This window comes from Salmo trutta, unplaced genomic scaffold (assembly GCF_901001165.1).
Source record: "Salmo trutta unplaced genomic scaffold, fSalTru1.1, whole genome shotgun sequence".
In the NCBI taxonomy this organism is placed as follows: domain Eukaryota; kingdom Metazoa; phylum Chordata; class Actinopteri; order Salmoniformes; family Salmonidae; genus Salmo; species Salmo trutta.
This window is the reverse complement of record NW_021822911.1, coordinates 6,896,845-6,968,933: the sequence shown is the minus strand read 5'-3', so window position 1 is coordinate 6,968,933 and position 72,089 is coordinate 6,896,845. Positions and strand designations below refer to the sequence as shown.

Here is a 72,089-nt window from a genome sequence, read left to right as displayed (position 1 = left end):
ATATATGTCCAATAAACAGACGTTGAAAAATCGTAATGTAAAGCACAAACGATTGGAAAGTTCTTCAAAAGCAACTATAGTGAATCAAGCATCTTTAGGTTACCTGAAATAGGTCAAAGCATATTGTATACGTTTATTTTATTTAATATTTATTTAACTAGGCAAGTTGAACTAAACAACATCGACACAGACACAAGTTAGCTGATATTTGGGAAACAGGATTAACACAGAGAGAACTTGGCAAAATACAATGTATGTTTCTGTAATACGAGTAGGCTGGTATATACAGTATCATCGGTAACAATTGTGTACAATCCACCTAGCTAATAAAATACTGGGGCTGGCAGTCATTAGTTGCATTTCAACCATAGCGATTCCCTAATTGAGGCGCAACAGAGTTCACCGGCGAATGCAGGAACACCGGAAATAATAACTAAACCAACGAACGAGGAATGGTGGAGGCTACCAGAACGAAGAGACATTTTTCGGGATAAACGTGGTGAGTGAAAAACGTTATTACATTGCTCACTCCCTACCCGGTATCTCATTCTACCGTTATACGACTTTGTATGCGTTGTTGGTTGGCAACCTTGACATTTACGGAGCTTTTGGAACGGATTCCTGTTGGAACGTTCCACAAATTATACCCACCCTAATAAAACAGGGACATTGATCTGATTAACACCAGTAAATACAGTGAGTACTATCTAATAAAACAGGGACATTGATCTGATTAACACCAGTAAATACAGTGAGTACTATCTAATAAAACAGGGACATTGATCTGATTAACACCAGTAAATACAGTGAGTACTATCTAATAAAACAGGGACATTGATCTGGTTAACACCAGTAAATACAGTGAGTACTATCTAATAAAACAGGGACATTGATCTGATTAACACCAGTAAATACAGTGAGTACTATCTAATAAAACAGGGACATTGATCTGATTAACCCCAGTAAATACAGTGAGTACTATCTAATAAAACAGGGACATTGATCTGATTAACACCAGTAAATACAGTGAGTACTATCTTATAAAACAGGGACATTGATCTGATTAACACCAGTAAATACAGTGAGTACTATCTTATAAAACAGGGACATTGATCTGGTTAACACCAGTAAACACAGTAAGTACTATCTAATAAAACAGGGGCACAAACTCTGCAGTTGTTGAACTAATGTGTGATTTTTTTAGTTGATTTTTTTTTTTTACTAAATCTTTTTACTGAATATTCTAGGCCCTCAGTTTCCTGCTCCAGTGAGTTCTGGACAGACACAGCTGTAGGCTATTTGTGCAAAGGATAAGAAGTAATCAGGTATTTTATGACATTTCCACTGGATCAGAGCATTACATTTTTCTCTTTTATGCTGAGTGGTTGTCGAAAGGGCGAGAGCTGGAAATATTTTACGAAAATACTTTGAGGAACTATTGTCATTCGCAATTGATTTTGATTAGACTTTGTTTGCTTGCTGTTTGAGGTGAAGAAAAATTAGCTTTGAGAAGCTCCTCAGCTCATTAGTGGTGGTGCATTAAGACAATCAGAAATACTATCAGACATATTATCAGACATCCCCAAATGGGCACATTTATAGACCTACATTTGCACACAGGCCAGGTAGACTAGTCCTACTTCTATATGTGTAATTAGGTGTGTGTCTTTACTCAACATTGACAGGAGTGTTTCAAACAAAAGACAATGAATAAATTGACAAAACTGACGCGTCTTGAAGAGGTCAGGTCTGGGTGGTCTGCCAGGGGCCGTTTCATTTAGTATCTGTTTGGGTCAGTTGGGGAATGATTGTATTGTCCCATAGTATGTTGTACCGAAGTTGACTGACTGAAAGGGAGTGTAACTTTATGACTATAATTACTGTTCCCTGAAGGAAAATAAATAAATCCTAAATCACTTCAGTTTGCTAAATATAGTGGTTCTAACCAAGAGTCACTTTAACTTTATTGACACCCAAATGGATACTGTCATTAACGCGATTCTTCAATAATTACACATAATACTTAATACTGTAGATGTTTAGTTACAGTCACATGTTTAACTATCATCAGCTGATCCAGGAAATCATTTTCTGAATGACAAACATCACGACATGCAACAAACCAAAGTGCTTCTTCATTCATTACTCTGGTAAAGACAGTTATGCCGTGCTCCACGTTGGATCCAACATTCCTATCAAATTGATGTTTATAATGTGTTATTGTCTACTTGATTTACTGTAGGGTCTCGTTAGTCTGTTTGGACACAGAGATACTTAGCTCATAATGTGTAGAGACCTGTTCCTTGATGGATAGGCTATTGTACAACACACAGAGCTATTTTCCTATATTCAGGACATTTAGAATGACAACTCATTACAGAGTAGCCTAGTGGGATTATTCACAAAATTATCTGGTGATCAGGTTATGAAATGTCATGACAAAGACATTTTAGTGTCCTTGTTTCACCTGAAATATTAAATTATATATAATCTTAGGTGAAGTAGGTCTATGTTGTTGTTAGGTGAAGTTATGGGTCCTACAGTAGGTCTATGTTATTGTTAGGTGAAGTTATGGGTACTACAGTAGGTCTATGTTATTGTTAGGTGAAGTTATGGGTCCTACAGTAGGTCGATGTTATTGTTAGGTGAAGTTATGGGCCAATTTGGGTACATTTATTTTACAAACGCTCATTGACAGACTGGTAGCAAAGCTAGTCAAAGTGCATTTTACTGGTTGAAGTGTTTTTTTAAAAAAGTATAATGCAGTTGATTTGCGACAACACATATTATATTAAGCAGGACATTCAAACGAGCCTAACAATTATAATCCAAAGTAGTGTGAAATGTACTCATAAGCAACCTGGAAATGGCGGCTATTTTTGCTGGCAGCCTGTAAGTTTCCCACTGTGGTGAATTAGTGAATAGACAACAGAGCTTAATGTTTCCTTGAGTAGCACTCCTGATCTTTCTTTGTAATATTCAGAATACATTGTGAAAAACCAAAATCTTTTCTCACCATTTTTGCTCCATGCAGATACACTACATCCATAACTAGTAGTTTCCTCATTAGCAGATATACTACATCCATAACTAGTGGTTTCCTCATTACCAGATATACTACATCCATAACTAGTGGTTTCCTCATTACCAGATATACTACATCCATAACTAGCGGTTTCCTCATTACCAGATATACTACATCCATAACTAGTGGTTTCCTCATGACCAGATATACTACATCCATAACTAGTGGTTTCCTCATTACCAGATATACTACATCCATAACTAGTGGTTTCCTCATTACCAGATATACTACATCCATAACTAGTGGTTTCCTCATTACCAGATATACTACATCCATAACTAGTGGTTTCCTCATTACCAGATATACTACATCCATAACTAGTGGTTTCCTCATTACCAGATATACTACATCCATAACTATCGGTTTCCTCATTACCAGATATACTACATCCATAACTAGTGGTTTCCTCATTACCAGATATACTACATCCATAACTAGTGGTTTCCTCATTACCAGATATACTACATCCATAACTAATGGTTTCTTCATTACCAGATATACTACATCCATAACTAGTGGTTTCCTCATTACCAGATATACTACATCCATAACTAGCGGTTTCCTCATTACCAAATATACTACATCCATAACTAGTGGTTTCCTCATCACCAGATATACTACATCCATAACTAGTGGTTTCCTCATTACCAGATATACTACATCCATAACTAGTGGTGTCCTCATTACCAGATATACTACATCCATAACTAGTGGTTTCCTCATTACCAGATATACTACATCCATAACTAGTGGTTTCCTCATTACCAGATATACTACATCCATAACTAGTGGTTTCCTCATTACTAGATATACTACATCCATAACTAGTGGTTTCCTCATTACCAGATATAGTACATCCATAAATATCGGTTTCCTCATTAGTGGGGAGGAGTTTCTACAATCAAATTGCATGTGCATCGCCCTGATGCCGCAATTTTAGCTTACACAGAAAGGGGCCTATATTGGAGACCAAAAGTCGTCTGGCACACTGCTTAGAGTTTCAACAACATGAATAACGTATTTCTAGCCTACAATCATCGATGTTACTACTAATGTGAAAACAAGACAAAATATGACTTTTCTTGCTCATTTTAAGACAAATGTCAAGTAATCGTTACATTCATTACAGATGTCAATTGTTGTACAACATCATGGCTACGCTGTTGGCATCACCTTGGACCTTACAGTGGATTTTCGCTGTTGTGGGCCTTTAACCATCTGTCTGACTTTGTTGTTCACACAGGAGAGAGACGGGACTATCGTGGATCCTCTGGGGAGCCTCAACAACCTCGTGATGCTGAAGAGGCAGAGAAGAGTCTCTCCAGATCAGAACACCTCAATAATCACCTGCAGAGATCCACAGGGAAGAGAACTCACTGCTCCTCTGAATGTGGGAAGAGATGCACCTAATCAGGCATTAAAATTAATCAGAGAATCCACACAGGAGAGAAATCTTATAGCTGTGATCAATGTGGGAAGAGTTTTACTCAGTCAAGCAGCCTGATATCACACCAGAGAACACACACTGGAGAGAAACCTTTTAGCTGTGATCAATGTGGGAAGAGTTTTACTGCATCTGATCATCTGACAGTACACCAGAGAACACACACAGGAGAGAAACCTTATAGCTGTGATCAATGTGGGAAGAGTTTCACTACATCAAGCATTCTGACTGTACACCAGAGAAAACACACAGGAGAGAAACCTTATAGCTGTGATCAATGTGGGAAGAGTTTTGGTCAATCTGGACATCTGACAGTGCACCAGAGAACACACACAGGAGAGAAACCGTATAGCTGTGGTAAATGTGGGAAGAGTTTTGGTCAATCTGGAGATCTGACAGTGCACCAGAGAACACACACAGGAGAGAAACCTTATAGCTGTGGTAAATGTGGGAAGAGTTTTGGTCGATCTGCACATCTGACTCAACACAAGAGAACACACACAGGAGAGAAATATTTTGGCTGTGTAATCAATGTGGGAAGAGATACTCTGATAAAAGGCCTCTGATCAAACATCAGAAAATACATGAAGGAGTTGTTTCATGATATCAATGAATTAATGTCACAATGTAGAATGTTTTAACATTGTAGTAGCAGTATATTAATGATGTCACAATGTAGAATGTTTAACATTGTAGTTGGAGTATTTTAATGATGTCACAATGTAGAATGTTTTAACATTGTAGTAGGAGTATTTTAATGATGTCACAATGTAGAATGTTTAAACATTGTAGAAGGAGTATTTTAATGATGTCACAATGTAGAATGTTTTAACATTGTAGTAGGAGTATTTTAATGATGTCACAATGTAGAATGTTTAAACATTGTAGAAGGAGTATTTTAATGATGTCACAATGTAGAATGTTTAAACATTGTAGAAGGAGTATTTTAATGATGTCACAATGTAGATTGTTTAAACATTGTAGTAGGAGTATTTTATTGATGTCACAATGTAGAACCCTAAACGTTTGTCCCCTGTTCTATTGATTTCAACATGATATGGATATTAGCCTCAGGGGGAAAATCCAGGCTCTGAAATGGAAGAGTTACTATTTATGAGATTTAACAAAAAGTTACTAACAAAAAAGGAGTTCTGTTACACTTACCATGTTGGTGTAGCACAGGAATCAAAATGCATCACTTCAAAATGTATCTAGCTGTTTTCTACAAATTGTCCTCTAACCAGGGATGTACACATTATTCCCAGATTCCGTGTGGTTTTTGAGCTGTTAGTTTTAACAGGACGTGCAACCTCATCTCCCTCCTCTCGGCACAATTGATTTCAACACGTTATCGATGAGTGATGACAAATAAGTGTTGTGTTCCTTTGTTTAGGGACCCCTACATTTAACTGCATCACTCCAAAATGTAGCTGACTGTCTTCTGCAGGTTGTCCTCTAACCAGTGAGGTAAAATATATGTCCCATTTCCATGTGTTTTTTAGTTGTTAGTTTCAACAGCACGTACAACCTAATTTCCCCCCTAATGGATATCAGTGATTTATTGCTGCTTGTGCAGTTTATAAGGTGCTTGTTTAAAAAAATACAAGTAATATGATTATTATGGCAGATGTTTGTGTATATAGCACATTTTATGTTTAGGTTTTTGATTATTCCAAACTGTTTCTGCATATTGGTTATTGATTTGGACATGTTAAAACTGTGTTTTGACATTGGGGATATCCCACCTAGCAAAATGTAATTGAAAAGACTTTGAAAATAAGACTATGCAACCAAATATTTCATATTTACATTTCATGTAACATTTAGTAATCATAATTATTTATGTAACCAACTGACAATTTTTGGTACAATTATATTGACATTGTTGCCCTTCTTTTAGAATATCAGGGTTCATTCTCAGATGTGCCAACCCAAATGTACTAGAGCATGACATTGGGGACTGGGCCCCGATCCAACAACATGCCTATCTAGTGAACCCTGAAAAGAGAGAGAAGCTCTGACATGTCCGTGGTAAGGACAACTTGGATTCTTGGTTTGTCTCAAGGGTGGGCAGTCAAAAAGATTTGTGTTTTGCGTTTAGCCAGTGCGTTGCCATGGATCACAATTTATTTTGACACGTTTTTCCGTGTTGGAGATGAGTTTTATCTCTTATTATCACGTGACTAATACAATTTGATTTGAGTTTATTTTTGGGTTCCTTCCAAGGGGACGAGAGTTCTAGAAGCTAGTGAGTTTTAGGAAGACGAGAGTTCTAGAAGCTTGTGAGTTTTAGGAAGATGAGAGTTCTAGAAGCTAGTGAGTTTTAGGATTCTATATAAAGAAAAAGGAGAAAAAAATAATACGATTGTATATTATTATTTAAATGCGTGTTTTTAATTGTTGACAGCCAGTAGACACCATGTTTATATTGGTGAAGGTGAATCATTGTAGTTGATTATAATGTGAAATGGAAGTTCTTTTCTGTTGTTGGTAAGCAAACTTGTCCATCAAAAATATAGGATATATTTGTTGTCTTAAGGGGGAAAGGTGTTACAGGCTTTGGTTTTTCCATTTATGTTTTGAGGTTGGACTTTAGCACATCTAGCTCGTTAGCACGTCTAGCTCGTTAGCACGTCTAGCTCGTTAGCACGTCTAGCTCGTTAGCACGTCTAGCTCGTTAGCCCGTCTAGCTCGTTAGCACGTCTAGCTCGTTAGCCCGTCTAGCTCGTTAGCACGTAGGACGCACTGATTGGTGTCACCTCGTTAGTCAGTATGTGTTACACCTGTGCTGGCTTGTCCATCTCGTTAGTGGGAAGGTGTTTCACCTGAGCTGGTCCAGGTTCTATTTAAGAGTGTCTGGCCCAGTGCTCCAGTTGTCTTGATACATGTGGAGAGTCAACACCTTTAGTTGCTCCACCTTTTTGGTTTGCTTCCTGTCTTTAAGTTTGGTGTGGGTTTTTCTTTTGTTTGCCTCTTCTTGGGCAGATTTAGTGGGTCTCATGGTGGGTGTCTTTTAGGTCCCAGTTGTTGTTACTAGTCAACTTTCAGTGGACACCCCCATAGTGTCTTTCAGAACCCCTCCTAAAACCCCACCTGTTTAGTTGTGGTTGTTGTCAGTGACTCTTTGTTAGTTCCTCTTCTGTTTAAGGGATATTTCAGATTTTCTTGCTGGGGAATGTAACAACAAACAATGTAGTAAAACAAGCTTATATTTTGGGTTGGATGTTGCATCCAATTGATAATATTTTAATCAATGGAATTTCCTTAGAATGCTCTCTCGTCTTTCAGTTGTTAATCTTGTTTGTTGTGGTAAATATTTGTTTTTTCCTGTGAAGCCATTGTGTTGCATCCATGTCTGAAATGTGCTGTATAAATAAAGCTTGATTTGATTTGAACATATTGTAAAACAAATGAACCCAATGACTGACCAATCAACAGACTCTTGCAAAACCAATGAACAAATATGTGCAAAAGCAACACATATCTAGGTCCATCTTAGTATGAAAAACAGTATAAATTCAGTATATCTTCCACTCTCAAAATAGTGCATGATATGTACAGTGAGGGGAAAAAGTATTTGATCCCCTGCTGACTTTGTACGTTTGCCCACTGACAAAGAAAGGATCAGTCTATAATTTTAATGGTAGGTTTATTTTAACAGTGAGAGACAGAATAACAACAAAAATATCCAGAAAAACGCATGTCAAAAACCTACTATTAAAATTATAGACTGATAAATTCTTTGTAAGTGGGCAAATGTACAAAATCAGCAGGGGATCAAATACTTTTTTCCCCCACTGTACGTTTAGTTTCACTTTTCAACCAACCCAGTTCATTTGTTGAAATCAATATGTCAAAGGATTCAACTACTGAAAACTGAAACAAACAAATGGATCAAACAGATCAATCCCACTTTTCCAGCCTGCTGAAGGCGTGGTGGAGTGGTAAACACCACCCCCGGCTCTACCAGGGGCTTGAGGTGGTCTCCCACAGCTCTGCTTATGTCATGTTCTGTGGCCTTGCTGTTCCATTTCTTGACTGTCCCTGCAACACAGAAATAAACACATTTAGTCATTATATAAAACATTCAAAGTAATGGATATGGAGCATCTATGCAACACAGAAACACATTTAGTCATATAAAACACTCAGGGCCGGTTTCACATAAAAGGCTTAAGCTTAGTCCCAGACTAAAAGATAATGGTCGATTTAGCCTGTTCTGGACTAAACAAAGCTGATTGAAAGAGGGTGGATAAGAGCTACTCTAGGACTAAATTGAAGCTTAAATTAATCTTTCAAAGAGGCAGGTTTAACTTCTGCTTCATACTGTTTGTGAGGAAGCATGGACTATTTATAATTTCTAAATGAAGACCAACATGCACTACAGAGGCCAGCCAGACCAGTAATTTTGGATAGGAGTTAAATCCTTGAGGTTTTTGGCATCTGGAATCTTTCATTGTGAAACTGGTGATTTGTGTGGTGCCAGTGAAGCAACTGTGTTTAATTGTTCACAAAGTCTGCAGGAGGAGTCTTTACATCTAGTTTCCTGATGCTGCTGGTCAAGCCAACTATAAAGTCTGCAGGAGGAGTCTTTACATCTAGTTTCCTGATGCTGCTGGCCAAGCCAACTATAAAGTCTGCAGGAGGAGTCTTTACATCTAGTTTCCTGATGCTGCTGGTCAAGCCAACTATAAAGTCTGCAGGAGGAGTCTTTACATCTAGTTTCCTGATGCTGCTGGCCAAGCCAACTATAAAGTCTGCAGGAGGAGTCTTTACATCTAGTTTCCTGATGCTGCTGGCCAAGCCAACTATAAAGGGCAATATGAATATCTGAATATGGGCAATTCCCAGGAGTGATTGGCTGCTCACCTCTAGTTGTTGTTTCTTCCTGTAATCCTGATAATAATGCAGATATCTCACCTCTAGTTGTTGTTTCTTCTTGTAATCCTGATAATAATGCAGATATCTCACCTCTAGTTGTTGTTTCTTCTTGTAATCCTGATAATAATGCAGATATCTCACCTCTAGTTGTTGTTTTTTTTGTAATCCTGATAATAATGCAGATATCTCACCTCTAGTTGTTGTTTCTTCTTGTAATCCTGATAATAATGCAGATATCTCACCTCTAGTTGTTGTTTCTTCTTGTAATCCTGATAATAATGCAGATATCTCACCTCTAGTTGTTGTTTCTTCCTTGTAATCCTGATAATAATGCAGATATCTCACCTCTAGTTGTTGTTTCTTCCTGTAATCCTGATAATAATGCAGATATCTCACCTCTAGTTGTTGTTTCTTCTTGTAATCCTGATAATAATGCAGATATCTCACCTCTAGTTGTTGTTTCTTCTTGTAATCCTGATAATAATGCAGATATCTCACCTCTAGTTGTTGTTTCTTCTTGTAATCCTGATAATAATGCAGATATCTCACCTCTAGTTGTTGTTTCTTCTTGTAATCCTGATAATAATGCAGATATCTCACCTCTAGTTGTTGTTTCTTCTTGTAATCCTGATAATAATGCAGATATCTCACACTCTAGTTGTTGTTTCATCTTGTAATCCTGATAATAATGCAGATATCTCACATCTAGTTGTTGTTTCTCTTGTACATCCTGATAATAATGCAGATATCTCACCTCTAGTTTGTTGTTTCTTCTTGTAATCCTGATAATAATGCAGATATCTCACCTCTAGTGTTGTTTCTTCTTGTAATCCTGATAATAATGCCGATATCTCACCTCTAGTTGTTGTTTCTTCTCTTGAATCCTGATAATGAATGCAGATATCTCACCTCTAGTTGTTGTTTCTTCTTCGTGTAATCCTGATAATAATGCAGGTACTCACCTCTAGTTGTTTGTTTCTTCTTGTAATCCTGATAATAATGCAGATATCTCACCTCTAGTTGTTGTTTCTTCTTGTAATCCTGATAATAATGCAGATATCTCACCTCTAGTTGTTGTTCTTCTTGTAATCCTGATAATAATGCAGATATCTCAACCTCTAGTTGTTGTTTCTTCTTGTAATCCTGATAATAATGCAGATATCTCACCTCTAGTTGTTGTTTCTTCCTGTAATCCTGATAATAATGCAGATATCTCACCTCTAGTTGTTGTTTCTTCCTGTAATCCTGATAATAATGCAGATATCTCACCTCTAGTTGTTGTTTCTTCTTGTAATCCTGATAATAAAGCAGATATCTCACCTCTAGTTGTTGTTTCTTCCTGTAATCCTGATAATAATGCAGATATCTCACCTCTTGTTGTTGTTTCTTCTTGTAATCCTGATAATAATGCAGTTATCTCACCTCTAGTTGTTGTTTCTTCTTGTAATCCTGATAATAATGCAGATATCTCACCTCTAGTTGTTGTTTCTTCTTGTAATCCTGATAATAATGCAGGTATCTCACCTCTAGTTGTTGTTTCTTCTTGTAATCCTGATAATAATGCAGATATCTCACATCTAGTTGTTGTTTCTTCTTGTAATCCTGATAATAATGCAGATATCTCACCTCTAGTTGTTGTTTCTTCTTGTAATCCTGATAATAATGCAGATATCTCACCTCTAGTTGTTGTTTCTTCTTGTAATCCTGATAATAATGCAGATATCTCACCTCTAGTTGTTGTTTCTTCTTGTAATCCTGATAATAATGCAGATATCTCAACTCTAGTTGTTGTTTCTTCTGGTAATCCTGATAATAATGTAGATATCTCACCTCTAGTTGTTGTTTCTTCCTGTAATCCTGATAATAATGCAGATATCTCACCTCTAGTTGTTGTTTCTTCTTGTAATCCTGATAATAATGCAGATATCTCACCTCTAGTTGTTGTTTCTTCTTGTAATCCTGATAATAATGCAGATATCTCACCTCTAGTTGTTGTTTCTTCTTGTAATCCTGATAATAATGCAGATATCTCACCTAGTTATTGTTTCTTCCTGTAATCCTGATAATAATGCAGATATCTCACCTCTAGTTGTTGTTTCTTCTTGTAATCCTGATAATAATGCAGATATCTCACCTCTAGTTGTTGTTTCTTCCTGTAATCCTGATAATAATGCAGATATCTCACCTCTAGTTGTTGTTTCTTCTTGTAATCCTGATAATAATGCAGATATCTCACCTCTAGTTGTTGTTTCTTCTTGTAATCCTGATAATAATGCAGATATCTCACCTCTAGTTGTTGTTTCTTCTTGTAATCCTGATAATAATGCAGATATCTCACCTCTAGTGTTGTTTCTTCTTGTAATCCTGATAATAATGCAGATATCTCACCTCTAGTTGTTGTTTCTTCTTGTAATCCTGATAATAATGCAGATATCTCACCTCTAGTTGTTGTTTCTTCTTGTAATCCTGATAATAATGCAGATATCGCACCTGAAGTTGTTGTACTCTTCTTGTGGTTACATTTCCATTGAATTCACTGCAAATTGCAGCCCAACCCTCTTGTTCTACTGCTCAGTAGCAGCAGTGTGGTTTTTACCTTCAATAACTGGATGGTTTGACAACATTTGTTTTGGAGCTTTTTTTCATTCACACTAAAGTTTTTTTGAACTAATTATTTTTGCCTCTGCCATTGTTTCGTCTCCAGATTCACACCAGTATTGGTGTTTTCTATTCCGGGTTTTAATGAGCACCACTAGACCAACAGCATGTGTTCATACTGAACCTAATCAGGATTAACCCAGGTGTTCATACTGAACCTAATCAGGATTAACCCAGGTGTTCATACTGAACCTAATCAGCATTAACCCAGGTGTTCATACTGAAGCTAATCAGGATTAACTCAGGTTTTCATACTGAACCTAGTCAGGATTAACCCAGTTGTTCATACTGAACCTAATCAGGATTAACCCAGGTGTTCATACTGAAACCAATCAGGATTAACCCAGGTGTTCATACTGAACTAATCAGGATTACCCAGGTGTTTCATACTGAAACTAATCAGGCTTAACCCAGGTGTTCATACTGAACCTAATCAGGATTAACCCAGGTGTTCATACTGAACCTAATCAGGATTAACCCAGGTGTTCATACTGAACCTAATCAGGATTAACCCGGGTGTTCATACTGAACCTAATCAGGATTAACCCAGGTGTTCATACTGAACCTAATCAGGATTAACCCAGGTGTTCATACTGAACCTAATCAGGATTAACCCAGGTGTTCATACTGAACCTAATCAGGATTAACCCAGGTGTTCATACTGAACCTAATCAGCATTAACCCAGGTGTTCATACTGAACCTAATCAGGATTAACCCAGTTGTTCATACTGAACCTAATCAGGATTAACCCAGATGTTCATACTGAAACTAATCAGGATTAACCCAGGTGTTCATACTGAAACTAATCAGGCTTAACCCAGGTGTTCATACTGAACCTAATCAGGATTAACCCAGGTGTTCATACTGAACCTAATCAGGATTAACCCAGGTGTTCATACTGAACCTAATCAGGCTTAACCCAGGTGTTCATGCTGAACCTAATCAGGATTAACCCAGGTGTTCATACTGAACCTAAATCAGGCTTAACCCAGGTGTTCATACTGAACCTACACAGGATTAACCCAGGTGTTCATACTGAACCTAGTCAGGATTAACCCAGGTGTTCATATTGAACCTAATCAGGATTAACCCAGGTGTTCATACTGAACCTAATCAGGCTTAACCCAGGTGTTCATACTGAACCTAATCAGGCTTAACCCAGGTGTTCATACTGAACCTAATCAGGATTAACCCAGGTGTTCATACTGAACCTAATCAGGATTAACCCAGGTGTTCATACTGAACCTAATCAGGCTTAACCCAGGTGTTCATACTGAACCTAATCAGGATTAACCCAGGTGTTCATACTGAACCTAGTCAGGATTAACCCAGGTGTTCATGCTGAACCTAATCAGGCTTAACCCAGGTGTTCATACTGAACCTAATCAGGATTAACCCAGGTGTTCATACTGAACCTAATCAGGATTAACCCAGGTGTTCATACTGAACCTAATCAGGATTAACCCAGGTGTTCATACTGAACCTAGTCAGGATTAACCCAGGTGTTCATGCTGAACCTAATCAGGATTAACCCAGGTGGTCATACTGAACCTAATCAGGATTAACCCAGGTGTTCATACTGAACCTAATCAGGATTAACCCAGGTGTTCATACTGAACCTAATTAGGATTAACCCAGGTGTTCATACTGAACCTAGTCAGGATTAACCCAGGTGTTCATACTGAACCTAATCAGGATTAACCCAGGTGTTCATACTGAACCTAATCAGGATTAACCCAGGTGTTCATACTGAACCTAATCAGGATTAACCCAGGTGTTCATACTGAACCTAGTCAGGATTAACCCAGGTGTTCATACTGAACCTAATCAGGATTAACCCAGGTGTTCATACTGAACCTAATCAGGATTAACCCAGGTGTTCATACTGAACCTAATCAGGATTAACCCAGGTGTTCATACTGAACCTAATCAGGATTAACCCAGGTGTTCTCATTTAGGCTTACTTACCTGACTCCAGTCTCCGACTAACTAAGCCAAGTTCAGGAAAGCTACTTAATTGTCCTAGTTTATCAAGTCCTGGCTTAATCTAAGCCCTGCAGGGTCTGAATGAAACGTCTGATTTTGACGTATTGTTGATTTCAAAACCTTTCAGTTTCAACAAATGCACTGGGTTGGTTGAAAAGTGATACTGTTTTGACATAGTGGAAGATACACTGAATTGATACTGTTTTTCATTCTAAAATACGTGTTCATTGGTTATGCAAGAGGGCAGCAGGTAGCCTAGTGGTTAGAGCTGACAAGGTAAAAATATGTTGTCCTGCCCCTGAACAAGGCAGTTAACCCACTGTTCCCTGGTAGGCAATCATTGTAAATAAGAATTGTTCTTAACTGACTTGCCTAGTTAAATAAAGGTTAAATAAAATAAAAAATGAAGTCTGTTGATTATCAGTCATTGGGTTAATTTATTTTGCAATATGTTCAAATTAAATCAAGCTTTATTTACACAGCACATATCAGACATGGATGCTTCACAGGAAAAAACAAATAAAAGACAATGAAAATTAACAAAATAAACAGAAATATTTAACAACACTGTTGTTTTGACAAGTAGCAATAAATCACTGATATCGATTAGGGGGGAAATCAGGTTGTTTGTGCTGTTGAAACTAACACAACTAAACAAAACACATGGAAATGGGAGATATATTTTACCTCACTGATTAGAGGACAACCTGCAGAAGACAGTCAGCTACATTTTGGAGTGATGCATTTAAATGTAGGGGTCGCTAAACAAAGGAACACTTATTTGTCATAACTCATCAATATCATGCTAAAATCATTTGTGCGAGAGGAGGGAGATGAGGTTGAACATCCTGTTAAAACTAACAGCTCACAAACCACACGGAATCTGGGAATAATGTGTACATCCCTGGTTAGAAGACAATTTGTAGAAAACAGCTAGCTACATTTTGAAGTGTTGCATTTTGATTCAAGAGGGTCACCAACGTGGTAAGTGTAACACAGCTCTTTTTTTGTTAGTCACTTTTTGTTAAATCACATAAATAGTAACTGTTTCAATTCAGAGCCTGGATTTTTCCCCCTGAGGCTAATATCATATCATGTTGAAATCAATAGAACAGGGGACAAACGTTTATTGTACATTGTGACATCCTTAAAATACTCCTACAATGTTAAAACATTCTACATTGTGACATTAATTAATTGATATCATGAAACAACTCCATCTATTTTCTGATATTTGATCAGAGATCTTTTATCAGATTATCTCTGGTCACAGCTAAGAGATTTCTCTCCTCTGTGTGTTCTCTGGTGTACTGTCAGACCGCTCGATGAAACATAACTCTCCCCACATTGATCACAGCTATAAGGGTTCTCTCCTGTGTGTGTTCTCCGGTGTACTGTCAGATCTCTAGATTTTAAAAAACTCTTCCCACATTGACCACAGCTATAAGGTTTATCTCCTGTGTGTATTCTCTGGTGTTTAGTCAGACTGCTAAAGTCAGTAAAACTCTTTCCACATTGATCACAGCTAAAAGGTTTCTCTCCTGTGTGTGTTCTCTGGTGTACTGTCAGATGGCCAGATTTAATAAAGCTCTTCCAACATTGACCACAGCTATAAGGTTTATCTCCTGTGTGTGTTTTCTGGTGCATCTTCAAGTTCTGTGAAGTTGAGAATCTTTTTCCACAATCTGAACAGTGGAACGGTTTCTCTCCTGTGTGTACTCGCTGGTGTCTAGTCAGATTGCCAGATGCAGCAAAACTCTTTCCACATTGATCACAGCTATAAGCTTTCTCTCCTGTATGTGTTCTCTGGTGTCGAGTCAGATTGCCAGATGCAGGAAAACTCTTTCCACATTGATCACAGCTATAAGATTTCTCTCCTGTGTGTATTCTCTGGTGCACTGTCAGATCTGTAGACTTAACATAACTCTTCCCACATTGACCACAGCTATAAGATTTTTCTCCTGTGTGTATTCTCTGGTGTTTAGTAAGACTGCTAGAGTTAGTAAAACTCTTCCCACATTTATCACAGCTATACAATTTCTCTCCTGTGTGTATTCTCTGGTGTCGAGTCAGCTGGCCAAATTGAACAAAACTCTTCCCACATTGACCACAGCTATAAGGTTTTTCTCCTGTGTGTATTCTCTGGTGTAGAGTCAGACTGCTAGAGTTAGTAAAACTTTTCCCACATTGATCACAGCTATAAGGTTTCTCTCCTGTGTGTGTTCTCTTGTGTAATGAGAGCTGGCTAGATTGAACAAAACTTTTCTCACATTGACCACAGCTATAAGGTTTCTCTCCTGTGTGTATTCTCTGGTGCACTGTCAGATCTCTAGATTTTACAAAACTCTTCCCACATTGACCACAGCTATAAGGTTTATCTACTGTGTGTATTCTCTGGTGTTTAGTCAGACTGCTAGAGTCAGTAAAACTCATCCCACATTGAGTACAGCTAAAAGATTTCTCTCCTGTGTGGATTCTCTGATGAATTTTAATGCCTGATGAGGTGAATCTCTTCCCACAGTCAGAGCAGCAGTGAGATATCTTCCTTGTGGGTCTCTGCTGGTGTTTCCTGAGGTGTTCTGATCTGGAGAGACTCTTCTCTGCTTCGTCAGCATCATGATGTTGTTGAGGCTCCCCAGAGGATCCACGACTGTCCCGCCTCTCTCCTGTGTGAATGACAAAATCAGACAGACGGTTAACCTGTTCGCTATAGGGGGTAGTATTTTCACGGCCGGATGAAAAACGTACCCAAATGAAACAGCCTACTATTCGGGTCCAGAGTCAAATATTTACATATTATTAGTAGATTTGGATAGAAAACACTCTAAAGTTTATAAAACTGTTTGAATGATGTCTATGAGTATAACAGAACTCATATGGCAGGCAAAAACCTGAGAGGTATCCAGCCAGGAAGTGGGCACTCAGGGTTGTAGTCATTTCAAATTATGTTCTATCCAAACTACAACTTGCACTTCCTAAGGCTTCCACTAGATGTCAACAGTCATTAGAACCTTGTTTGAGGCTTCTACAATGCAATTTGATTGAATAATACCCGGAACAGTAAGTGGTCTCGCTGGGGTCACTGACTTACCTCGCGTGTTTTCACGAAGGGTTAGCCATTTTTCTTTTTCTTCTGAAATGAAACTGCTATTGTCCGGCTGAAATATTATCGAAATTCTACGTTAAAAACACCCTAAAGATTGATTGTGAACATGGTTTGACATGTTTCTACAAACGCTGAGTGAACATTATAACTTTTCGTCGACGGTGGATAGACGCGCTTCATGCATTTTGGAATGGTGATCTGGACGCGCCATCAAAACAGATTTATTTCGACATAAATGATGGACTTTATCGAACAAATTAACATTTCTGTGTAAGTGGGAGTCCTTCCGAGTGCATTCAGCCAAAGATCAGCAAAGGTAAGAAAATATTTTAAACATATTTCAGAGTTTTGTGGATGCCGTGGATGGACGGCTAACTGAATAGCTTGGATTGATGATGTGGCTCAGTACTCAGAATATTGAACAATGTGCTTTCTCCGTAAAGTTATTTTGAAATCTGACAAAGCGGCTGCGTAAAGGAGTAGTTTATCTATAATTCTTTAACCTCTCTAGGGTATGTGGGACGAAATCGTCCCACCTAGTCAACAGCCAGTGGAATCGAGTGGCGCGATATTCAAAGGGGTACCCCTACACAGAACTGATCTGGATCTAAGATGGAGGACAGAAATACTAGGAGAGAGGGGTACCCCTACACAGAACTGAACTGGATCAAAGATGGCGGACAGAAATACTAGGAGAGAGGGGTACCCCTACACAGAACTGAACTGGATCAAAGATGGAGGACAGAAATACTAGGAGAGAGGGGTACCTCTACACAGAACTGAACTGGGTCAAAGATGGAGGACAGAAATACTAGGAGAGAGGGGTACCCCTACACAGAACTGAACTGGATCAAAGATGGCGGACAGAAATACTAGGAGAGAGGGGTACCCCTACACAGAACTGATCTGGATCTAAGATGGAGGACAGAAACACTAGGAGAGAGGGGTACCCCTACACAGAACTGATCTGGATCTAAGATGGAGGACAGAAATACTAGGAGAGAGGGGTACCCCTACACAGAACTGAACTGGATCTAAGATGGAGGACAGAAATACTAGGAGAGAGGGGTACCCCTACACAGAACTGATCTGGATCTAAGATGGAGGACAGAAATACTAGGAGAGAGGGGTACCCCTACACAGAACTGAACTGGATCAAAGATGGAGGACAGAAACACTAGGAGAGAGGGGTACCCCTACACAGAACTGAACTGGATCAAAGATGGCAGACAGAAATACTAGGAGAGAGGGGTAACCCTACACAGAACTGAACTGGATCAAAGATGGCGGACAGAAATACTAGGAGAGAGGGGTACCCCTACACAGAACTGATCTGGATCAAAGATGGTGGACAGAAATACTAGGAGAGAGGGGTACCTCTACACAGAACTGAACTGGGTCAAAGATGGAGGACAGAAATACTAGGAGAGAGGGGTACCCCTACACAGAACTGAACTGGATCAAAGATGGCGGACAGAAATACTAGGAGAGAGGGGTACCCCTACACAGAACTGATCTGGATCTAAGATGGAGGACAGAAACACTAGGAGAGAGGGGTACCCCTACACAGAACTGATCTGGATCTAAGATGGAGGACAGAAATACTAGGAGAGAGGGGTACCCCTACACAGAACTGAACTGGATCTAAGATGGAGGACAGAAATACTAGGAGAGAGGGGTACCCCTACACAGAACTGATCTGGATCTAAGATGGAGGACAGAAATACTAGGAGAGAGGGGTACCCCTACACAGAACTGAACTGGATCAAAGATGGAGGACAGAAACACTAGGAGAGAGGGGTACCCCTACACAGAACTGAACTGGATCAAAGATGGCAGACAGAAATACTAGGAGAGAGGGGTACCCCTACACAGAACTGAACTGGATCAAAGATGGCGGACAGAAATACTAGGAGAGAGGGGTACCCCTACACAGAACTGATCTGGATCTAAGATGGAGGACATAAATACTAGGAGAGAGGGGTACCCCTACACAGAACTGATCTGGATCTAAGATGGAGGACAGAAATACTAGGAGAGAGGGGTACCCCTACACAGAACTGAACTGGATCAAAGATGGTGGACAGAAATACTAGGAGAGAGGGGTACCCCTACACAGAACTGATCTGGATCTAAGATGGAGGACAGAAATACTAGGAGAGAGGGGTACCTCTACACAGAACTGAACTGGGTCAAAGATGGAGGACAGAAATACTAGGAGAGAGGGGTACCCCTACACAGAACTGAACTGGATCAAAGATGGCGGACAGAAATACTAGGAGAGAGGGGTACCCCTACACAGAACTGATCTGGATCTAAGATGGAGGACAGAAACACTAGGAGAGAGGGGTACCCCTACACAGAACTGATCTGGATCTAAGATGGAGGACAGAAATACTAGGAGAGAGGGGTACCCCTACACAGAACTGAACTGGATCTAAGATGGAGGACAGAAATACTAGGAGAGAGGGGTACCCCTACACAGAACTGATCTGGATCTAAGATGGAGGACAGAAATACTAGGAGAGAGGGGTACCCCTACACAGAACTGAACTGGATCAAAGATGGAGGACAGAAACACTAGGAGAGAGGGGTACCCCTACACAGAACTGAACTGGATCAAAGATGGCAGACAGAAATACTAGGAGAGAGGGGTACCCCTACACAGAACTGAACTGGATCAAAGATGGCGGACAGAAATACTAGGAGAGAGGGGTACCCCTACACAGAACTGATCTGGATCAAAGATGGTGGACAGAAATACTAGGAGAGAGGGGTACCTCTACACAGAACTGAACTGGGTCAAAGATGGAGGACAGAAATACTAGGAGAGAGGGGTACCCCTACACAGAACTGAACTGGATCAAAGATGGCGGACAGAAATACTAGGAGAGAGGGGTACCCCTACACAGAACTGATCTGGATCTAAGATGGAGGACAGAAACACTAGGAGAGAGGGATACCCCTACACAGAACTGATCTGGATCTAAGATGGAGGACAGAAATACTAGGAGAGAGGGGTACCCCTACACAGAACTGAACTGGATCTAAGATGGAGGACAGAAATACTAGGAGAGAGGGGTACCCCTACACAGAACTGATCTGGATCTAAGATGGAGGACAGAAATACTAGGAGAGAGGGGTACCCCTACACAGAACTGAACTGGATCAAAGATGGAGGACAGAAACACTAGGAGAGAGGGGTACCCCTACACAGAACTGAACTGGATCAAAGATGGCAGACAGAAATACTAGGAGAGAGGGGTACCCCTACACAGAACTGAACTGGATCAAAGATGGCGGACAGAAATACTAGGAGAGAGTGGTACCCCTACACAGAACTGAACTGGATCAAAGATGGCAGACAGAAATACTAGGAGAGAGGGGTACCCCTACACAGAACTGAACTGGATCAAAGATGGAGGACAGAAATACTAGGAGAGAGGGGTACCCCTACACAGAACTGATCTGGATCTAAGATGGAGGACAGAAATACTAGGAGAGAGGGGTACCCCTACACAGAACTGAACTGGATCAAAGATGGAGGACAGAAATACTAGGAGAGAGGGGTACCCCTACACAGAACTGAATTGGATCAAAGATGGCGGACAGAAATACTAGGAGAGAGGGGTACCCCTACACAGAACTGAACTGGATCAAAGATGGCAGACAGAAATACTAGGAGAGAGGGGTACCCCTACACAGAACTGAACTGGATCTAAGATGGAGGACAGAAATACTAGGAGAGAGGGGTACCCCTACACAGAACTGAACTGGATCAAAGATGGAGGACAGAAATACTAGGAGAGAAGGGTACCCCTACACAGAACTGATCTGGATCAAAGATGGAGGACAGAAATACTAGGAGAGAGGGGTACCCCTACACAGAACTGATCTGGATCTAAGATGGAGGACAGAAATACTAGGAGAGAGGGGTACCCCTACACAGAACTGATCTGGATCTAAGATGGAGGACAGAAATACTAGGAGAGAGGGGTACCCCTACACAGAACTGAACTGGATCAAAGATGGAGGACAGAAATACTAGGAGAGAAGGGTACCCCTACACAGAACTGATCTGGATCAAGATGGAGGACAGAAATACTAGGAGAGAGGGGTACCCCTACACAGAACTGATCTGGATCTAAGATGGAGGACAGAAATACTAGGAGAGAGGGGTACCCCTACACAGAACTGAACTGGATCTAAGATGGAGGACAGAAATACTAGGAGAGAAGGGTACCCCTACACAGAACTGAAATGGATCAAAGATGGCGGACAGAAATACTAGGAGAGAGGGGTACCCCTACACAGAACTGAACTGGATCAAAGATGGCGGACAGAAATACTAGGAGAGAGGGGTACCCCTACACAGAACTGAACTGGATCAAAGATGGCGGACAGAAATACTAGGAGAGAGGGGTACCCCTACACAGAACTGAACTGGATCAAAGATGGCGGACAGAAATACTAGGAGAGAGTGGTACCCCTACACAGAACTGAACTGGATCAAAGATGGAGGACAGAAATACTAGGAGAGAGGGGTACCCCTACACAGAACTGAACTGGATCAAAGATGGCGGACAGAAATACTAGGAGAGAGGGGTACCCCTACACAGAACTGAACTGGATCAAAGATGGCGGACAGAAATACTAGGAGAGAGTGGTACCCCTACACAGAACTGAACTGGATCAAAGATGGAGGACAGAAATACTAGGAGAGAGGGGTACCCCTACACAGAACTGAACTGGATCAAAGATGGCGGACAGAAATACTAGGAGAGAGTGGTACCCCTACACAGAACTGAACTGGATCAAAGATGGAGGACAGAAATACTAGGAGAGAGGGGTACCCCTACACAGAACTGAACTGGATCAAAGATGGCGGACAGAAATACTAGGAGAGAGGGGTACCCCTACACAGAACTGAACTGGATCAAAGATGGCGGACAGAAATACTAGGAGAGAGTGGTACCCCTACACAGAACTGAACTGGATCAAAGATGGAGGACAGAAATACTAGGAGAGAGGGGTACCCCTACACAGAACTGAACTGGATCAAAGATGGCGGACAGAAATACTAGGAGAGAGGGGTACCCCTACACAGAACTGATCTGGATCAAAGATGGCGGACAGAAATACTAGGATGGAAGCAAATGTAAGGGATTATAACTTCATAACGAATCATGCAAAAACATGTACAGTTGACAGGAATGTTAGTTAATGTAGAGACAAACGATTATGCTTTTTTTTAATCGTAAAGTTCATTTACGAAAATCGCGATTTAGCAAGCTAGCTGACTAGCTAACATTAACCAGCTAGCTGACTAGCTAACATTAGCCAACTAGCTGACTAGCTAAAATTAGCCAGCTTGCTGACTAGCTAACATTAACCAACTAGCTGACTAGCTAACATTATCCAGCTAGCTGACTAGCTAACAATAGCCAGCTAGCTAACATTAACCAACTAGCTGACTAGCTAACATTATCCAGCTAGCTGACTAGCTAACAATAGCCAGCTAGCTAACATTAGCCAGCTAGCTGACTAGCTAACTTTAGCCAGCTAGCTGACTAGCTAACAATAGCCAGCTAGCTAACATTAGCCAGCTAGCTGACTAGCTAACATTATCCAGCTAGCTGACTAGCTAACAATAGCCAGCTAGCTAACATTAGCCAGCTAGCTGACTAGCTAACATTAACCAACTAGCTGACTAGCTAACATTAGCCAGCTAGCTGACTAGCTAACATTAGCCAGCTAGCTGGCTAGCTTTATGGGTGTTGTGACATGAGTATGAAATTGTCATTCTGGTTGTTTTAGGGACTCCTGAAACAACCAGCAAACCAGGCTGTCGTTTTGTGTAACAGTGGATGTACCCTTTAACTTTTTGTCTGACAAAATTAACATTTTACTCAACTGCGTTACCCACTCCAGTCAGCAGATGGCGGTGTGGGAATTTAAGGCGATGCTGTTGGTGTGACGTATAATCTAGTGGACGGAACTCTTCTTTCAACAGTAGCAACAGTTATTCAGCCTCCTCGGTAGCTTGCTAGACACAATAGCCGAACCGATAAAGCTCATTAGACGCGTTAGTGTATATTAGCCACTGTGTTTTAAACCCACTACTGTCGTCTAGTTAGTTATCAGATTTAATTTCATATTTACGGTGTTGTTGTTATTATTCAGCTAGCGGGCTGGTTAAGTTAGCATTAGCCTAGCTAGCTAACATCTCCGACCATGCGGTCACTGAGCTACTCTCCTCCTGCTAAAGATGAGAACATCACAGTAAAACAAGAAGTAGAGGGTGAGGCCGTTACTGTGAAAGAAGAAAAAGACGCGTTCAGAGTGAAAGAGGAGGAGGATGTTACAGTAAAAGAAGAGGAGGATGCAGTTTATGGAGTGAAAGAGGAAGAGGGGGAGATGACTGTTACATCCATAGAGGAGGAAACTGGACATCTGGGCCCGGTTTCCCAAACGCATCTTAAGGCGTCCAATGGTTCTAACGGTGAACTTAGCAATAAGATTGTTTTGAGAAACCGTTCCCTGATTAACACTAGTAAGTACTGTCTTAAATACAGAGGCACCAACTCTGCAGTTGTTGAACTGATGTTTGGTGTTAACGCGGAAATCTGCAATAGCTACATCCATATTTGGACTTTTAAATTATTAATTTATAGCCATTGGTTCTTGAAGAATATAACACATGCTTCGTGAGCTTAGTTCAACTGTTGTACCCCATCAGAACCCCAAATAAGCTTTTTTTACTCCAATGTTTAGAAACAATGTAAATCAACACTGTATAGCCTCAACATGGTTAAAACTATAATGTTGATATCATGGATGGTCAGTCCTTGCATCCATAGGTCCGTCTATGAATTTGAAATTAGTTACATTTCTCCAACCCCATAATCATCTTATTACCAAAACAGTGATGGAATTACAACTTTGTTATTGTTTGATCTGCAGATTGATTGGTTGATTGTGTGGCTTGTTTAAAGGGGCAACCTAGGTTTTAAACAGAAACAAAATGGCTGTCCAGAGACTTGGTTTGGTAAACATCTGAGGGATGGGGGCTGGAGAAATGTAACCACTCTCACATTCATAGAGGAAGCTATTGTATCAACCATAACCCAAAACCTAGGGACCTTGTCAAGAAGTTCAGACATCTTGGTGTAACAGTTATAAGATGTTGGCTTGACAGTTGCTGGACCCAGGTTTGAGTCCAGCTCAGGGCTACCGCCTGAATTGACTACACTATAAATACAAGGACTGGCCACCCATGAGGTCAAAATTATAGTTTTAACCTGATTTCAAGGCTTTATAGTATATTCTATAATTGGCAGTTAAGATTTGCTGTGGGGGTCAAATTGTTGTCAAATTGGAAGTTCATCACTTATGTTGGCGTCATTAAAACTCGTTTTTCAACCACTCCACACATTTCTTGTTAACTAACTGTAATTTTGGCAAGTTGGTTAGGACATCTACTTTGTGCATGACACAAGTAATTTTTTCAACAGTTGTTTACAGACAGATTATTTCACTTATAATTCACTGAATCACAATTCCAGTGGGTTTGAAGTTTACATACACTAAGTTGACTGTGCCTTTAAACAGCTTGGAAAACTCCAGAAAATTATGCCATGGCTTTAGAAGCTTCTGATAGGCTAATTGACATCATTTGAGTCAATTGGAGGTGTACCTGTGGATGTGTTTCAAGGCATACCTTCAAACTCGGTGCCTCTTTGCTTGACATCATGGGAATATCAAAATAAATCAGCCAAGACCTCAGTCTGGGTCATCCTTGGGAGCAATTTCCAAACGCCTGAAGGTACCATGTTCATCTGTACAAACAATAGTACGCAAGTATAAACACCATGGGACCACGCAGCTGTCATACCGCTCAGGATAGAGACGCGTTCTGTCTCCTAGAGATTAACGTACTTTGGTGCGAAAAGAGCAAATCAATCCCAGAACAACAGCAAAGGACCTTGTGAAGATGCTGGAGGAAACAGGTACAAAAGTATCTATATCCAAAGTAAAACGAGTCCTATATCCTATATCTGAAAGGCCGCTCACCAAGGAAGAAGCCACTGCTCCAAAACTGCCATAAAAAAAGCCAGACAACGGTTTGCAACTGCACATGGGGACAAAGATCGTACATTTTGAAAAAATTTCATCTGGTCTGATTATACAAAAATAGAACTGTTTGGCCATAATGACCATCGTTATGTTTGGAGGGAAAAGGGGGAGGCTTGCAAGCCGAAGAACACCATCCCAACTGAAGCACAGGGGTGGCAGCATCATATTGTGGGGGTGCTTTGCTGCAATAGGGACTAGTGCAGTTCACAAAATAGATGGCATCATGAGGAAGGAAAAGTATGTCGATATATTGAAGCAATATCTCAAGACATTCGTCAGGATGTTAAAGCTTGGTTGCAAGTGAGTCTTCCATATGGACAATGACCCCAAGCATACTTCCAAAGTTGTGGCAAAATGGCTGAAGGACAACAATGTATTGGAATGGCCATCACAAAGTCCTGACCTCAATCCTATAGAACATTTGTGGGCAGATCTGAAAAAGCGTGTACGAGCAAGGAGACCTACAAACCTGACTCAGTTACACCAACTCTGTCAGGAGGAATGGGCCAAAATTCACCCAACTTATTGTGGGATGCTTGTGGGAGGCTACCCAAAACGTTTGGGTAGCACCAGTTAGCCTCGAGCCAGGTGCATCTCCCGGCTAGCAAACAAAATTACTCCAGCTACAATACCTCTTTTGCCAATTGGCCTGGACCCTTTGTCGACACCGAGCCCCGTCGATCCATCACGACTGGTCTGCCGACGTAATTCCGTCCGATGTGCCCTCAACCGGCCTTTGCCGGACGTCGGTGACGCACTTGTCTCGAAGTTAGCACCAGTTAGCCTCGAGCCAGGCGCATCTCCCGGCTAGCGTAGTAACGACTACCTAACGGCTTCCCTGTTTCATATATTCCTGTTCACTGGACCCTATGATCACTTGGCTACATAGCTGATGCCTGCTGGACTGTTCATTAATCACTACTCCATTTTGTTTGTTTTGTTTATCTGTCGGCCCCAGCCTAGAATTCAGGCCCTGTATGTATTTAACTGACCCTCTCTGCCCATGCATCGCCATTTTACCTGTTGTTGTTGTCTTAGCTGATGAATTGTTGTTGTCTTACCCGTTGTTGTCTTTGCTAGCTCTCCCAATCAACACCTGTGATTGCTTTATGCCTTGCTTTATGTCTCTCTAATGTCAATATGCCTTGTATACTGTTGTTTAGGGTAGTTATCATTGTTTTATTTTACTGCGGAGCCCCTAGTCCCACTCAACATGCCTCAGAGAGCTCTTTTGTCCCACCTCCCACACATGCGGTGACCTCACGATATTCAAAAACCTTAAAAATGCTATAACTTCAATTTCTCAAACATATGACTATTTTACACCATTTTAAAGATAAGACTCTCGTTAATCCAACCACATTGTCCGATTTCAAAAAGGCTTTACAACGAAAGCAGAACATTAGATTATGTCAGCAGAGTACCCAGCCAGAAATAATCAGACACCCATTTTTCAAGCTAGCATATAATGTCACAAAAACCAAAACCACAGCTAAATGCAGCACTAACCTTTGATGATCTTCATCAGATGACACTCCTAGGACATATTGTTATACAATACATGCATGTTTTGTTCAATCAAGTTCATATTTATATCAAAAACTAGTTTTTTTCATTAGCATGAGACGTTCAGAACTAGCAAACATACCGAAAACTTCCGGTGAATTTACTAAATTACTCACGATAAACGTTCACAAAATACATAACAATTATTTTAAGAATTATAGATACAGAACTCCTTAATGCAATCGTGGTGTCAGATTTTAAAATAGCTTTTCGGCAAAAGCACATTTTGCAATATTCTGAGTAGATAGCGCGGCCATTACAGGCTAGCTATTTTGACACCCACCAAGTTTGGTACTCACCAAACTCAGATTTACTATTAGAAAAATTGGATTACCTTTGCTGTTCTTCGTCAGAATGCACTCCCAGGACTTCTACTACAACACCAAATGTTGTTTTGGTTCAAAATAATCCATAGTTATGTTTAAATATCCTCTGTTTTGTCAGTGCGTTCAGGTCCCTATCCGAACGGTGACGCGAGGACGCATGTCGTGACAAAAAAAATTCAAAATATTCCATTACCGTACTTCAAAGCATGTCAAACGCTGTTTAAAATCAATTATTATGCTATTTTTCTCGTAAAATAGCGATAATATTCCAACCGGGCAAAGTTGTTTTCATTCAAAGGCTGAAAGAAAAACATGGCTCGATATTGTATTCGTTCAAACTGGTGAAGAAAAACATGGAGTACTCTCGTGGCTGCGCATCTCCTGTCTCTGAGCCACCAGCCTGACCCCTCACACAAACAGCGCTCCTGTACCTAGCCCAGAGACAGCAGAGATCTCATTCCATTTTCTGGCGCCTTCAGAGAGCCTATGGGAGCCTAAGAAATTATCACGTTACAGCAGAGATCCTCTATTTTCCATAAAGAGGCTATAGAAGGCCAAGAAATAGTCAGAGAGGGCACTTCCTGTATGGAATCTTCTCAGGTTTTTGCCTGCCATATGAGTTCTGTTATACTCACAGACACCATTCAAACAGTTTTAGAAACTTTAGGGTGTTTTCCATCCAAATCAAATAATTATATGCATATTTTAGTTTCTGGAAAAGAGTAGTAACCAGTTTAAATCGGGTACGTTTTTTATCCGGCCGTGAAAATACTGCCCCCTACCCTAGAGAGGTTAATGCTGTAGCAAACATTATAATAAACAGGACATTCAAATGAGCCTTACAATTATAATCCAAAGTAGTGTGAAATGAACTCATCATCAACCTGGAAATGGAGGTTACTCCCCTGAGTTTTCCCCCATTCACTTTCAGAATACATTGTGAAAATCTAAAATCTTTGCTCACCATTTTTGCTCCAGGCAGATATACTACATCCATAACTATCGGTTTCCTCATTACCAGATATACTACATCCATAACTAGTGGTTTCCTCATTAGCAGGTATACTACATCCATAACTAGTGGTTTCCTCATTACCAGATATACTACATCCATAACTAGTGGTTTCCTCATTACCAGATATACTACATCCATAACTAGTGGTTTCCTCATTACCAGATATACTACATCCATAACTAGTGGTTTCCTCATTACCAGATATACTACATCCATAACTAGTGGTTTCCTCATTACCAGATATACTACATCCATAACTAGTGGTTTCCTCATTACCAGATATACTACATCCATAACTAGTGGTTTCCTCATTACCAGATATACTACATCCATAACTATGGGGTTTCCTCATTACCAGATATACTACATCCATAACTAGTGGTTTCCTCATTACCAGATATATTACATCCATAACTAGTGGTTTCCTCATTACCAGATATACTACATCCATAACTAGTGGTTTCCTCATTACCAGATATGCTACATCCATAACTAGTGGTTTCCTCATTACCAGATATACTACATCCATAACTAGTGGTTTCCTCATTACCAGATATACTACATCCATAACTAGTGGTTTCCTCATTACCAGATATACTACATCCATAACTAGTGGTTTCCTCATTAGCAGGGAGGAGTTTCTGCCACAATTTTAGCAAACACAGAAAGGGGCCTATATTGGAGACCAAAAGTCGTCTGGCACACTGCTTAGAGTTTCAACAACATGAATAACTTATTTCTAGCCTACAATCATCGATGTTACTACTAATGTGAAAACAAGACAACATATGACTATTCTTGCTCATTTTAAGGCAAATGTCAAATAATTTTAACATTTATTACAGACGTCAATTGTTGTACAACATCATGGCTACGCTGTTGGCATCACCCTTTACAGTGGATTACCGCTGTTGTGGGATTTTAATCATCTGTCTGACTTTGTTGTTCACACAGGAGAGATACGGGACTATCGTGGATCCTCTGAGGAGCCTCAACAACCTCATGATGCTGAAGAGGCAGAGAAGAGTCCCTCCACATTAGAACACCTCAAGAAACACCTGCAGAGACCCACAGGGAAGAGAACTCACTGCTGCTCTGACTGTGGGAAGAGATTCACCTCATCAGGCATTAAAATTCATCAGAGAATCAAGACAGGAGAGAAATCTTATAGCTGTGATCAATGTGGGAAGCGTTTTTGTCGATCTGGACAGCTGACACTACACCAGAGAACACACACTGGAGAGAAATCTTATAGCTGTGATCAATGTGGGAAGAGTTTTACTACATCTGGCTCTCTGACTCTACACCAGAGAATACACACAGGAGAGAAACCTTATAGCTGTGGTCAATGTGGGAAGAGTTTTGCTGCATCTGGCTCTCTGACTCTACACCAGAGAATACACACAGGAGAGAAACCTTATAGCTGTGGTCAATGTGGGAAGAGTTTTACTCAGTCAGGCGGCCTGATATCACACCAAAGAACACACACAGGAGAGAAATCTTATAGCTGTGATAAATGTGGGAAGAGTTTTACTCAGTCAGGCAGCCTGATATTACACCAAAGAACACACACAGAAGAGAAATCTTATAGCTGTGATCAATGTGGGAAGAGTTTTACTACATCTGACTCTCTGGCTCTACACCAGAGAACACACACAGGAGAGAAACCTTATAGCTGTGGTCAATGTGGGAAGAGTTTTGCTGCATCTGGCTCTCTGACTCTACACCAGAGAATACACACAGGTGAGAAATCTTATAGCTGTGATGAATGTGGGAAGAGTTTTACTGCATCTAGCAATCTGACTGTACACCAAAGAACACACACAGGAGAGAAATCTTATAGCTGTGATCAATGTGGGAAGAGTTTTGCTGCATCTGGCTCTCTGGCTCTACACCAGAGAACACACACAGGAGAGAAACCTTATAACTGTGATCAATGTGGGAAGAGTTTTACTACATCTAGCCAGCTGACTATACACCAGAGAACACACACAGGAGAGAAATCTTATAACTGTGCTCAATGTGGGAAGAGTTTTACTCGGCCAGACAGCCTAAAATTACACCAGAGAACACACACAGGAGAGAAACCTTATAGCTGTAACCAATGTGGGAATAGTTTTTCTACATCTAGAGTTCTCACTAAACACCAGAGAACTCATACAGGAGAGAAACCATATAGCTGTACTCAATGTGGGAAGAGTTTTTCTACGTCTAGCTATCTCGCTATACACCAGAGAACACACACAGGAGAGAAACCTCCTAGCTGTAATCAATGTGGGAAGAGATACTCTGATAAAAGATCTCTGATTAAACATCAGAAAATACATGAAGGAGTTGTTTCATGATATCAATGAAATAATATCACAATGTACAATGTTTTAACATTGTAGTTGGAGTATTTTAATGATGTCACAATGTACAACCATAAACATTTGTCCCCTGTTCTATTGATTTCAACATGATATGAATATTAGCCTCAGCGGGAAAATCCAGGCTCTGAAATGGAAGAGTTACTATTTATGAGATTTAACAAAAAGTGACTAACAAAAAAAGATCTGTGTTACACTTACCATGTTGGTGACCCTCTTGAATCAACATGCAACACTTCAAAATGTATCTAGCTGCTTTCTACAAATTGTCCTCTAACCAGGGATGTACACATTATTCCCAGATTCCATGTGTTTTTTGAGCTGTTCGTTTTAACAGGACGTGCAACTTCATCTCCCTCCTGTCACACAAATGATTTTAGCATGATATCGATGAATAAGTGTTGTGTTCCTTTGTTTAGCGACCCCTACATTTAAATGCATCACTCCAAAATGTAGCTGACTGTCTTCTGCAGGTTGTCCTCTAACCTGTGAGGTAAAATATATCTCCCATTTCCATGTGTTTTTTAGTTGTGTTAGTTTCAACAGCATGTACAACCTGACTGGCTGATGTTTGTGTACATAGCACATGTTATGTTTAGGTTTTCAATTTATCACAAACTGTTTCTGCATATTGGTTATTGATTTGTACATGTTAAAACTGTGCTTTGACATTGGGGATATCCCACCAAGCAAAATGTCATTGAAAAGACGTCGAAAATAAGACTATGCAATCAAATATTTAATATTTACAATTCATGTAACATTTGGTAATGATAATTATTTATGCAACCAACTGACAATTTTTTTGGTACAATTGTATTCACATTGTTGCCTTGTTTTTATGAATATCAGGATTCATTCTCAGATGTGCCAACCCAAATGTACTAGAGCATGACATTGGGGACTGGGCCCCGATCCAACAACATGCCTATCTAGTGAACCCTGAAAAGAGAGAGAAGCTCTGCAGTGAGGTGGAAAGTTACTACGGATATTGCAGGAGTTTCCTCTTGAAATCAGACATGTTTGTGGTAAGGACAACATGGTTGCTGATTGTCTCAAGGGTGGGCAGTCAAAAAGATTTCTGTTTTGCGTTTAGCCAGTGCGTTGCCATGGATCACAATTTATTTTGACTACATGTTTTTACCTATTGGAGATGAGTTTTGTTTGGGCTCGTTCCAAGGGGATGAGAGTTCTATAAGCTAGTGGGATTTAGGATTCTATAGAAAGAAAAATGAGAGAAAATAAAACGATTGTATATTATTGTTTAGAAATGTGTTTTTCTTGTTTTTAATTGTTGATAGCCAGTAGATCGCCAGTAGACACCATGTTTATATTCGTTATACTCGTTAGCACGTCTAGCTCGTTAGCACGTCTAGCTCGTTAGCACGTCTAGCTCGTTAGTCAGTATGTGTTACACCTGTGCTGGCTTGTCCATCTCGTTAGTAGGAAGGTGTTTCACCTCAGCTGGTCCAGGTTCTATTTAAGAGTGTCTGGCCCAGTGCTCCAGTTGTCTTGATACATGTGGAGAGTCAACACCTTTAGTTGCTCCACCTTTTTGGTTTGCTTCCTGTCTTTAAGTTTGGTGTGGGTTTTTCTTTTGTTTGTCTCTTCTTGGGCAGATTTAGTGGGTCTCATGGTGGGTGTCTTTTAGGTCCCAGTTGTTGTTACTAGTCAACTTTCAGTGGACACCCCCATAGTGTCTTTCAGAGACCCTCCTAAAACCCCACCTGTTTAGTTGTGGTTGTTGTCAGTGACTCTTTGTTTGAGAAACATTTTAGATTTTTCTTGATGGGGAACGTAACAACAAACAATGTAGTAAAACAAGCTGATATTTTGGGTTGGATGTTGCATCCAATTGTTAATATTTTAATCAATGGCATTTCCTTAGAATGATCACTAGTCTTTGAATTGTTAGTCTTCTGTTTTTTATCATATATTTGTTTATTTTCATTTATTTGGTTTTTCCTGTAAACCCATTGTGTTGCATCCATGTCTGAAATGTGCTGTATAAATAAAGCTTGATTTGATTTCAACATATTGTAAAACAAATGAACCCAATGACTGACAATCAACAGACTCTTGTCAAACCAATGAACAAATCTGTGCAAAAGCAACAAGTATCTTGGTCCATCTTAGTATAAATTCAGTATTTCTTCCACTATCTCAAAATAGTGCATGATATGTACATTTAGTATCACTTTTCAACCAACCCAGTTAATTTGTTGAAAATGAAATGTTTACATCAAAGGATTCAACTACTGGAAACGGAAACAAACAAATGGATCAACCAGATCAATCCCACTTTTCCAGCCTGCTGAAGGCGTGGTGGAGTGGTAAACACCACCCCCGGCTCTACCAGGGGCTTGAGGTGGTCTCCCACAGCTCTGCTTATGTCATGTTCTGTGGATGTTTAGTCTGGTACACAACACACTCTGATGGATGAGACAATGTAAACCATGTTTAGTCTGGTACACAACACACTCTGATGGATGAGACAATGTAAACCATGTTTAGTCTGGTACACAACACACTCTGATGGATGAGACAATGTAAAACAACCTGCTGACCAGGCCCCTGTGTCTGTCCACCATAGCAGGAGTCCATCAGAAACCTCTGTCCACCATAGCAGGAGTCCATCAGAAACCTCTGTCCACCATAGCAGGAGTCCATCAGAAACCTCTGTCCACCATAGCAGGAGTCCATCAGAAACCTCTGTCCACCATAGCAGGAGTCCATCAGAAACCTCTGTCCACCATAGCAGGAGTCCATCAGAAACCTCTGTCCACCATAGCAGGAGTCCATCAGAAACCTCTGTCCACCATAGCAGGAGTCCATCAGAAACCTCTGTCCTCTATAGCAGGAGTCCATCAGAAACCTCTGTCCACCATAGCAGGAGTCCATCAGATACCTCTGTCCACCGTAGCAGGAGCCCCATCAGAAACCTCTGTCTACCATAGCAGGAGTCCATCAGAAACCTCTGTCCACCGTAGCAGGAGTCCATTAGAAACCTCTGTCCACCATAGCAGGAGTTCATCAGAAACCTCTGTCCACCGTAGCAGGAGTCCATTAGAAACCTCTATCCACCATAGCAGGAGTCCCATCAGAAACCTCTGTCCACCATAGCAGGAGTCCCATCAGAAACCTCTGTCCACCATAGAAGGAGTCCATCAGAAACCTCTGTCCACCATAGAAGGAGTCCATCAGAAACCTCTGTCCACCATAGCAGGAGTCCATCAGAAACCTCTGTCCACCATAGCAGGAGTCCATCAGAAACCTCTGTCCACCATAGCAGGAGTCCATCAGAAACCTCTGTCCACCGTAGCAGGAGTCCATCAGAAACCTCTGTCCACCATAGCAGGAGTCCATCAGAAACCTCTGTCCACTGTAGCAGGAGTCCATCAGAAACCTCTGTCCACCATAGCAGGAGTCCATCAGAAACCTCTGCCCACCATAGCAGGAGCCCCGTCGGAGACCACAGAGTTGACTTCTTCGAATGACAAGCAATGCTGAGTAAACAATTCTTGCAGCTTTGTGAATGGGACGTCCCCGGTGGTGTGTCATTTTCAGGGGAACGTCCCCGGCGGTGTGTCCTTCAAGGGGAACGTCCCCGGCGGTGTGTCCATCCAGGGGAACGTCCCCGGCGGTGTGTCCTTCCAGGGGAACGTCCCCGGTGATGTGTCCTTCCAGGGGAACGTCCCCGGCGGTGTGTCCTTCCAGGGGAACGTCCCCGGCGGTGTGTCCTTCCAGGGGAACGTCCCCGGTGGTGTGTCCTTCCAGGGGAACGTCCCCGGTGGTGTGTCCTTCCAGGGGAACGTCCCCGGAGGTGTGTCCTTCCAGGGGAATCAGTGCCAGTAGCTCTTCTTTAAAGTCATTTCCATGAAAATAACGGACATATACACACAACTGTGCTACATCAGTGTTGTCAGTACTCTCATCAATAGCCAGGGGAAAATGCTCAGCCTGACTGAGTCCCTCCAGAACAATCCTATGCACATCATCCGCCAGAGCACAGACACGGCGTCCGGCTGATGTCACAGACAGGGGCACCTGTTTGACAGACGCAATTATGCTATCCATAGACTGGTCTGTAGCCAATTCCTCCAAAACTGTCACCATGCACTTTTTAAATAGCTCTGCGTCTGTGAAGGGCATGTTGTGTTTGGTTAGAACCCAGGATGCTTTTAGGAAAGCACTTGTGACCTTCTGTTGTTGGGTCAGGCCACGAAGGAGGATTCTACTGCCGTGTTTGTAGGTTGTAGTTAATGCTTCAGTGTTCCTGCTTCAGGGCTCTGTCTGGGGCGGGAAGGCCACTTTGAAAGTACCATGTTTAGATTCATAATGCCGTCTGAGATTGAATTCTTTGCAAACAATGACATTTTCATTGCAAACAAGACACACTGGCTTGGCATTGGAGAAAGATGGTCAGATGAATGGATATCTCTCTGTCTGTTCTTCCCTGAAACTTTGATTTTCATTATCCACCTTTCTTTTGCTACTTTTTGAGAGCGACATGTTCTCTTGCTATCAAGCTCATTGTTCTGAATGAATGTTGATGTTAATAAAGTCGTGTAGACTACAGTAGGCTACGTAGACCTGTTTTTCCCCACCAATCAACGCACAGAGAAAGAAACTAAAAGTTATAATTGAATAGAGATATTGGTGATTTTATGAACTTAATCAGATCTAAATTATTTTATTGTCACTCAATGTACTATGTACTAATCAAATGTGTTAAACATGTTGTTAAATTTGTAGTGTAGGCCTATTAATTATGCTAATATTATATGCTAATTATGTTCTGGCCCGCCGACTTAAACTCAGAAAAAAATTCTCCCGATGTCACGTCCTGACCATAGAAAGCTGTTATTTTCTATGGTAGAGTAGGTCAGGGCGTGACAGGGGGGTTTCTAGTTTAGTTTTTCTATGTTGTTTTCTAGTTTTGTATTTCTATGTTGGGTTTTGTTTGGGATGATCTCCAATTAGAGGCAGCTGGTCATCGTTGCCTCTAATTGGAGATCATACTTAAGTAGGTGTTTTTCCCACCTGGGTTTGTGGGAGATTGTTTTTGAGTAGTGTATGTTTCACCTCTGCATCACGGTTTGTTGTTTTTTTGTTCTTTAGATTATGTGTATGTATTGCATAGTTTCACAGTTCATTAAAATATGTGGAACGATAATCACGCTGCACTTTGGTCCGCTCCTCTCTATGACAACCGTGACAGAATTTCCCACCACCAAAGGACCAAGCAACGTGATATGGACCTGTGGACTATTGCGGAGATTAGGAGGAGTATATCCAGGGCTTTGGAGGAGAGCGCGGCAACAAGGGAAGCACGAGAGGCAGACCCCTCCCCAAAAAATTGGGGGGCACACGGGGAGATTGGCACAGTCAGGTTGGAGACCTGAGCCAGCTCCTCATGCTTACCGTGGGGAGCGAGTGACTGAGCAAGCACCGTGTTATGCGGTGATGCGCACTGTGTCGCCAGTGCGCATTCACAGCCCGGTGAGCTCTGTGCCTGCCCCACGTACCAGGCCTCCAGTGAGTCTATCCAGCCTGGTACGCCCTGTTCCTGCTCCTCGCACTTGCCCTGAGGTGCGTGTCACCAGTCGGGCGCCACCTGTTCCAGCCCCACGCATCAGGTCTCTAGTGCGCCTGCCCAGTCCGGTGTGTCTTGTTCCTGCTCCTCGCCCTGAGGTGTGTGTTACCAGTCTGGCGCCACCTGTGCCAGCCCCACGCATCAGGCCTCCAGTACGCCTTCCCAGTCCAGAGCTTCCGGCAACGTCCCCCAGTCCGGAGCCTCCAGCGACGTTCCCCAGTCCGGTGAGACCTGTTCCGGCTCCACGTAAAAAGCCTCCAGTGATGATCCATGGTCCGAAGCCTCCAATGATGATCCATGGCACGAAGCCTCCAGTGATGATCCATGGCACGAAGCCTCCAGTGATGATCCATGGCCCGGAGCCTCCAGTGATGATCCATGGCCCGGAGCCTCCAGTGATGATCCATGGCAAGGAACCACCAGTGGTGATCCACGGCGCGGAGCCTGCAATGATGATCCACGGCGCGGAGCCTGCAGCGACGGCCCACAGTCCAGAACCTCCTGAGACGGCCCGCTGTCCAGAGTCTTCAGCGACGGCCCGCAGTCCGGAACGTCCTGAGACGGCCCGCTGTCCAGAGTCTTCAGCGACGGTCCGCAGTCCAGAACCTCCGGTGATGATCCAAGGTCCGGTGACACAAAAGCAGAGGGATCAGCGGGCGGAGAGGGGGTTACGCCCCGAACCGGAGCTGCCACCTCTGCTGGAGGATCCGCGGGATGAGAAGGTTCTGCGTACTGCATCAGAGCCGCCATAGACTATAGTCACCCTCCCTAACCCTCCCTTTTTTTTTTTTTTAGGTGCATCCGGAGTCCGCACCTTTGGGGGGGGGACTGTCACGTCCTGACCATAGAAAGCTGTTATTTTCTATGGTAGAGTAGGTCAGGGCGTGACAGGGGGGGTTTTCTAGTTTAGTTTTTCTATGTTGTTTTCTAGTTTTGTATTTCTATGTTGGGTTTTGTTTGGGATGATCTCCAATTAGAGGCAGCTGGTCATCGTTGTCTCTAATTGGAGATCATACTTAAGTAGGTGTTTTTCCCACCTGGGTTTGTGGGAGATTGTTTTTGAGTAGTGTATGTTTCACCTCTGCATCACGGTTTGTTTTTTGTTCTTTAGTTTATGTGTATGTATTGCATAGTTTCACAGTTCAATAAAATATGTGGAACGATAATCACGCTGCACTTTGGTCCGCTCCTCTCTATGACAACCGTGACACCCGAAGCCAAATCTCGTTGACAAACCCTGTTTTATAGTATGTCATGGCCTTTTCTGGCCAACTGCTGTTATGTTTATGATATACTATGGTGTTGCGTCACTAGACTTTGACCAGATATTATTGCATCCAAAGATCAACTGTACCTATAACATAGATACAGAGCCACTTGATATCAGGAAGCTGCTCTCTCAGAACAACGGAAAATATCTCAATGACTTGACATGTTCTGCTTGTGAATTCAGGCTACAAGGTAAGAATCTTCCCAGGGATTATTGTAAAGTGTGTAGAGAAATTAAATGTATGGTGTTATTTTAGTATAGTGACTGACAGTAAAACACTCAGATCTAACAGTCCATTTCACCTGGGACAGTTATGTGACAGTTCAATCATACATAATGGCGCTAACTGGGCGTAGGCAAGTCACATTCAAAAACATATTGTTCATATATCGTATTATATGATTCATATATCGTAATTATTTTACAATAAGTAAAAATGTTAATGTATCATAGTTCTAAATCATCTTTCAGAATATCAGAACATGTGTTGTTTTCTAAACTACAATGAGCTCCTGCTTCCTGTGTAATTTGGTTTGAAACCACTGAACATACTTTTCTTAACATTGTTATTATGAACTGAATTCAGTAACAGCATAATAATATCATACCTGTTGAACAAAGCAACACACTAGAATGAGAGAAATTATTAAAAGAGAAAGTTAGACATTATTATTATTATTATTAGTTCCACTACATGGAGAAAAGGTGAAAAATATCAGTCACGACTACATGTTCATGTGATGCATTAAATCACCTGACTGTTGGGATGTATCTGTTAGTAAATGTTTTATTTCTAAGAGATAATGAATAAAATACAACAATTGACATTCAATAATTAGTTGTTACTGTGTTAACCACAACCAACATGCTGGATCTCTGTTTAGATGTCACTGTGTTAACCACAACCAACATGTTGGATCTCTGTTTAGTTGTCACTGTGTTAACCACAACCAACATGTTGGATCTCTGTTTAGTTGTCACTGTGTTAACCACAACCAACATGCTGGATCTCTGTTTAGTTGTCCTGTGTTAACCACAACCAACATGCTGGATCTCTGTTTAGTTGTCACTGTGTTAACTACAACCAACATGTTGGATCTCTGTTTAGTTGTCACTGTGTTGACCACAACCAACATGCTGGATCTCTGTTTAGTTGTCACTGTGTTAACCACAACCAACATGCTGGATCTCTGTTTAGTTGTCACTGTGTTAACCACAACCAACATGCTGGATCTCTGTTTACAGGGGTCAGTGCTCTAAAATGAGTCTCTCTGGGGAGAGAGAGGAGGGGGGCCCTGCCTCTAAAATGAGTCTCTCTGGGGAGAGAGAGGGGGCCCTGCCTCTAAAATGCATCTCTCTGGGGAACATGACAACAAAGCTAAGAGGTGAGATGACAATGTTGTTTAAGGACTTTGTTTCTAAAACATTATTTCCACCATTTTTTCACATTTGTTATTTTTCATCGGAAATTATTGCTTACGGGTACCTTGTGTCTAAAATATTGATTTTAATTCATAGATTTTTGTGTATTAATTTTTGTTTTGCAAAACACTATATAGCTGGAATGAAATGTTTGTATCCTGTATATTTCACTGTGATATGTGGTTGTCTCACAAGCACACACACACACACACACACACACACACACACACACACACACACACACACACACACCACACACACACACACCTTTACCAGTATACACACACATATCTATAGAATTTTAGCATGACACAATCATTTAGCCTACTCTTAATTATTGCCTAATATGTTGGCAGGCATAACTTTATTGTTCTTACTAATTCTGATCGTTGTTACAAGCTGAATTTGGACAATATATCCGTTATATCAACCCACTCTTCACTCCTGTTTAAACCAAAAAGGGTTCTGTCTTGCTTAATATACGGAACCACTAAAGTTCTACATAGAATCCTTTATAGGAGGTTAGCCTGTCTGAGTATACAGTATATATAATATATATATAGAATCCTTTATAGGAGGTTAGGAAGTGTCTGAGTATACAGTATATATAATATATATAGAACCCTTTATAGGAGGTTAGGAAGTGTCTGAGTATACAGTATATATAATATATACATAGAACCCTTTATAGGAGGTTAACCTGTCTGGGTATACAGTATATATAGAATATATATAGAACCCTTTATAGGAGGTTAGCCTGTCTGAGTATACAGTATATATAGAATATATATAGAACCCTTTATAGGAGGTTAGCCTGTCTGAGTATACAGTATATATATAATATATATAGAATCCTTTATAGGAGGTTAGGAAGTGTCTGAGTATACAGTATATATAGAATATATATAGAATCCTTTATAGGAGGTTAGGAAGTGTCTGGGTATACAGTATATATAATATATATATAGAACCCTTTATAGGAGGTTAGGAAGTGTCTGAGTATACAGTATATATAATATATATATAGAACCCTTTATAGGAGGTTAGGAAGTGTCTGAGTATACAGTATATATAATATATATATAGAATCCTTTATAGGAGGTTAGGAAGTGTCTGAGTATACAGTATATATAGAACCCTTTATAGGAGGTTAGGAAGTGTCTGAGTATACAGTATATATAGAATATATATAGAACCCTTTATAGGAGGTTAGGAAGTGTCTGAGTATACAGTATATATAGAATATATATAGAACCCTTTATAGGAGGTTAGGAAGTGTCTGAGTATACAGTATATATAGAATATATATAGAACCCTTTATAGGAGGTTAGGAAGTGTCTGAGTATACAGTATATATAGAATATATAAATAGAACCCTTTATAGGAGGTTAGGAAGTGTCTGAGTATACAGTATATATAATATATATATAGAACCCTTTATAGGAGGTTAGGAAGTGTCTGGGTATACAGTACATATAGAATATATATAGAAGCCTTTATAGGAGGTTAGCCTGTCTGAGTATACAGTATATATAATATATATAGAACCCTTCATAGGAGGTTAGGAAGTGTCTGGGTATACAGTACATATAGAATATATATAGAAGCCTTTATAGGAGGTTAGGAAGTGTCTGGGTATACAGTACATATAGAATATATATAGAAGCCTTTATAGGAGGTTAGGAAGTGTCTGAGTATACAGTATATATAATATATATATAGAATCCTTTATAGGAGGTTAGGAAGTGTCTGAGTAAACAGTATATATAGAATATATATAGAACCCTTTATAGGAGGTTAGGAAGTGTCTGGGTATACAGTATATATAGAATATATATAGAACCCTTTATAGGAGGTTAGGAAGTGTCTGAGTATACAGTATATATAATATATATATAGAATCCTTTATAGCAGGTTAGGAAGTGTCTGAGTATACAGTATATATATAATATATATAGAACCCTTTATAGGAGGTTAGGAAGTGTCTGAGTATACAGTATATATAATATATATATAGAATCCTTTATAGCAGGTTAGGAAGTGTCTGAGTATACAGTATATATAGAATATATACAGAACCCTTTATAGGAGGTTAGGAAGTGTCTGAGTATACAGTATATATAGAATATATATAGAACCCTTTATAGGAGGTTAGGAAGTGTCTGAGTATACAGTATATATAGAATATATAGAACCCTTTATAGGAGGTTAGGAAGTGTCTGGGTATACAGTATATATAGTATATATATAGAACCCTTTATAGGAGGTTAGGAAGTGTCTGAGTATACAGTATATATATAATATATATAGAATCCTTTATAGGAGGTTAGGAAGTGTCTGAGTATACAGTATATATAATATATATAGAACCCTTTATAGGAGGTTAGGAAGTGTCTGAGTATACAGTATATATAGAATCCTTTATAGGAGGTTAGGAAGTGTCTGAGTATACAGTATATATAGAATATATATAGAACCCTTTATAGGAAGTTAGGAAGTGTCTGAGTATACAGTATATATAGAATATATATAGAATCCTTTATAGGAGGTTAGGAAGTGTCTGAGTATACAGTATATATAATATATATAGAACCCTTTATAGGAGGTTAGCCTGTCTGAGTATACAGTATATATAATATATATATAGAACCCTTTATAGGAGGTTAGGAAGTGTCTGAGTATACAGTATATATAGAATATATATAGAACCCTTTATAGGAGGTTAGGAAGTGTCTGAGTATACAGTATATATAGAATATATATAGAACCCTTTATAGGAGGTTAGGAAGTGTCTGAGTATACAGTATATATAGAATATATATAGAATCCTTTATAGGAGGTTAGGAAGTGTCTGAGTATACAGTATATATAGAATATATATAGAATCCTTTATAGGAGGTTAGCCTGTCTGAGTATACAGTATATATAATATATATATATAACCCTTTATAGGAGGTTAGCCTGTCTGAGTATACAGTACATATAGAATATATATAGAACCCTTTATAGGAGGTTAGGAAGTGTCTGAGTATACAGTATATACAGAATATATATAGAATCCTTTATAGGAGGTTAGGAAGTGTCTGAGTATACAGTATATATAGAATATATATAGAACCCTTTATAGGAGGTTAGGAAGTGTCTGGGTATACAGTATATATAGAATATATATAGAACCCTTTATATGAGGTTAGGAAGTGTCTGGGTATACAGTATATATAATATATATATAGAATCCTTTATAGGAGGTTAGCCTGTCTGAGTATACAGTATATATAGAATATATATAGAACCCTTTATAGGAGGTTAGGAAGTGTCTGAGTATACAGTATATATAGAATATATATAGAACCCTTTATATGAGGTTAGGAAGTGTCTGGGTATACAGTATATATAATATATATATAGAATCCTTTATAGGAGGTTAGCCTGTCTGAGTATACAGTATATATAGAATATATATAGAACCCTTTATAGGAGGTTAGGAAGTGTCTGAGTATACAGTATATATAGAATATATATAGAACCCTTTATAGGAGGTTAGGAAGTGTCTGAGTATACAGTATATATAGAATATATAAATAGAACCCTTTATAGGAGGTTAGCCTGTCTGGGTATACAGTATATATAGAATTTATATAGAATAGTTTATAGGAGGTTAGGAAGTGTCTGAGTATACAGTATATATAGAATATATATAGAACCCTTTATAGGAGGTTAGCCTGTCTGAGTATACAGTATATATATAATATATATAGAACCCTTTATAGGAGGTTAGGAAGTGTCTGAGTATACAGTATATATAATATATATAGAATCCTTTATAGGAGGTTAGCCTGTCTGGGTATACAGTATATATAGAATTTATATAGAATAGTTTATAGGAGGTTAGCCTGTCTGAGTATACAGTACATATAGAATATATATAGAACCCTTTATAGGAGGTTAGGAAGTGTCTGAGTATACAGTATATATAATATATATATAGAACCCTTTATAGGAGGTTAGGAAGTGTCTGGGTATACAGTACATATAGAATATATATAGAATCCTTTATAGGAGGTTAGGAAGTGTCTGAGTATACAGTACATATAGAATATATATAGAAGCCATTATAGGAGGTTAGGAAGTGTCTGAGTATACAGTACATATATAATATATATATAATCCTTTATAGGAGGTTAGGAAGTGTCTGAGTATACAGTATATATAATATATATATAGAATCCTTTATAGGAGGTTAGCCTGTCTGAGTATACAGTACATATAGAATATATATAGAACCCTTTATAGGAGGTTAGCCTGTCTGAGTATACAGTACATATAGAATATATATAGAATCCTTTATAGGGGGTTAGCCTGTCTGAGTATACAGTATATATAATATATATATAGAACCCTTTATAGGAGGTTAGGAAGTGTCTGAGTATACAGTACATATATAATATATATAGAACCCTTTATAGGAGGTTAGCCTGTCTGAGTATACAGTATATATAATATATATATAGAACCCTTTATAGGAGGTTAGCCTGTCTGAGTATACAGTATATATATAATATATATAGAACCCTTTATAGGAGGTTAGCCTGTCTGAGTATACAGTATATATAATATATATATAGAACCCTTTATAGGAGGTTAGGAAGTGTCTGAGTATACAGTATATATAATATATATATAGAACCCTTTATAGGAGGTTAGGAAGTGTCTGAGTATACAGTATATATATAATATATATAGAACCCTTTATAGGAGGTTAACCTGTCTGAGTATACAGTATATATATAATATATATAGAACCCTTTATAGGAGGTTAGCCTGTCTGAGTATACAGTATATATAGAATATATATAGAATCCTTTATAGGAGGTTAGGAAGTGTCTGAGTATACAGTATATATAGAATATATATAGAGTCCTTTATAGGAGGTTAGGAAGTGTCTGAGTAAACAGTATATATAGAATATATATAGAACCCTTTATAGGAGGTTAGGAAGTGTCTGAGTAAACAGTATATATAGAATATATATAGAATCCTTTATAGGAGGTTAGGAAGTGTCTGAGTATACAGTACATATAGAATATATATAGAATCCTTTATAGGAGGTTAGGAAGTGTCTGAGTATACAGTATATATAGAATATATATAGAACCCTTTATAGGAGATTAGCCTGTCTGAGTATACAGTATATATATAATATATATATAGAACCCTTTATAGGTTAGGAAGTGTCTGAGTATACAGTATATATAGAATATATATACAGAACCCTTTATAGGAGGTTAGGAAGTGTCTGGGTATACAGTATATATAGAATATATATAGAATCCTTTATAGGAGGTTAGGAAGTGTCTGAGTATACAGTATATATAGAATATATATAGAACCCTTTATAGGAGGTTAGGAAGTGTCTGAGTATACAGTATATATAGAATATATATATAGAACCCTTTATAGGAGGTTAGGAAGTGTCTGAGTATACAGTGTATATAGAATATATATAGAACCCTTTATAGGAGGTTAGGAAGTGTCTGAGTATACAGTATATATAGAATATATATAGAACCCTTTATAGGAGGTTAGGAAGTGTCTGAGTATACAGTATATATAGAATATATATAGAACCCTTTATAGGAGGTTAGGAAGTGTCTGAGTATACAGTATATATAATATATATAGAATCCTTTATAGGAGGTTAGCCTGTCTGAGTATACAGTATATATAGAATATATATAGAATCCTTTATAGGAGGTTAGGAAGTGTCTGAGTATACAGTATATATAATATATATAGAATCCTTTATAGGAGGTTAGGAAGTGTCTGAGTATACAGTATATATAATATATATATAGAACCCTTTATAGGAGGTTAACCTGTCTGAGTATACAGTATATATAGAATATATATAGAACCCTTTATAGGAGGTTAGCCTGTCTATCTTTCTTAATATACGGAACCACTAAAGTTCTACATAGAACCCTTTATAGGAGGTTAGCCTGTCTGAGTATACAGTATATATAGAATATATATAGAACCCTTTATAGGAGGTTAGGAAGTGTCTGAGTATACAGTATATATAGAATATATATAGAACCCTTTATAGGAGGTTAGGAAGTGTCTGAGTATACAGTATATATAATATATATAGAACCCTTTATAGGAGGTTAGGAAGTGTCTGAGTATACAGTATATATAATATATATATAGAATCCTTTATAGGAGGTTAGGAAGTGTCTGAGTATACAGTATATATAATATATATATATATAACCCTTTATAGGAGGTTAGCCTGTCTGAGTATACAGTATATATAATATATATATAGAACCCTTTATAGGAGGTTAGGAAGTGTCTGAGTATACAGTATATATAGAATATACATAGAACCCTTTATAGGAGGTTAGCCTGTCTGAGTATACAGTATATATATAGAATATATATAGAACCGTTTATAGGAGGTTAGGAAGTGTCTGAGTATACAGTATATATAGAATATATATAGAACCCTTTATAGGAGGTTAGGAAGTGTCTGAGTATACAGTATATATAGAATATATATAGAATCCTTTATAGGAGGTTAGGAAGTGTCTGAGTATACAGTATATATAGAATATATATAGAACCCTTTATAGGAGGTTAGCCTGTCTGAGTATACAGTATATATAATATATATATATAACCCTTTATAGGAGGTTAGGAAGTGTCTGAGTATACAGTATATATAGAATATATATAGAACCGTTTATAGGAGGTTAGCCTGTCTGAGTATACAGTACATATAGAATATATTATATATATATAGAATATATATAGAACCCTTTATAGGAGGTTAGGAAGTGTCTGAGTATACAGTATATATATAATATATATAGAACCCTTTATAGGAGGTTGGCCTGTCTGAGTATACAGTATATATAGAATATATATAGAATCCTTTATAGGAGGTTAGGAAGTGTCTGAGTATACAGTATATATATAATATATATAGAACCCTTTATAGGAGGTTGGCCTGTCTGAGTATACAGTATATATAGAATATATATAGAACCCTTTATAGGAGGTTAGGAAGTGTCTGAGTATACAGTATATATAATATATATATAGAACCCTTTATAGGAGGTTAGGAAGTGTCTGAGTATACAGTATATACAGAATATATATAGAATCCTTTATAGGAGGTTAGGAAGTGTCTGAGTATACAGTATATATATAATATATATAGAACCCTTTATAGGAGGTTAGGAAGTGTCTGAGTATACAGTATATACAGAATATATATAGAATCCTTTATAGGAGGTTAGGAAGTGTCTGAGTATACAGTACATATAGAATATATATAGAACCCTTTATAGGAGGTTAGCCTGTCTGAGTATACAGTATATATAGAATATATATAGAATCCTTTATAGGAGGTTAGGAAGTGTCTGAGTATACAGTATATATAATATATATATAGAACCCTTTATAGGGCTCTTTGATCAGAACTCTAGAGGTTCTTCTTCTCTGAATTGATCTTCATTATATCCAAACACACTGGTGGTCAGGGAGGCATCTCTTTGTTTGAACGATGGCCCACGTCAACTCTGGCTGACTTTTTTTACAATACAATGAATTACAATGCAATACAATACAATACAATACATTACAATACAATACATTACAATACAATACAATACAATACAATACAATACAATACAATACATTACCATACAATACAATACAATACAATACAACTTTGTCCATTAGTTACAGCAAACAACCAACATGTCTCTTCTGCTCCGTTCTTAACCCCCCCCCATATAACCATAAGAGTAAATTCTCTTTATTCTCAGCACTTCTACAACCAATTTTCTACTCTGAGACGCTTTGTGGATATGGGCCCAGATTTCAAAATATAGTTATAAAAAAACTTTGAACGTTTGTTTAACATAATAATAAAAAATGAATATTACTTATGTAACCCACTGTAAAGACTGGGTTTAGTGTTTTGTGCCACTGTTCTGGAACTTCCCGTACAGAACTGTCCGTGTCCACGTCCGGTTACGCACAGAGTGGGCTGAGGTGATCTTGGGGAATAACAACTGAGTTTGTTACAGTGTTGAAACGCTGAAGTTTATTGTTCAATTAGCTTTTTGCTTTACGGTCAGGGACAGTATGAGTGTAGTCAGATCCTTTTCACTCTCTATCCTTGTTTCATTTTGTAGTTCACCGGATTCGTCATCATCCTCGAGACGAAGTACAGAACAACCTGTTACCTAGCCAAGCTAGTCGGTACAGCTAGGTAAGCTAGCTAGCTACTCTACCAGCAGCATCCTAGTTATCCTATCTAGTCGGTACAGCTAGGTAAGCTAGCTAGCTACTCTACCAGCAGCATCCTAGTTAACCTAGCTAGTCGGTACAGTTAGGTAAGCTAGCTAGCTACTCTACCAGCAGCACCCTAGTTATCCTAGCTAGTCGGTACAGCTAGGTAAGCTAGCTAGCTACTCTACCAGCAGCATCCTAGTTATCCTAGCTAGTTGGTACAGCTAGGTAAGCTAGCTAGCTACTCTACCAGCAGCATCCTAGTTAACCTAGCTAGTCGGTACAGCTAGGTAAGCTAGCTAGCTACTCTACCAGCAGCACCCTAGTTATCCTAGCTAGTTGGTACAGCTAGGTAAGCTAGCTAGCTACTCTACCAGCAGCATCCTAGTTATCCTAGCTAGTCGGTACAGCTAGGTAAGCTAGCTAGCTACTCTACCAGCAGCATCCTAGTTAACCTAGCTAGTCGGTACAGCTAGGTTAGCTAGCTAGCTACTCTACCAGCAGCATCCTAGTTATCCTAGCTAGTCGGTACTGCTAGGTTAGCTAGCTAGCTACTCTACCAGCAGCATCCTAGTTATCCTAGCTAGTCGGTACAGCTAGGTAAGCTAGCTAGCTACTCTACCAGCAGCATCCTGATTATTTTCCTGTGGGGGGGAGTGGTGGTGAATCCAGGGAGAACTAAACTAATCTGTTGAACTATCTATCGTGGTCTTATGCTTCCATCTATTGGAATTATTTAGCAACTACAGTACTACTGAATAATGTGTAATTCCTTACTAAAGTAGTATTTACTCAGAATTGCAAAATATAACATTTTCTAGTTCATTTTACCACTTACAACCATAAAATAACAATTTATAGCATAACAAACAATGAAACTGACATAAACCAAAAACACCATACATTTAGTAGATGAGAGATGTAATGTTTGTCTCTACTGTGTTGAAGTCCAATCAAGCAGGAGAGACCAGCCTCCCCTGTTCCCAGCTGTGTGTCCATGAAGAGTGACTGGTCTATGGAACATCCTATAGAGTTTAGAGAGGGAGACTTTTCTACTGAACAAAGGTAAGAAGAACTCATGGGTCATGGTCAGTGAGTTAAACAACACTGTCTCTAGTCATTTCTCCTCTCCCATTTTCACATTTATTTTTTGTTGTTTTCGTAATCCGTAGGCTATTTTTGTCCATTTTAATAGTCCTAAAACAATATTAAACAAACACAACATTCCCCCCATGTGTGTCTGAACTCCCTGGATGAGAAGATGTGATCTCTACTTTTATTTTACCTTTATTTAACTAGGCAAGTCAGTTAAGAACAAATTCTTATTTTCAATGACAGCCTAGGAACAGTGGGTTAACTACCTTATTCAGGGGCAAGACGACAGATTTGTACCTTGTCAGCTCGGGGATTTGAACTTGCAACCTTTCAGTTACTAGCTCAACACTCGGCTACCCTTCCGCCCCTATCTATCCTGATTGCCTAGTCACTTTTACCCCTACCTACATGTGGATATTCCCTCAATTACCTCAACTACCTGGTACCCCTGCACATTGACTCAGTACTGGTACTCCTTATAGTCTCATTATTACCTCAACTACCTGGTACCCCTGCACATTGACTCAGTACTGGTTCTCCTTATAGTCTCATTATTACCTCAACTACCTGGTACCCCTGCACATTGACTCAGTACTGGTACTCCTTATAGTCTCATTATTACCTCAACTACCTGGTACCCCTGCACATTGACTCAGTAATGGTACTCCTTATAGTCTCATTATTACCTCAACTACCTGGTACCCCTGCACATTGACTCAGTACTGGTACTCCTTATAGTCTCATTATTACCTCAACTACCTGGTACCCCTGCACATTGACTCAGTACTGGTACTCCTTATAGTCTCATTATTACCTCAACTACCTGGTACCCCTGCACATTGACTCAGTACTGGTGCTCCTTATAGTCTCATTATTACCTCAACTACCTGGTACCCCTGCACATTGACTCAGTACTGGTTCTCCTTATAGTCTCGTTATCGTTATTTTATTGTTATTATAATTGTTTTGTTATTTTATCAAATACAATTTGATTTGAAGCTCATTGGCAGAAACACGTCATGGTGTCTAACTGTCGTCTCGTGCTGAACAGATCATGTTTGGATGTTGAAGCCCGGTGGCTGGAAAAACTCCCTAGAAAGGCAGGAACCTAGGAAGAAACCTAGAGAGGAACCAGGCTCTGAGGGGTGGCCAGTCCTCTTCTGGCTGTGCTGGGGGGAGATTATAAGAGAACATGGCCATTAAGTTCAGATTGTTCTTCAAGATGTTCAAATGTTCATAGATGACCAGCAGGGTCAAATAATAATCACAGTGGTTATAGAGGTTGCAACAGGTCAGTACCTCAGGAGTAAATTGTCAGTTGACTTTTCATATTTGAGTATTCAGAGGTCGAGACAGCAGGTGTGGTAGAGAGAGAGAGAGAGAGAGAGAGAGAGAGTGAGTGAGGGGGGAGAGGGAGAGGGAGGGAGAGAGAGAGAGAGAGAGAGAGAGGGAGGGGGGGAGAGAGAGAGGGAGAGACAGAGAGGGAGGGAGGGAGAGAGAGATATACAGAGAGGGAGGGAGGGAGAGAGAGAGAGAGAGAGAGCGCGAGAGAGAGAGAGAGAGAGAGAGAGAGAGAGAGAGAGAGAGAGAGAGAGAGTGAGTGAGGGGGGAGAGAGACAGAGAGAGACAGAGACAGAGAGACAGAGAGACAGAGAGACAGAGAGACAGAAAGACAGAGACAGAGACAGAGACAGAGACAGAGACAGAGACAGAGACAGAGACAGAGAGAGAGAGAGAGAGAGAGAGAGAGAGAGAGAGAGAGAGAGAGAGACGGCGAGAGACGGCGAGAGACGGCGAGAGGGAGAGAGGGGGTTAGTTACATCTGCTGGGCAGCAATAAATAGCAGAGTGTGATTATAGGATAGAGGTATTTATTTGTCCATAGATTTGATCAAAACTCTGTCTATGAACAGAGTATACTGTTCCCAGCTGTCTGTCTATGAACAGAGTATACTGTTCCCAGCTGTCTGTCTATGAACAGAGTATACTGTACCCAGCTGTCTGTCTATGAACAGAGTATATCTCTCTCTCTCCTTTATCTCTGTAGTGGATGGTCTACTCTGTTAGAGGATCAGTATCTCTCTCTCCTTTATCTCTGTAGTGGATGGTCTACTCTGTTAGAGGATCAGTATCTCTCTCTCTCCTTTATCTCTGTAGTGGATGGTCTACTCTGTTAGAGGATCAGTATCTCTCTCTCTCCTTTATCTCTGTAGTGGATGGTCTACTCTGTCAGAGGATCAGTATCTCTCTCTCTCCTTTATCTCTGTCGTGGATGGTCTACTCTGTTAGAGGATCAGTATCTCTCTCTCTCCTTTATCTCTGTAGTGGATGGTCTACTCTGTTAGAGGATCAGTATCTCTCTCCTTTATCTCTGTAGAGGATATTCTACTCTGTTAGAGGATCAGTAGTAACATCTACAATCTCTCTCTCTCCTTTATCTCTGTAGTGGATGGTCTACTCTGTTAGAGGATCAGTATCTCTCTCTCTCTCCTTTATCTCTGTAGTGGATGGTCTACTCTGTTAGAGGATCAGTATCTCTCCCTCCTTTATCTCTGTAGTGGATGGTCTACTCTGTTAGAGGATCAGTATCTCTCTCTCCTTTATCTCTGTAGTGGATGGTCTACTCTGTTAGAGGATCAGTATCTCTCTCTCCTTTATCTCTGTAGTGGATGGTCTACTCTGTTAGAGGATCAGTATCTCTCTCTCTCTCCTTTATCTCTGTAGTGGATGGTCTACTCTGCCAGAGGATCAGTATCTCTCTCTCCTTTATCTCTGTAGTGGATGGTCTACTCTGTTAGAGGATCAGTATCTCTCTCTCCTTTATCTCTGTAGTGGATGGTCTACTCTGTTAGAGGATCAGTATCTCTCTCTCTCTCCTTTATCTCTGTAGTGTATGGTCTACTCTGTTAGAGGATCAGTATCTCTCTCTCCTGTATCTCTGTAGTGGATGGTCTACTCTGTTAGAGGATCAGTATCTCTCTCTCTCCTTTATCTCTGTAGTGGATGGTCTACTCTGTTAGAGGATCAGTAGTAACATCTACAAGTCTCTCTCTCTCCTTTATCTCTGTAGTGGATGGTCTACTCTGTTAGAGGATCAGTATCTCTCTCTCTCCTTTATCTCTGTAGTGGATGGTCTACTCTGTTAGAGGATCAGTATCTCTCTCTCCTTTATCTCTGTAGTGGATGTTCTACTCTGTTAGAGGATCAGTATCTCTCTCTCCTTTATCTCTGTAGTGGATGGTCTACTCTGTTAGAGGATCAGTATCTCTCTCTCCTTTATCTCTGTAGTGGATGGTCTACTCTGTCAGAGGATCAGTATCTCTCTCTCCTTTATCTCTGTAGTGGATGGTCTACTCTGTTAGAGGATCAGTATCTCTCTCTCCTTTATCTCTGTAGTGGATGGTCTACTCTGTTAGAGGATCAGTATCTCTCTCTCTCCTTTATCTCTGTAGTGGATGGTCTCCTCTGTTAGAGGATCAGTATCTCTCTCTCCTTTATCTCTGTAGGTTATGGTCTACTCTGTTAGAGGATCAGTATCTCTCTCCTTTATCTCTGTAGTGGATGGTCTACTCTGTTAGAGGATCAGTATCTCTCTCTCCTTTATCTCTGTAGTGGATGGTCTACTCTGTTAGAGGATCAGTATCTCTCTCTCCTTTATCTCTGTAGTGGATGGTCTACTCTGTTAGAGGATCAGTATCTCTCTCTCCTTTATCTCTGTAGTGGATGGTCTACTCTGTTAGAGGATCAGTATCTCTCTCTCCTTTATCTCTGTAGTGGATGGTCTACTCTGCCAGAGGATCAGTCCAGGTGTGCAGTGTGCCAGCAGGTTCTGAGGGATCCAGTCTCTATCACCTGTGGACACAGGTTCTGCAGACAGTGCATCACCAGATACTGGGAGAAACCTGCTCCTTCAAGAGACTATGACTGTCCTCAGTGTAGAAAGAGATCCAGAACACGTCCTGTACTACAGCACCTGAGTGAACCCAATGATGCAAGAGGCTTTGAAAAATGTAAGACCACTTGCAGACCTGTGCTAAGTCAATACCTCAATTTGATTAAGTGTTAACTACAATAATATAAGTTACTGTAGTTGTGGAAGGCCCACATTTCATGCTGTCAACGAATGTGTCTGATAACACCCTATTTCCTCTTCCCTTGTAGTGGATGACAGCCTGCAGAGAGCTATAGTAAACCATAAAGACAGTCTGAAAAGGAGGTATGAATGTGTGATAGAAGGCATCGAAACAGCAGGGAACCAAACTCCCCTCAACAGGATTTACACAGAGCTCTACATCACAGAAGGCGAGAGTGAAGGGGTTAACAATGAACATGAGGTGTGGCAGCTAGAGACAGCACCCAGGACACCAACCTCACATGACACAGTAATCCACTGCAATGACATCTTTAAACCCTTACCTGGCCAAGAGAGAAGCATCAGAACTGTGCTGACGAAGGGCATCGCTGGCATCGGAAAAACAGTCTCTGTGCAGAAGTTCATCCTAGACTGGGCTGAAGGGAAGGCAAACCAAGATGTGGATATCATATTTGTACTTCCTTTCCGGGAGCTGAACTTGATCAAAGATCGCCAGTACAGTTTTCTCAGACTTTTAAATGACTTCCACACAGAACTAGACATAGGCAATGCAAAGAAACTCACTGCCTGTAAAGCTATGTTCATCTTTGATGGTTTGGATGAAAGCAGACTTCCATTGGATTTCCAGCACAATGAAAATGTGTCTGATGTCACCCAGACATCATCTGTAGATGTTCTGCTGACAAACCTCATCAAGGGAAATCTGCTTCCCTCTGCTCTCCTCTGGATAACGTCCCGACCAGCAGCAACTAATCAGATCCCCCCTCAGTGTGTTGACCAGGTGACAGAGGTACGAGGGTTCAATGACCCACAGAAGGAGGAGTACTTCAGGAAGAGATTCAGTGATGAGGACCTGGCCAGCAGAATCATCTCACACATAAAGACATCAAGGAGCCTCCACATCATGTGCCACATTCCAGTCTTCTGTTGGATTTCTGCAATAGTCCTTGAACACATGTTGAAACATAAGAGAGAAGAGATGCCCACGACTCTGACTGAGATGTTCACACTCTTCGTGCTCATTCAGACCAGCCTGAAGAACCAGAAGTATCATGGAAGAGATGAGATGGATCAAGAGGAGCTCATGGAGTCACATAAGGAAGTTCTTTTGAAGCTGGGGAAGCTGGCGTTTGAAAATCTGGAGAAGGGTAATCTCATGTTCTATGAAGAAGACCTGAACGTGTGCGGCATTGATGTCAAAGAAGCATCACTGTACTCAGGAGTGTGCACACACATCTTTAAAGAAGAGTCTGTGTTATTTCAGAGAGTGGTGTACTGCTTTGTACATCTAAGCATTCAGGAGTTTCTCTCAGCTGTCTACATGTACCATTGTTACACAAGCAAGAACATGGATGCACTGAAGCCCTTCTTCAAGAGAAAGTCTGAAGAGCTAACCTTGCATGAGCTGCTGAAGAGTACCGTGGATAAAGCCTTGGAGAGTAAGAATGGACACCTGGACCTTTTTGTCCGCTTCCTTCATGGCATGTCAGTGGAGTCCAATCAGAAACTCCTACGAGGTCTGGTGACACAGACAGAAAGCAGTCCAGAGAGCGTCCAGAAAACAATCCGATCCCTTAAGGTGATGCAGAGGAAGAACATCTCCCCTGAGAGGTGGATTAATCTCTTCCACTGTCTGATAGAGATGAAAGAACATTCAGTACAGGAGGAAATCCAAGAATACTTGAGGTCAGAGAAAAGATCGATAAACCTCACACTTGCTCAGTGTTCAGCGCTGGCCTACATGCTGCAGATATCAGAGGAGGTTCTGGATGTGTTTGACCTAAAAGAATACAAGACAACACAGGAGGGTCGTAGGAGACTGCTCCCAGCTGTGAGGTGCCGCAGAAAGGCTCTGTAAGTACTCAAACTTACTGTATGTGGGAGCAGCAGTATTTTTAATAGCTGAAACTCTTGAACATAATATAATACAAACTGATCAGAAAGCAATGCACTGGGGACATATTAGTCGGGCAGGTGTAACAGTGTAAGCAGGGGAAGCTAAGCATAACATTTTATTACAACCTGTCTCTCATGGTATTTATTCTATGTTGACAGACTCAATGGCTGTAAACTCACAGACACATCCTGTGAAGTTTTGGCCTCAGTTCTCAGCTCAAACTCCTCATATCTGAGAGAGCTGGACCTGAGTAACAATGACCTGAAGGATTCAGGAGTGAAGCTGATCTCTGCTGGACTGGGGAATCCCCACTGCAGACTGGAGACTCTGAGGTCAGTATTCCTGTAGTTGGTCAACAAGTGATAACTGTTCACCAGATCCACATGTGTTTACCAGGCACACATAGTCCACACCATATGTGTTTAGACAGTGAAGCTTACGGTTTTTAATTTGGTGAGAAAATCCATGTGTTTCTAATAAGAGTTTGTCACCTTAATTTAATGACTAGCGGATAGCGGGTGCTGTGGCTTTGGGTTTAAACAGCAGGGGTTGCTGGGATAGCTCTTTAGTTTAGAGTTTGGTACTATTGGGAATAATATTTTCTTCACAATCTAGTCGACCAATTTGCTTTCCCTAGAAAAATGCACCTATAATTTTTCATTTACCAAATAAAAAACAGAAGTTATTTGAGTTTCTATGAGTTTCTGTCGATGGTTTTGCCACAAAGTCTAGCGATATCAGAACATTTTCCCACTTGTCTGGTCACATGCACTCTAGCCAACGACTGGCAGATACAGTGCAGAGGGTTCATGATGAGATAATTTTTTTAGATCAAGTTCATCACTGTGCACTTTCACAAACCTGTGAAGTTAATCATAATTTATTTAATCTGTAGCCTAATAAACTGCATGATTTTCCAAGTCCTAGTGTGAGTTAATGTGGCTGCAGTTTATTTCGACATGATGGTTATTCTAGCCAGGGGTGCAACTTTGGTTTTGGAAGTGTTGGGGGGAGGGGTATAATCCAGTTGGATAAACACTCCAAACAGCCTACCCGACAACTCAGAGGCGTCCGCATGGTCCTAAAGCACACTGTTGCCTCGTTTTTAACCCCATTCCAATGATAAAACTGGGGGGGTACAAAAATGCAATTTCAGAATGTAGGGGGAAATGTCCCCCCGTCCCCAGTGAAAGTTGCACCCCTGATTCTAGCAACATTTGCGCAACAAAGCGTGTCCACTACTGGTCCCATGTGCTATTTTACTGGCAAACATTATCCACTCCTGTCTAGAGTAAATTATTTTGTTGACATTTAGGAAAATTTACGACAAATATCCCACTGGGCATTGGCGCCAGTTCAATATCTAGTTTTGATTTACATTTAGCTGAGTTCTCAACTAACCGTAAATTCAACATGAAATGAATAACAAATGTCACCATGTTATTGGATTTAGGTTAAAGGTTGGGTTAAAAAAATACAAAATGCCCTTACTTTGATGACTTTTTGCGAATCCATTCAGTTTTCAACGTTGATTCAATGTCATCCCATTGATCAATCCGTTTTTGCCCAGTGGGATGCTATTTCCATCTAGCATTTCATTACTGTTTTATCAAAAATGTACTTTACTTGAATACAAATGGTTGGATAAAAACAAGGTTATTGGCTGACTTGATTTTCTATCAGCTGAAAACTCTTGAAGAAATGTTTATATAAAAAACAATTAGAGAAAACAATGAGCCATGTATGCACAGTGTACACATTAGTTGTGTCTGGGTAATAGTGTAAGCTAAGCATAGCATTATAATCAGTGGAGGGTAAACGCAAGTAAATGCAGTTTACACATCTTTTTCATTTTGCATGAGCATTTACGCATCTTTTGTGGGAAAATGTATTGAAGTATATGGGGAGCTTTACTTTATTCTCTGTTAACAGCAATCAGCGTTTACCCAACACCCACCACTTTTTTACCACTACATCATGGATTATAACACAACCTGTCTCTCATGGTATTAACTCTGTGTTGGCAGACTCACTGGTTGTAAACTCACAGACACATCCTGTGAAGTTTTGGCCTCAGTTCTCAGCTCAAACTCCTCATATCTGAGAGAGCTGGATCTGAGTAACAATGACCTGAAGGATTCAGGAGTGAAGCTGCTCTCTGCTGGACTGGGGAATCCCCACTGTAAACTGGAGACTCTCAAGTCAGTGTCGTGTCTTTGGCTATGCCGGATTAAGTGATATGACATGCTACTCTATAAAATCCTTTCTCTGCAATTAACCTGTTGGGGATAGGGGGCAGTATTTACACGGCCGGATAAAAAACGTACCCGATTTAATCTGATTACTACTCCTGCCCAGTAACTACAATATGCATATAATTATTGGCTTTGGATAGAAAACACCCTAAAGTTTCTAAAACTGTTTGAATGGTGTCTGTGAGTATAACAGAACTCATATGGCAGGCAAAAACCTGAGAAGATTCCTTACAGGAAGAGCCTGTCTGACAAGTTCTTGTTCATCTTGGCTCTTTTTATTGAAGACTGAGGATCTTTGCTGTAACGTGACACTTCCTACGGCTCCCATAGGCTCTCAGAACCCGGGAAAAAGCTGAATGATATCGAGGCAGCCCCTGCCTGAAACACATTAGCGCTTTTGGATAGTGGCCTGTCAGAGGACCATCAGACTGGGGCTCGTGCACGAGGGCACGAGATGTTTTTATTTTCTCTCTCTTTGAACGAAAACCACCACTCCCGGTCGGAATATTATCGCTTTTTTACGAGAAAAATTGCATAAAAATTGATTTTAAACAGCGGTTGACATGCTTCGAAGTACGGTAATGGAATATTTAGAATTTTTTTGTCACGAATGCGTCGTGCTCGTCACCCTTCTATACCATTCGGATAGTGTCTTGAACGCACGAACAAAACGCCGCTATTTGGATATAACTATGGATTATTTGGGACCAAACCAACATTTGTTATTGAAGTAGAAGTCCTGGGAGTGCATTCTGACGAAGACAGCAAAGGTAGTAATCAAATCAAATCAAATCAAATTTATTTATATAGCCCTTCGTACATCAGCTGAAATCTCAAAGTGCTGTACAGAAACCCAGCCTAAAACCCCAAACAGCAAGCAATGCATGTGAAAGAAGCACGGTGGCTGGGAAAAACTCCCTAGGAAAAACTCCTGAGAAAGGCCAAAAACCTAGGAAGAAACCTAGAGAGGAACCAGGCTATGAGGGGTGGCCAGTCCTCTTCTGGCTGTGCCGGGTGGATATTATAACAGAACATGGTCAAGATGTTAAAATGTTCGTAAATGACCAGCATGGTCAAATAATAATAATCATAGTAATTGTCGAGGGTGCAACAAGCACGTCCGGTGAACAGGTCATTTAACATTTTTCTTATAGTAAATCTGACTTTGGTGAGGGCTAAACTTGCTGGGTGTCTAAATAGCTAGCCCTGTGATGCCGGGCTATCTACTGAGAATATTGCAAAATGTGCTTTCACCGAAAAGCTATTTTAAAATCAGACATAGCGAGTGCATAGAGGAGTTCTGTATCTATAATTCTTAAAATAATTGTTATGTTTTTTGTGAACGTTTATCGTGAGTAATTTAGTAAATTCACCGGAAGTGTTCGGTGGGAATGCTAGTCACATGCTAGTCACATGCTAATGTAAAAAGCTGGTTTTTGATATAAATATGAACTTGATTGAACAAAACATGCATGTATTGTATAACATAATGTCCTAGGAGTGTCTAAATATTCCATTACCGTACTTCGAAGCATGTCAACCGTTGTTTAAAATCAATTTTTATGCTATTTTTCTCGTAAAAAAGCGATAATATTCCGACCGGGAGTCGTTTTATCCGTTCAAAGACGAAAGAATAAAAACATGGGGTCGTCTCGTGCACGAGCCTGAGTCCCATTGTCCGCTGATAGACCACTTGGCAAAAGCGCTAATGTGTTTCAGCCAGGGCTTGGAATTACGTCATTCAGCTTTTTCCCGGGTTCTGAGAGCCTATGGGAGCCGTAGGAAGTGTCACGTCATGCCAGAGATCCCCTGTTTTTGTTAGAGATGATCAATAAGGCCATGAAATGGTCAGAGAGAGCGCTTCCTGTTTGGAATCTTCTCAGGTTTTGGCCTGCCAAATGAGTTCTGTTATACTCACAGACACCATTCAAACAGTTTTAGAAACTTTGGAGTGTTTTCTATCCAAAGCTAATAATTATATGCCTATTCTAGTTTCTGGGCAGGAGTAATAATCAGATTAAATCGGGTACGTTTTTTGTCCGGCCGTGAAAATACTGCCCCCTATCCATAACAAGTTAAGTACCAACGCATATTTTCAACTGGTTCTATTACCGAAATATGGTTCCTTTCCCCCCACTTGTTTGATGTTCCCAGACTCTCTATGTTTAACAAAGGCTATTCAAGAGTCCTTCAGTAGAGTCAGAGAGAGAGGGAAGGGAGAAAGGTATTTATGGGGGGGTCATAAACCTTACCCACAGGCCAACGTCATGACATCAGTGTTCCTGTGTTTGGTCATTAAGAGATAACTGTTCACCAGATCTGAGTGTTAACAAACTCAGTATTATACTCAATGCAATGTAAATCTGATACCTCAGTATATGTAGACTGTGCTTAAACTCTACAGTTTTAAAGGTCCAATGCAGCCATTTTTATCTCAATAGATCGAATCCCTGAGCTGACAAGGTAAAAATTTGTCATTCTGCCCCTGAACAAGGCAGTAAACCCACTGTTCCTATGCCGTCATTGTAAATAAGAATTTGTTCTTAACTAACTTACCTAGTTAAACACAGGTTAAATAAAAATAAATAAATACAAATCTCTGGGTAAGAAGTACCTTACTGTGATTGTTTTCAATTTAAATTGTAAAAATAAACAAAAAATAGCTTCTTCGCAAAGAGCAATTTCTCAAGGAATAATTTAGCTAGGACTGTCTGGGAGTGGTCTGAGTGGGGAGGGAAAAACTGAAAACTAGCTGTTATTGGCAGAGACGTTTGGAAGAAAATGTATTCATTATCATTACTCTGGTGTTATTTGTTATTTGCATAACATCATCTGATTGGCCATATGCTAATGAGGGCCAGTGGGCACCTCTCTGATATGTTTCTTGTAATATGAAACCATGTCAAGTTAGCAGTAAACATGCCTTTATTAAGTTAAACCGTTCATTGTGATTGTTCTTACGTATAGACAAACTAGATTACATGACAATTACAATATTTTATATGAATGAGAGATTGCTTGTAGAGAGAATGCATTTTAAAGGCCCAATGCAGTCAAAAACATGATTTACCTGTATTTCCTATATATTTCCACACTATGAGGTTGGAATGAAATGATGAAATTGTTAAAATTATGATAACGTCCTTTTAGTGTAAGAGTTGTTTTGGTGGGATGAAAACAGGGGATCCAAAAACGTTCACCTCTATCTTTTTTTTGTTACTTGTTAAATTAAATCTATTTCTCAGAGCAACTGTATTAGTATAAAATAATGTCATTTGTAAAACAAATATGTAGCATACAATATACACTATCTATACAAAAGTATATGGACACAACTTCAAATTAGTGGATTTGGCTTTTACAGCCACACCCGTGGCTGACAGGTGTATAAAATCGAACACACTGCCATGCAATCTCCATAAAGAAACATTGGCAGTAGAATGGCCTTACTGAAGAACTCAGTGACTTTCAACGTGGCACCGTCATAGGATGCCACCTTTCCAACAAGTCAGTTCGTCAAATTTCTACCCTGCGAAAGCTGCCCCGGTCAACTGTAAGTGCTGTTATTGTGAAGTGGAAATGTCTAGATGCAACTATGACTCAGCCGCAAAGTGGTAGGCCACACAAGCTCACAGAACGTAACTGCCGAATGCTGAAGCGCATAGCGTGTAAAAATCGTCTGTCCTCGGTTGCAACACTCACTACCAGGTTCCAAACTGCCTCTGGAAGGAACGTCAGCACAATAACTGTTTGTCAGGAGCTTTATGAAATGGGTTTCCATGGCCAAGCAGCCGCACACAAGCTTAAGATCACCATGCACAATGCCACGTGTTGGCTGGAGTGGTGTAAAGCTCGCCAGCATTGGACTGGTTTTGGTGGTTGCCAGGAGAATGCTACCCGCCCCGAATGGACAATGACATCTGTAAAGTTTGATGGAAGAGGAACAATGGTCTGGGACTGTTTTTCATGTTTGAGGCTAGACCCTTAGTTCCAGTGAAGGGAAATCTTAATGCTGAAGTATACAATGACATTCTAGACGATTCTGTGCTTCCAACTTTGTGGCAACAGTTTGGGGAAGCCCCTTTCCTGTTTCAGCATGACAATGTCCCCGCGCACAAAGAAATAGTTTGTCGAGATCGGTGTGGAAGAACTTGACTGGCCTGCACAGAACTCTGACATCAACCCCATCGACCACCTTTGGGATGAATTGGAACGCCGACTGCGAGCCAGGCCTAATCACCCATCATCAGTGCCCGACCTCCCTAATGCTCTTGTGACTGAATGGAAGCAAGTCCCTGCAGCAATGTTCCAACATCTAGTGGAAAGCCTTCCCAGAAGAGTGGAGGCTGTTATAGCAGCAAGGGGGGGGCACTCCATATTATTTCCCATGCTTTGGAATGAGATGTTTGACGAGCAGGTGTCCACATACTTTTGGTCATGTAGTTTATGTAGTTCTGTATTTGTATGTTTTTATTTTATAGTATTTTTTACTCATCTTTATTAATAATTCACGACCCCACTAAATATAAATATATACAGCTACCAATCTCTCTATTCACTGCCAAATAGTTGCAGTGTGATTAATATCATGTTAAACTCTTTACAGGTTGTCACTCTGTGGAGTCACAGAGGAAGGCTGTGCTTCTCTGGTCTCAGCTCTGAGGTCAAACCCCTCACACCTGAGAGAGCTGGACCTGAGTAACAATGACCTGAAGGATTCAGGAGTGAAGCTGCTCTCTGCTGGACTTGGGAATCCCCATTGTAAACTGGAGACTCTGAGGTCAGTATTCCTGTAGTTGGTCAACAAGTGATAACTTTTCACCAGATCCACATGTTAACAAAGGGCCTAAATACACAATACAATGACAATTTGATACCTCACCATCTGACCTTTGACTGACAGTATATGGAGCCATACATTATGCAGTATAGTATATGGAGCCATACATTATGCAGTATATGAAGCCATACATTATATAGTATATGGAGCCATACATTATGCAATACAGTATATGAAGCCATACATTATATAGTATATGAAGCCATACATTATGTAGTATATGAAGCCATACATTATATAGCATATGGAGCCATACATTATGCAGTATAGTATATAGAGCCATACATTATGCAGTATAGTATATGGAGCCATACAGTATGCAGTATAGTATATGGAGCCATACATTATGCAGTATAGTATATGTAGCAAAACATTATGCAGTAAAGTATATGGAGCCATACATTATGCAGTATAGTATATGGAGCCATACATTATGCAGTATAGTATATGGAACCATACATTATGCAGTAAAGTATATGGAGCCATACATTATACAGTATAGTATATGAAGCCATACATTATATAGTATATGAAGCCATACATTATACAGTAGATTATATGAAGCCATACATTATATAGTATATGGAGCCATACATTATACAGTAGAGTATATGAAGCCATACATTATATAGTATATGAAGCCATACATTATGCAGTATAGTATATGGAGCCATGCATTATGCAGTATAATATATGAAGCCATACATTATATAGTATATGAAGCCATACATTATATAGTATATGGAGCCATACATTATGCAGTATAGTATATGGAGCCATACATTATGCAGTAGAGTATATGGAGCCATACATTATGTAGTATAGTATATGGAGCCATACATAATACAGTATAATATATGGAGCCATACATTATACAATATAGTATATGGAGCCATACATTTTTTACTATATGGAGCCATACATTATACAGTATATTATATGGAGCCATACATTATATAGTATATGGAGCCATACATTATACAGTATAGTATATGTAGCCATACATTATATAGTGTATGGAGCCAGACATTATACAGTATAGTATATGGAGCCATACATTATATAGTATATGGAGACATACATTATACAGTATAGTATATGGAGCCATACATTATACAGTATAGTATATGAAGCCATACATTATATAGTATATGAAGCCATACATTATACAGTAGATTATATGAAGCCATACATTATATATTATATGGAGCCATACATTATACAGTAGAGTATATGAAGCCATACATTATATAGTATATGAAGCCATACATTATGCAGTATAGTATATGGAGCCATGCATTATGCAGTATAATATATGAAGCCATACATTATATAGTATATGAAGCCATACATTATATAGTATATGGAGCCATACATTATGCAGTATAGTATATGGAGCCATACATTATGCAGTAGAGTATATGGAGCCATACATTATGTAGTATAGTATATGGTGCCATACATAATACAGTATAATATATGGAGCCATACATTATACAATATAGTATATGGAGCCATACATTTTTTACTATATGGAGCCATACATTATACAGTATAGTATATGTAGCCATACATTATATAGTGTATGGAGCCAGACATTATACAGTATAGTATATGGAGCCATACATTTTATACTATATGGAGCCATACATTATACAGTATAATATATGGAGCCATACATTATATAGTATATGGAGCCATACATTATACAGTATAGTATATGTAGCCACACATTATATAGTGTATGGAGCCAGACATTATACAGTATAGTATATGGAGCCATACATTATATAGTATATGGAGACATACATTATACAGTATAGTATATGGAGCCATACATTAAGCGGTATAGTATATGGAGCCATACGTTATACAGTGTATGGAGCCATACATTATACAGTGTAGTATATGGAGCCATACATTGTACAGTATAGTATATGAAGCCATTAACTTTTTGAAAATGTGTAACATTTTCTCAAGCTCTACATAAGATATTGTGAAGATCAATCCATGTACGGATGGATTTGGCAGGGGACAGGAAACTATTTCTGAAAGTTGCAAAATATACAGTATACAGCTGCCACTCTTTCTTTTCAAAATAATTGTACTCTTTGCAGGCTGTCAGGCTGTTTAGTTACAGAGGAAGGCTGTGCTTCTCTGGTCTCAGCTCTGAGGTCAAACCCCTCACACCTGAGAGAGCTGGACCTGAGCTACAATCACCCAGGAGACTCAGGAGTCAGACTGCTCTCTGCTGGACTGGAGGATCCACACTGCAGACTGGAGAAACTCAAGTATGTACATGTGTCGATCTGTTGATGAGTGACATACTGTAAGACATTTTTCTGCGTTTGGGTTTGTTATGATAATTGATAGTTAACAGGTTAGGTATCAGAATTGATAGTTAACAGGTTAGGTATCATAATTGATAGTTATCAGGTTAGGTATCATAATTGATAGTTATCAGGTTAGGTATCATAATTGATAGTTAACAGGTTAGGTATCATAATTGATAGTTAACAGGTTAGGTATCAGAATTGATAGTTAACAGGTTAGGTATCAGAATTGATAGTTATCAGGTTAGGTATCATAATTGATAGTTATCAGGTTAGGTATCATAATTGATAGTTAACAGGTTAGGTATCATAATTGATAGTTATCAGGTTAGGTATCATAATTGATAGTTAACAGGTTAGGTATCATAATTGATAGTTATCAGGTTAGGTATCATAATTGATAGTTATCAGGTTAGGTATCATAATTGATAGTTATCAGGTTAGGTATCATAATTGATAGTTATCAGGTTAGGTATCATAATTGATAGTTAACAGGTTAGGTATCATAATTGATAGTTATCAGGTTAGTATCATAATTGATAGTTAACAGGTTAGGAATCATAATTGATAGTTATCAGGTTAGGTATCATAATTGATAGTTATCATGTTAGGTATCATAATTGATAGTTATCAGGTTAGGTATCATAATTGATAGTTAACAGGTTAGGAATCATAATTGATAGTTATCAGGTTAGGTATCATAATTGATAGTTATCAGGTTAGGTATCATAATTGATAGTTAACAGGTTAGGAATCATCATTGATAGTTAACAGGTTAGGTATCATAATTGATAGTTATCAGGTTAGGTACTGTATGTTAATTTAAATGTACTGTAAACCAGACATTTTACTTACCACCACATGGAAAATGTGATATGCTGAGAGAGAGAGAGGCGACGAGAGAGAGAGCGAGAGAGAGAGAGAGGAGCGAGAGAGAGAGAGAGAGAGAGAGAGAGAGAGAGGAGAGAGAGAGAGAGAGAGAGAGAGAGAGAGGAGAGAGAGAGAGAGAGAGAGAGAGAGAGAGAGAGAGAGAGAGGAGAGAGAGAGAGAGAGAGAGAGAGAGAGAGAGAGAGAGAGAGAGAGAGAGAGAGAGAGAGAGAGAGAGAGAGAGAGAGAGAGAGAGAGAGAGCATTTACTCTCTGTTCTCCTGCTCCCCTTCCAGTGTGAAACCTGATGGAGTGTTAACAATCAAACCATGGCTTAGAAAATGTGAGTGTTGACTAATGTTCAGAATTATCCTGTTATTACTCAGTCTAATTTCAAGTTGATTCAAAGAAAGATCATTTTTCAGAGCTTGTTAAGTGATCTATGTATGTGTGGTTACACTAATTAGACTGGCTCCATTTACTATATAATGTATGGCTCCATATACTATACTGTATATATATGGCTTCATCTAGATAACCATCTTAGATAACCTTTCCTTTGTCTTTTAATACCTAGAAACATTAACATTCTGATGTAGTATGAAGATGATTTGTGATATACCTGGTTTCATCCATCAGATGTCTGTGATCTCACACTGGACCCAAACACAGTAAACAGACTCCTCTCTCTGTCTGAGGAGAACAGAAAGGTGACATGTAGGAGAGAGGAGCAGCCGTATCCTGATCACCCAGAGAGATTTGAGGACTGTGAACAGGTGCTGTGTAGAGAGGGGTCTGACTGGGCGCTGTTACTGGGAGGCAGAGTGGAGTGGGAGAGGGGCTTACATAGGAGTGACATATAAAGGAATCAGCAGGAGAGGAGGGGTTAATGACTGTTGTCTTGGATACAATGACAAGTCCTGGAGTCTGGACTGCTCTGACAACAGTTACACGGTTTGGCACAATAATAATCCCACTACCATAGACGTCCCCTCCTCCAGCTCCCACAGAGTAGGAGTGTATCTGGACTGGCCAGCCGGCACTCTGTCCTTCTATAGAGCCTCCTCTGACACACTGACCCACCTGATCACATTCACCTCCACATTCACTGAGCCCCTCTATCCAGGGTTTAGGCTTTGGTATGACACCTCAGTGTCTCTGTCAAACACAATGTGATGTTTCACTCTAATCAGGGTCATGTTCAGTAAGACACACTGGAGCAACAATGTGGAATATCTCTTTAGTCATGAGATAAAATGTTATTATTATATCTAAATATTCATGATTATACACCACCTAAGTTAATAGTCATTAATAGAATGAATCACCACACTGTGTTGTAAAAACTGGTTCATTTACACATCACTGATCTGGTTGTTATTGGGCTTCTTGGTGTTTGTAAATATTGTAGAATATTTATTTGTCACATTCTTAACACAACAATCTGGTTTCTGTATGAACTCAATTCAACTGAATGAAATGATGTGACTGATGTGACTAATAAGGTTCATCAACCAGATGGAAGAAGAGAGGTGTAAATGTTTTAATATTGATCAGAATATGACAGTACAGTAATAGAAGGAAGAAGAGAGGTGGAAATGTTTTAATACTGATCACAATATGACAGGACAGTAATAGATGGAAGAAGAGAGGTGGAAATGTTTTAATACTGATCACAATATGACAGTACAGTAATAGATGGAAGAAGAGAGGTGGAAATGTTTTAATACTGATCACAATATGACAGTACAGTAATAGATGGAAGAAGAGAGGTGGAAATGTTTTAATACTGATCACAATATGACAGTACAGTAATAGATGGAAGAAGAGAGGTGGAAATGTTTTAATATTGATCACAATATGACAGTACAGTAATAGATGGAAGAAGAGAGGTGGAAATGTTTTAATATTGATCACAATATGACAGTACAGTAATAGATGGAAGAAGAGAGGTGGAAATGTTTTAATACTGATCACAATATGACAGTACAGTAATAGATGGAAGAAGAGAGGTGGAAATGTTTTAATACTCCCCCATGTCCTTTTGGGAATTGTTTATTGTTGTCACAGTATCCAAAGAAAAATTGTGCCCCTCCTCGGCCGGGCGGCGCTCGGCGGTCGTCGTCGCCGGTCTACTAGCTGCCACCGATCTATGTTCTGTGTTCGTTGTGTTTTGTCTGTTTAAGTCCGCACCTGTTTCCTTTTCTGTAATTAGTAGGGGGGTATTTAGTTTGTTCCTTTTGGTTTGTGTTTTGTGCGGGATTGTTTATTCGTCAGCGGGCAGGGTCTGTGAACGTTCTGTGTTTTGCAAATTTTTCCACAGCGGATTCTCGCTAGAGGAATGTTATATTTGCCGGGCTGCGCCCCGTGCGTATCTTGTTTTCTCGGGGTTTACTGTGTTCCCGGTGTGGTCTCTGGGCACACCCGATGCCCTCTTATTACGCCGAGTGTTTTTTTCGGTGCAATAAATATACCGTTCTACGGCACTACTGGGACTACGTCTCCTGCTTTTGACTCTGCCTTTTCCTCCTGCCGTACGGAATCGTGACAATTGTATGTGCCTGTGCCACTTGTTTTTACTGGTGCGAGACGGGTTTTGTACGTATGTGTTGTGTTTTTGTACGCCGGTATTTTTATATATTTAAACCCTCTCCGGCTTATTACCAAGTTCTGCTCTCCTGCGTCTGACTTCCCTGGCACGAGTTACGCACCCCTTACAATGGCAGCACAGGAATAGATGGAAGAAGAGAGGTGGAAATGTTTTAATATTGATCACAATATGGCAGGTACAGTAATAGATGGAAGAAGGCTGTACTGGTTATGTCTCTATGTTAGACACTCTGTTGTTATCTCCCATCAGGCAGTACTGGTTATGTTTCTATGTTAGACACTCTGTTGTTATCTCCCATCAGTCAGTACTAGTTATGTGTTCTATGTTAGACACTCTGTTGTTATCTCCCATCAGGCAGTACTGGTTATGTTTCTATGTTAGACACTCTGTTGTTATCTCCATCAGTCAGTACTAGTTATGTTTCTATGTTAGACACTGTTGTTATCTCCCATCAGTCAGGACTGGTTATGTTTCTATGGTTAGACACTCTGTTGTTATCTCCCATCAGTCAGTACTAGTTATGTTCTATGTTAGACACTGTTGTTATCTCATCAGTCAGTACTGTGTTGTTTCTATGTTAGACACTCGGTTGTTCTCTCCCATCAGTCAGTACTAGTTATGTTTCTATGTTAGACACTCTGTTGTTAGCTCCCATCAGTCAGTACTGGTTATGTTTCTATGTTAGACACTCGTTGTTATCTCCCATCAGTCAGTACTGGTTATGTTTCTATGTTAGACACTCTGTTGTTATCTCCCATCAGTCAGTACTAGTTATGTTTCTATGTTAGACACTCTGTTGTTATCTCCCATCAGTCAGTACTGGTTATGTTTCTATGTTAGACACTCTGTTGTTATCTCCCATCAGTCAGTACTAGTTATGTTTCTAATGTTAGACACTCTGTTGTTATCTCCCATCAGTCAGTACTGGGTTATGTTCTATGTTAGACACTCTGTTGTTATCTCCCTCAGTCAGACTGGTCCTGTTTCTATGTTAGACACGTTGTTATCTCCCATCAGGCAGTACTGGTTATGTTTCTATGTTAGACACTGTTGTTATCTCCCATCAGGCTGTACTGGTTATGTTTCTATGTTAGACACTCTGTTGTTATCTCCCATCAGTCAGTACTGGTTATGTTTCTATTTTAAACACTTCTCTTGTTTTGTATCGGTCCATGTTCCTCAACATTAAACTCACTAACTGCACTTGCTTCCTGACTCTCTGCGTTTACGTTACACCTTATGATCAGACACTAATCATTCTATGTTGTTACTACTGTATGATGCTGAGAGAACAGGACACTAATCATTCTATGTTGTTACTACTGTATGATACTGAGAGAACAGGACACTAATCATTCTATGTTGTTACTACTGTATGATACTGAGAGAACAGGACACTAATCATTCTATGTTGTTACTACTGTATGATACTGAGAGAACAGGACACTAATCATTCTGTTGTTACTACTGTATGATACTGAGAGACCAGGACACTAATCATTCTGTTGTTACTACTGTATGATACTGAGAGAACAGGACACTAATCATTCTGTTGTTACTACTGTATGATACTGAGAGAACAGACACTAATCATTCTGTTGTTACTACTGTATGATACTGAGAGAACAGGACACTAATCATTCTGTTGTTACTACTGTATGATACTGAGAGAACAGGACACTAATCATTCTGTTGTTACTACTGTATGATACTGTAGAACATGACACTAATCATTCTATGTTGTTACTACTGTATGATACTGAGAGAACAGGACACTAATCATTCTATGTTGTTACTACTGTATGATGCTGAGAGAACAGGACACTAATCATTCTGTTGTTACACTACTGTATGATGCTGAGAGAACAGGACGATGGGTGCATCACAACAATCTGAAGTGGCCCTCCTCTCCTTTATCTGGACCTCATCGAAAACTCAAGGACAGGTCAAAGTAACATGGTGGCTCCTAACTTCTCTCATGTCAGTTGGGATGAAAAAGTTAGACATAAATCCACTGGATGCCTGGAACGCCCCTCTAACTGGTTATTAGTGGGAAACTCATCTATCAATCCACTGGAACGCCCCTCCACCTGGTTATTAGTGGGAAACTCATCTATCAATCCACTGGAACGCCCCTCCACCTGGTTATTAGTGGGAAACTCATCTATCAATCCACTGGAACGCCCCTCTAACTGGTTATTAGTGGGAACTCATCTATCAATCCACTGGAACCCCTCTAACTGGTTATTAGTGGGAGACTCATCTATCAATCCACTGGAACGCCCCTCCACCTGGTTATTAGTGGGAACTCATCTATCAATCCACTGGAACGCCCCTCCACTGGTTATTAGTGGGACTCATCTATCAATCCACTGGAACGCCCCTCCACCTGGTTATTAGTGGGAGACTCATCTATCAATCCACTGGAACGCCCCTCTAACTGGTTATTAGTGGGAGACTCATCTATCAATCCACTGGAACGCCCCTCTAACTGGTTATTAGTGGGAACTCATCTATCAATCCACTGGAACGCCCCTCTAACTGGTTATTAGTGGGAGACTCATCTATCAATCCACTGGAACGCCCCTCTAACTGGTTATTAGTGGGAGACTCATCTATCAATCCACTGGAACCCTCTAACTGGTTATTAGTGGGAGACTCATCTATCAATCCACTGGACGCCCCTCTAACTGGTTATTAGTGGGAGACTCATCTATCAATCCACTGGAACGCCCCTCCACCTGGTTATTAGTGGGAGACTCATCTATCAATCCACTGGAACGCCCCTCCACCTGGTTATTAGTGGGAGACTTGTCTATCATCTCTGAGCTCTGACTTCTCCCACATGCTGAACTCTAACTTCTCATACTGAAGACATTACCTCCATAACAGCATTGTCATTAGCTAAATGAAACAACAAAACAATATTATAAAAACAGTCTATCAATATGGTTGTTGAACACTATAATGTATTAAGCAGCATGACAGCTGTACTTTCAGTTTATGGTTGATGCAGCTTGTTTGCCAATATCCAATGTTGTTCTCAACTAGTTCAAAATACATGAAGGCACACAACCTCATTGGACTCCCAGTTTACAAGTAGTATTTTCTGAGCTTCCTACTTGATATGAACACAGCATCATAACAGGTTGGGCGAGTTCCTCTGCTCAGACGTTGCGGACGCTCCTGCCAGATCTTTCAACACCTGGATAGATGTTTACGTATCAGCTACCACATCATATGTTTATAACAATCTGGTGCCTGACTGCACAGTCCAAGACGTGGCATGGAACTACATTGGTTGATGCAACGTGTTTGTGGAATATCTAATCAAAGGAAGCAAGACTGCAGATTATTTCAAAACAACACGTTTATATAAGATTAGCTAAAACGGAGAATCAACTATCCACGTCAACAGTGCATAGTTGAGAAGCTTCAAAGTACCAGTGGCCGGTTCGGGGGGCAAACGCTTTTATACAAAAGAACACATCCTTTGCTAATATGTGGCAGGTCAGCCATATAGTGTAATAAAGGTAATTAGTTGTGGCCTGTGCAGACTTAACTTCTCTAGGGTAGGGGGCAGTATTTTCACGGCCGGATGAAAAACGTACCCAAATTAAATGGCCTACTACTCGGGCCATTTAGAATATGCATATTATTAGTAGATTTGGATAGAAAACACTCTGAAGTTTCTAAAACTGTTTGAATGGTGTCTGTAAGTATAACAGAACTCATATGGCAGTCAAAACCCTGAGACAAATCCTAACAGGAAGTGGAAATCTGATGTGTGGAATCACTTTCAAGCCTTTGCCTATGAAACAGACAGGGACTGGTTACTCATTTAGCACTTCCTAAGGCTTCCACGAGATGTCAACAGTCTTTACAAAGTGGTTTGAGTCTTCTCCGGTAAAAACAGACCGAACGAGAAGCCTGGAAACTTGGTCACAAGCGGATGGCCATTACTACTATGGCGCGCGTGCATGTGGGGAATGTTTTGTTCCGAAATGTTTTATAAGACAATGCAATCGTCCGCTTTGAATATTATTGAAGTTCTGATTGAAAAGGCCCTAAAGATTTATGCTATACAACGTTTGACATGTTTGAACGAACGTAAATAGATTTTTTGTACTTTTGTGGCGACATGTTCCGCGCGCTTCGTACATTTGGAGTAGCTACAGAACGTGGAAACAACAAGGAGCTATTTCGACATAAATTATGAACTTATCGAACAAAACAACATTTGTTGTGGACCTGGGATCCTGGAAGTGCCTTCTGATGAAGATTATCAAAGGTAAGTGAATATTTCGAATACTATTTATGATTGTAGATGGTTCCAAGATGGCGCTGGTCTGTATCGCCTAGCGTATTTTTCTGAGCATAGTACTCAGATTGTTGCAAAGTGTGATTTCCCAGTAAAGTTATTTTGAAATCTGGCAATGCGGTTCCATTCACGAGTTGTTCTCTAGAATCTTTGAATGACAATATTATATTTTACCAATGTTTACGAATAGTAATTTTGTAAATTGTAGCGCTGATTCACCGGCGGTATTGGAGGCAAAATATTTTCTGAACATCATGCGCCAATGTAAAATGCTGTTTTTATATACTGCTCAAAAAAATAAAGGGAACACTTAAACAAACACATCCTAGATCTGAATGAAAGAAATAATCTTATTAAATACTTTTTTCTTTACATAGTTGAATGTGCTGACAACAAAATCACACAAAAATAATCAATGGAAATCCAATTTATCAACCCATGGAGGTCTGGATTTGGAGTCACACTCAAAATTAAAGTGGAAAACCACACTACAGGCTGATCCAACTTTGATGTAATGTCCTTAAAACAAGTCAAAATGAGGCTCAGTATGTGTGTGGCCTCCACAACGCCTGGGCATGCTCCTGATGAGGTGGCGGATGGTCTCCTGAGGGATC

General features: G+C 39.8%; 4 protein-coding genes across 4 annotated transcripts; 3 read left to right on the top strand and 1 right to left on the bottom strand.

The window, feature by feature from the left end:
- Positions 1-15,296: 15,296 nt before the first annotated feature.
- Positions 15,297-16,470, bottom strand: LOC115186722 (endothelial zinc finger protein induced by tumor necrosis factor alpha-like; the record flags this gene model as incomplete). Its single annotated transcript, XM_029746249.1, has 2 exons — positions 15,297-15,645; positions 15,976-16,470. Coding segments are annotated over 2 exons (828 nt in total), but the record flags the coding sequence as incomplete, so codon positions are not given.
- A 320-nt stretch (positions 16,471-16,790) lies between these two features.
- LOC115186439 (zinc finger protein 2 homolog) lies at positions 16,791-30,519 on the top strand (the record flags this gene model as incomplete). The annotated part of the gene is made up of 2 exons (XM_029746067.1): positions 16,791-16,799; positions 29,416-30,519. Coding segments are annotated over exons 1-2 (1,113 nt in total), but the record flags the coding sequence as incomplete, so codon positions are not given.
- Positions 30,520-38,725: 8,206 nt separating this feature from the next.
- LOC115186581 (NLR family CARD domain-containing protein 3-like) lies at positions 38,726-54,273 on the top strand. Its single transcript, XM_029746170.1, has 4 exons — positions 38,726-38,824; positions 48,114-48,230; positions 52,034-52,269; positions 52,421-54,273. The coding sequence occupies exons 1-4, from the start codon at positions 38,787-38,789 to the stop codon at positions 54,208-54,210; spliced, it is 2,181 nt and encodes a 726-aa protein (XP_029602030.1). The 5' UTR covers positions 38,726-38,786; the 3' UTR covers positions 54,211-54,273.
- A 6,826-nt stretch (positions 54,274-61,099) lies between these two features.
- Positions 61,100-65,034, top strand: LOC115186438 (ribonuclease inhibitor-like; the record flags this gene model as incomplete). Its single annotated transcript, XM_029746066.1, has 3 exons — positions 61,100-61,284; positions 63,462-63,635; positions 64,840-65,034. Coding segments are annotated over 3 exons (417 nt in total), but the record flags the coding sequence as incomplete, so codon positions are not given.
- Positions 65,035-72,089: the final 7,055 nt, after the last annotated feature.

Excerpts from the sequence above, each read along its gene's own strand:
- LOC115186581 (XM_029746170.1), top strand. The coding sequence starts at position 38,787 with ATGCATCTCTCTGGGGAACATGACAACAAAGCTAAGAG. Across the intron at positions 38,825-48,113 it reads CATGACAACAAAGCTAAGAG|TCCAATCAAGCAGGAGAGAC; the intron begins GTGAGATGACAA and ends ACTGTGTTGAAG. Across the intron at positions 52,270-52,420 it reads TGCAAGAGGCTTTGAAAAAT|TGGATGACAGCCTGCAGAGA; the intron begins GTAAGACCACTT and ends CTTCCCTTGTAG.